Source organism: Mustela nivalis (assembly GCF_964662115.1).
Source record: "Mustela nivalis genome assembly, chromosome: X".
In the NCBI taxonomy this organism is placed as follows: domain Eukaryota; kingdom Metazoa; phylum Chordata; class Mammalia; order Carnivora; family Mustelidae; genus Mustela; species Mustela nivalis.
In genome coordinates this window covers 66,985,124-67,057,212 of record NC_139040.1, presented here as the reverse complement: position 1 = coordinate 67,057,212, position 72,089 = coordinate 66,985,124, and the positions used below count along the sequence as shown (strand labels likewise).

Genomic DNA, 72,089 nt, shown 5'->3' with positions numbered 1-72,089 from the left:
GTCTTTATAGTGGGTTCATCTGGTTTTGGTATCTCTGCTGATCTCTTAGAATAAATTTGGAAGCATTCTTTTCTCCTCCAGTTTTTGGAATAGCCAGATAAGGGAAGCATTAACTCTTCTTTAAATGTTTGGTAGCATTCACCTGCAAAGCTCTATCTGGTCTTGGATTTTGTTTGTTGGATGTTTCTTTTCTTACCAATTCAATTTTGTTACTAGTAATTGGTTTGTTCAGATTTTCTATTTCTTTAGGCTTCAGTCTTGGAGCACTGCATATTTCCAGGAATTTATCCATTTCTTCTAAGTTATCCAATTTGTTGGCATACAATTTTTTTTTTGTAGTTGTCCTTCGCGATCCTTCATATTTCTGTGGTGTCAGTTATAACTGCCCTTTCATTTCTGATTTTATTATGAGTTCTCTCCCTCTCTTTCTCTTTCTCTCTCTCTTCCTCTTCTTCTCTCCCTCTCCCTCTCTTTGATGAGTCTGGCTAAAGCAGTTAAAGGTTTATCAATTTTGTTTATCTTTTCAAAGAACCAGCTATTAGTTTCATTGATCTTTTTCTCCTGATTTTTTAAGTCTCTATTTCATTTATTTTCACTGTGATCTTTTTTTAAAAAAAGATTTTATTTATGTATTTGAGAGAGAGAGAGAGAGAAAGCATGCACACCGGTAGGGGGAGTGGGAGAGGGCGAAGCAGGCTCCTCACTGAGCAGGGAGCCTGGTGAGGGGCTAGATCCCAGGACCCTGGGATCATGATCTGAGCCAACGGCAGACATTCAACCAACTGAGCCATCCAGGTGCCCTTTCACTGGGATCTTTATTATTTCCTTCCTTTGAACCACTGGGTTTTCCTTGCTCTTCTTTTTCTAGGTTTTTAGGTGTAAGGTTAGATGGTTTATTTGAGATTTTTCTCAAAAACTTTCCTCTTAGAACTGTGTTTTCTGAGTGCCAAAGATTTTGAAGTGCAGTGTTTCCATTTTCATTTTTCCCTAGTTATTTTTCTTTAATCACTTCATTGGCCCTCCTTTTGCTTAGTAGCATGTTTAGCTTCCATGTGTTTGTGTGTCTTCTAGTTCTTTTCTTGCCATCGACCTCAGTTTTGTGCTGTTGTGGTTGGAAATTGAGGCTGGTCTGCTTTAAATTTCTTAAATTCATGGAGACTTGTTTTGTGGCCTAACATGTGATCTGTCCTGGAGGATGTTTCCACGTGCCCTTCAAGAGAATGAATATTCGGGAACCAGGGTGGCTCAGAGGGTTAAGCCTCAGCTTTCGGCTCAGGTCATGATCTCAGGGTTCTGGGATCAAGCCCCGTATCGGGCTCTCTCTCTGCTCAGCAGGGAGCCTGCTTCCCCCCCCCTCCTGTCTGCCTGCCTCTCTGCCTACTTGTGATCTCTGTCTGTCAAATAAATAAATAAAATCTTTTAAAAAATGAATATTCTGCTGTTTTGGAATGGAAAGTCATGTATATATACATTAGGTCTTCTGGTCTAAGTGTCATTCAAAGCTACTCTTTCCTTATTGATTTTCTGACTAAAGGGTCTTTCCACTGATGCAAGTAGGGTGTTAAAGTCCCCTACTATTGTTGTATTACTGTCAATTTTGCCCTTTTGTGTCCATTAATATTTGCCTATATACTTAGGTGTTCTGATGTTGGTCACATATTTACACACATTTACAATTGTTATAGTCTCTTGTTTGGAGTGATACCTTTATCATTATGTAATACCTATCATTATCTCTTGTTACAATCTTTTTTAAAAGACGTTATTTATTTATTTGACAGACAGAGATCACAAGTAGGCAGAGAGGCAGGCAGGCGGGAGCGGGGACGAGCAGGCTGTCCTCTGAGCAGAGAGCCCTATGTGGGCCTCAATCCCAGGTCCCTGAGATCATGACCTGAGTTGAAGGCAGAGACTTTAACCCATTGAGCCACCCAGGTGCCCCTATAGTCTTTGTTTTAAAGTCTATTTTGCTCTCTAAATAAGTGAAACCATATGATAATTGACTCTCTCTACTTGACTTATTTCACTCAGCATAATGAGAGGAGAAGGGAGTTGGGGGAAATTGGAAGGGGAGGTGAACCATGAGAGACTATGGACTCTGAAAAACAATCTGAGGGGTTTGAAGTGGCGGGGGGGGGGGGGTGGGAGGTTGGGGAAACCAGGTGCTGGGTATTAGAGAAGGCACGGATTGCATGGAGCACTGGGTGTGGTGCAAAAATAATGAATACTGTTATGCTGAAAATAAATAAAAAATAAATTTAATTTTTAAAAAAACCCCAAAAACCAAAAAACACAAAAACAAACAAACAAAAATGTCTATTTTGTCTGATGTAAGTATTGCTACCTCTGCTTTTTTTTTTTTTTTTCCACTTCTATTTGCATGGAATACGTTTTCCCTTTCTTTTACTTTTAGTCTGCATGTGTCTTTAGGTTTGAAGTGAGTCAGTTTTAGGCATCATCTAGATAGGTCTTGGTTTGCTTTTTTTATCCTTTCAGTCACCCTGTGTGTTTTGATTGGAGCATCTAGAATACTTAAAACATCTAAAGTAATTGTTGATAGGTATGTACTCGTTGTTATTTTGTTAGTTGATTTCTGGGTTGTTTTTGTAGTTCTCTGTTTCTCTCTTCTTCTCTTGCTCTTTGTTTGATGCCTTTCTTTAATGTTACTCCAGGATTCCTTTCTCTATTTTTTGGGCATCTATCATCCATTTTTGGTCTGTGGTTACCATCAGCTCATATATAACATTTTATGTATATAGCAGTCTATATTAAGTTGGTGATCACTTAAATTCAAACACATTCTAAAAGCACTACGTTTTTACTCCCCCTTCACACTTTATGTATATGATGTCATGTTTTACATCTTTTTATTTTGTGTACCCCTTGGATAATTTTTGTAGATATAATTGATTATACTTCTGTGTTTTAACCTTACTGCTAGCTTTATAAGCAATAGATCTGCTATCTTTACTGTATGTTTTAACAGTGACATATTTTCCTTTCATAATCTTTTAAATTTCTAGTAATAGCCTTCTATTTTCCACTTAGATAAATCACTTCAACCTTTCTTTTAAGGCTGGTGTAGTGGTGGTGAACTCCTGTAATTTTTGTTAGTCCGGGAAACTTCTTATTTCTCCTTCAATTCTGAATGATTACCTTGCTAGATAGAGCATTCTTGGTTGTAGAGATTTTTCTTTTTTCCTTTTTTTCCCCCTTTTTTTCTTTTCATCCCTTTGTGTATATCCTGTCACTTCCTTTAGGCTTGCAATGTTTCTGCCAAAAAAAAAAAAAAAAAAAATCAGCAGCTAGCCTTATCCTGTTTCCCTCGTACACAGCTCTTTGCTGTTGTCTTGTTGCTTTTAAGATTCTCTCTTTATCCTTAATTTTTTTGCCATTTTAAATATTATGTGTTTTGGTGCACACCTCGTTAGGTTCATCTTTCTTGGGTCTCCGTGCTTCCTGGACCTGGATGTATGTTTCCTTCCCCAGATTAGTGATGTTTTTAGCTATTATTTCTTCAATTAACCTATCCTCATTTTAAAAACTTTTTTTTTCTCTTCAACTTGGTTGCTTTCATTTACCCTAGCTTCCAGATCATTGAACCTGTTCTTCTACATCCTCTAATATGTTGTTAATTTCCCCTAGTGGTTTTGTTGTTGTTTTTCAGTCACTGTGTACTTCAACCCTGGTTTGTTTTATTTTGTTTTGTTTTGTTTTTTACATTTTTTCCCTCTTTGTTGCAGTTCTCACTGGCTTCATTCACTCTGCTCTCTAGTCCAGTGGGTATCTTTATAACTATTACTTTCACCTCTATCAGGCAGTTTGCTTATCTGTTTCATTTAGCTCTTTCCCGTGGTCTTGTCTTGTTCTTCCATTTAGAACATATTCCTCCATGTCTTCATTTTGTCCCACTCTCCGTGTTTGTTTCTATGTGTTAACTAGGTCAGTGAGATATTTTGGTCTTGAACATAGTGGTTTTATGAAGGCATCCTGTGGTGCCCTGTACTGCAATCCACGCTGGTCACCCAAACCAGGGACTCCAGGGGTATTCCCTTTGTGGGTTGTGTACACCCTCCTTTTTGTGGCTGAACCATGACTGTTGGAGGAGCAGTGGTTGGCATGGCTTGTCACTTGTGCAGCTGGCTGAGAAGCCCAGTTGCAGCTACTGTGGGCATGCCGTGGCACAGGTTTTGCCCCCTGGACAGCTGGCTGAGATGCCCAGCTGCACCAGTTGTGGGCTCAATGGTTGGCAAAGCTGGCCTGCAGCTCAAGTATCTGCAATGTTCAGCTGCAACTGCTACATGTGCACTGGTGGGCAGGGACTGCCTTTGGCACAGCTGGCTGAGAAACTCAGCTGCACCTATGGCAGGCAGGTTTGTGTGTGTGTGGGGGGGTGTTCATCTCCCCTGCCCTACTTGTGGCAGGACTGTCTTTGGCAGTACACCGGTCCTGGCTAAGTATGATCACTGGGTTTTGTGGGGTGGTACTCTCCTTGGGGGGGATGTTGGTTCCAGCTGAGGCTGCCCGCCAGTGTGGTGGTGGTGGTGGTAGTGGTGGGGTGCCTGCTAGGGCAGAATGATTGGGTGGGGTGGCCTACAGGTGAATGCTGGGGCAGGGCAAGTGGTACTAGCAAGGTAGATGGAGAGGGTCAGATCTGGCTTTTGCAAGTGTCCAGCTCTCTAGGCTAAAGGAGGGCAAGAAAAAAAAAAAAGGTCACTTCCATTCCCAGAGAGAGCTCCTACAGATCCTCATGCCCCCAGCACACATCCCACAATTAGTCAATAAATCTCCTTCACATATAACCCAGGTGCTTTGCAAAGCATTGTTTCTGTGCTTGGTCTCGTGCCAAGTGATATAGTGTGCTAGCTGTTTAGAGAAGATACTCAGTTTCCCAGAGCTACTTTACACCCCACTGGAATATGTTAATCCCACAGTGGGAGTTAAGCCCCACAGATTTTTAAATCTCCCAGAGTTAAGCTCCACTGACTTTTAAAGACAGAATTCTTGGGGACTAGTCTTCCTGGTGCATGTCCCAAAGGCCAGGGGTGCCTGCTTTGGGGCTTGATGCCCTTGCTCCTTTGCTCCTCCACCCCTCTGTACTTGTGATATCCCCCCCCCACCCCGCCTGTGGGTAGCCACACTGGTCGTTTGGTTCCTGGCTGCATCTCTGCTCTTCTTACCCTTTTCAATGTAGCCTTCTCTTTATGACTTTAGCTGTGGAAGAACTGCTCTGCCAGTCTTTAGGTCACATTCAGAGTGAGTTGCAATACATGCAGTTGCCTCAGTGCATCCGCAGGAGGTGGTGAACCTCCTACGCCACCACCTTCTGGAGTGCTTTTTAGTACTTTGTTTCTGTAGCCAAATAACATCCCGTTGTGTGCCCGTTGTGTGGCTGTTTCACATTTTATGTATCCATTCATCAGTTGATGGCCTTTTGGTTTGTTTCCACTTTGGGGGCATTATAAGAATAGTGCTACGGACATTGGTATGCAAGTTTTTGTATGGATATATATTTTAATTTTTCTTGGGTATATATCGAGCACTGGAACTGTTTAGTTATATGATGGCCCTGTGTTTAATATGTGAGGGAATGGCATTCCAACCAGCTATGCCCAAGGGTTCAAATTTTTCCACATCCTCAATAGCAATCACCTTCCCTCTCTGATTTTAGCTATTCTAGTGGGTGTAAAGTAGGTTCTCATTGTGGTTTCTATTTGCATTTCCCTCAGGATGAATGCCATCAAGGCACTTTTCATGTGCTTATTGGCCATTTCTCTATCTTAGGGGGAAAGTGACTGTTCACATCTTTTACCCGTTTCTCAGTGAGGTTATATGTTTTATCACTGGTTTGTAAAACTAATTTATATCGTCTGGGTACAAGTTCCTTATAGTTATATGATTTGCAAATACTTTCCCCATTCTTCAAGTTCTCTTTTCACTTTCTGGATGGTATTATTTGCAGCAGATAACGTTTTTAGAATCTGACAAGGTCCAATATATCTCTTTTTATTTAGTTCCTTGGCCTTAAGAAAACACTGCCTAACCCAACGTCATGACAATTTACTGCTATGCTTTCTTCTAAGAGTTCTACACTTGTCGCTATTTAGATCAGAGATCCATTTTGAATTAATTTTCGTATGTGCAGTGAGACAAGGATTGGGTTCAATTTCATTCTTTTGTGTGTGGATATCCGGTTGTCCCAGTAACATTTGCTGAAAATACTCTTTTTTACCCCATATAATTATCTTGCCACCTATTTAAAAATCAATTGGGTATAGATATGAAAGGTTTTTTTGATGAACTTGTAATTCTATTCCATTAATCTATTTAAGTATCTTTTTTTTTTTAAAGATTTTATTTATTTATTTGACAGAGAGAAATCACAAGTAGTTGGAGAGGCAGGCAGAGAGAGAGAGAGGAGGAAGCAGGCTCCCCGCCGAGCAGAGAGCCCCATGCGGGACTCGATCCCAGGACGCGAGATCATGACCTGAGCTGAAGGCAGCGGCTTAACCCACTGAGCCACCCAGGCGCCCTATTTAAGTATCTTTATGTTAGACCCACACTGTCTTGATTGCTGGAGCTTCCTAGTAAGATTAGAAATTGGGAAGAATGAGTCCCCCAACTTTAATCTTCCTTTTTAAGATTGCTTTGGCTATCCTCGAATCCTTGAATTTCCGTGAGAGCTTTGGGATCTGCTAATTTATTTTTGCAAAAAAGTCCGCTGGGATTTTGTTGGAGATCACATTGAATCTATAGATCAGTTTGGGGTATGTTGCCAGATTAACAATATTCAGTTGCCCAAACAATGGGCAATGGATGACTTTCCTTTTTCATTTTTTCCTTTTTAAAAATTGTGGTAAATATGCACGATGTAAAATTGAACATTTAACCATTTTTAGGCACTCACCTCTGTTTCATTAAGTACAAGTTGTTGTGCAACCATCAACATTTCCATCTCCAGAATCTTTTCCTTTACCCCAAATGAAACGCTGTACCCATGAAACACTAATTCTTCTTCATTTCCCTTCTCTTCCCACAATCCTGGCAACCACCATTCTGCTTTCTATCTGGATGACATTCTGCCAATAGCTTCTTTGCCTTCTAGTGTTCATTCCATTTACATTTAATGTAATTAATGATATTGGAGGATTTATGTCTGCCATTGTCATTTTTTTCTCATGTTTTTATGTTTTTCTCTCACACGACTGAGGTGCCATTTTGTGTGAAAAGTATTTTCTCTCTTACCCATTTTTGTTCCCTTATTGTTTACTACAATGTTGAATTATTTTCTTAGTGGTTGCCTCACAGATTACAATTAAGATTTTAATTTAAAAGAATCTAATTCAGATTAATACCAACTTAATTTCAATATTATGTAAAAACTTTGATCTTAAATAGCCCCGGACCCTCAAGCTCCTTTGTACTACTATTGTCATCAAAATTGCCTCTTTATACCTTTTAAGCCCATCCAGGTAGTTCTATAATTATTGCTTCATGCACTTGTATTTGATGTTCTTTATTTCTTCACATGGATTTGAATTATTCTCTAGTGTCTTTTGGGGACTTCCCCTTAATATTTCTTGTAAGGCGGGCCTGTTAGCGATAAATTCACCCCGTTCTTCATTACCTGAGAATGGCTTTATTTCACCTTCATTTTTGAAGGATGGTTTTGCTGGATAGAGAATCCTTGCCAGATAGAGAATTCTTGCCAGACAGTCTTTTTCTTTCAGCGCTTTGAATATGACTTCCCACTATCTTCTGTTCCCCATGGCTTCTTTTTATTTTTTCTTTTCTTTTCTAAATTTAAATTCAATCAGCCCACATGTAGTACATCATTAGTTTCAGAGATAGTGTTCAATGATACATTAGTTGTGTATAACACACAGTGCTCATCACACCATGTGCTCTCCTTCATGCCCATCACTCAGTTATCCCATCCCCCCACCCACCTCCCATTCTGCAGCCCTCAGTTTGTTTCCCAGAATCAAGAGTCTCTTGTGGTTTGTCTCCCTTTCTGAATTCCTCCCATCCAGTTTTCCCTTCCTTCCCCTATGATCCTCTGCGCTATTTCTTATATTCCACTTATGAGTGAGACCATATGATAATTGTCTTTCTCCGGTGTCTTCTTTCACTTAGCATAATCGCCTCCAATTCCATCCATGTTGACAAAAATGGCAGGTATTCATCTTTTCTGATGGCTGAGTAATATTCCATTTATATATATGAACCAAATCTTCTTTATCCATTTGTCTGTTGAAGGACATCTTGGCTCCTTCCACAGTTTGGCTTTTGTGGACATTGCTGCTATGAACATTGGGGTGCAGGTGCCCCTTCTTTTCATACTTGTGTATTTGGGGGGTTAATACCCAGTAGTGCAATTGCCGGGTCATTTAACTTTTTTTTTTTAATTTAAATTCAATTAGCCAAGGTGTAGCACATTATTGGTTTTTGATACAATGTTCAATGATTCATTAGTTGAGTCTACCACCCAATGCTCATTGTATCATGTGCCCCATAATTTCTGATGAGAAGTCAGCTGTTAATCTTACTGGGGAATCCCTTGTATGTGATGAGCCACTTTTGTGGTTCTGCTTTCAACATTCTCTCACTGTCTTTGGTTTTCAGGAGTTTGACTAAGTTGTTTCAAGGTGAAGATCTCCTTGAGTCTATCCGCCATGGAGTTTCAGATCTTTTTGTTTCTCTGGATTAATAATTTTAACAAAATTTGGGAAGTATCAGGCCATTAATTTTCTAATCTTCTTTCTTTCCCTTTATCTCCTCTCCTCTCCTCTCCTCCAGGGGCTCTCATTATGCATAATCTGGTGTGCTTAATGATGTCCTATAAGGTCTCTGAGGTTCTGTTTACTTTTCTTCATTATTTTTTCTTTCTTTTCCTCAGACTGTATAGTCTCATTTGGCTTTAACTTCCAAGTTCGGTGATTCTTTTAAATCCCAACTGCAATTTCTGTTGAGCTGATCTAGTGAATTTTTCATGCAGTTATTATACTTTTCAAATCAGAATTTCTGTTTGATATTTTTAAGGTGATTCCTATCTCTTTGATGGTGTATCTATTTAATGACTCATCAGTCTCATACTTCCCTTTAATTCATAGGACATGGCTTTGATTAGATGCTGAACATATTTACAAGAGCTGATTTAATGTCTCTGACTAGTAAGTCCAACATCTGGGTATCCTTTTGTATGCCCCATACTCCCCTGTTTCTTTGCATGTCAGATAGGTTTTGGTCAAAGGTTGGACATCTAGTCTAAGTAAGAGAATGTGGCAACTCTGGAATTCAGATTCTGCCCCCTTTGCAGGTTTTGCTGTCGCTGTTTGGTTTCAGTATTCTTGTTGTCATTTGTTTGTTTAGTGGCTTCTCTGAACTACTTAGGTAAAGTCTGTATCCTCTGCTGTGTGTGGCCACTGAACTCACTGCTTGGCTAGTTTAGTGGTTATCTAATGACTGGGCAGAGAGGCCTTTAAATGCCTGTATAACTGCAAAGACTCTCAGTCATTGACACGGAGCTCTGTGTGTATGTTGGGCATGCCTTCAACACTCAGCCAGGCAGTGGTCCACTCTGTAACAGCCTTCATTTCTGCTGTCAGAGAGCCTCAAAATAAGCCAGAGTTGGTAGCTTGGGGCCTTTTTGAGTCTTTTCAGGGCATGCTGTAATCTTGGGAATGTGTCTGGCCTTCAGATTCATAGGGATAATGCCATAGCTTTTTATTTATTTATTTATTTACTAAAAGATCTTATTTATTTGACAGACAGAGATCACAAGTAGGCAGAGAGGTAGGCGGGGGAGTGGACAGGGAAGCAGGCTCCCGGCCAAGCAGAGAGCCCGATGTGGGGCCCGATCCCAGGACCCTGGGATCATGACCTGAGCCGAAGGCAGAGGCTTTAACCCACTGAGCCACCCAGGTGCCTAATGTCATAGCTTTTTAAAGTCCCTATGGACATCTCATTCCTCAGTTTTTCCCTTTAAGGTTTTGGTTCACCTGTTGTTCACTCCAAGTGTTACCTACTGCCTGAGGCAGCTGCAATGTTAAACTATTGCCCCTAAATGTTTTTGACAAATGCTCTCAGGGAAGAGGCACTTTAAATGGGCAAGGTATGAGTCAGTCCAAATACTGACAGCCATGCAAGTGAGGTCATCCAGGGAACAACCAGACAGATCAAATAATGACAGCTCTCTGGAAATGAAACTTTGCAGGAGCCCCATCTCCTTTCTGCTCCTTCTGGCCACTGCCGGGCTGCTGGCTTTCCCTGCGATTGCAGGCTGTCCATATTCAAGGCTACCACAGAGTTGGATAGAGGGGCAAGGAATAGGGCCAGTTAAAATGCCACATAGCTCACTCTTCCTACTGGGATTCACCTGTTTCTCTAGAATAAACGTACAGAGGTTGTTGCATGCTTTTGGTGACTTTCCAGAGTTCCCAAGATATGGATTCTGAAATTTTCTGCCAGTTTCTGCATGGCTTTAAGGAAGGGCAGACTTTTCAGAGGTTCTTCCTTCCTGGTTGGCTGGCTTCCAGTACAACCTTTTACTGTGCTTGTCTATCATGGTGTTTGTTGCTGTGCTTGCCGCTTACATGTTTCTTGAGAAATAATTTTCGTTGGTCACTGACCATGTGAAAGGGACTACAACAGGAGCTGTGGGAGCTAGGATGTGCAAGATACCATCTTTGATCTCAAAGTTGTCACTCTTGAAAAAAATCAATTTAACTGGAACATTTGAAGCATACTGATTGCCAAGCCTGCATCTGGTCACAAAATCATATCTTTTTTTTTTTTTAAGATTTTATTTATTTACTTGAGAGAGAGAGCAAGAGCAGGGGGAGGGACAGAAGGAGAAGACGTGGGAAAGAAGCAGACTCCTGCTGACCACAAAGCCTGCTGACCGCATGGGCTCGAACCTATGGCCCTGAGATCATGACCTGAGCCAAAAATCAAGAGCGGGGCAATTAACTGACTGAGCCATCCAGGCGCCCCAGTTACCAAATTATATCTTAATTCAGCTCAGGGGGAGTTCTTTTTGGCCTTCATGTCTTAAATATAACCAGGTTTTCACCTGGATATTTGGCAGCAAGCCTGAACTAATATCTCTGGTCACAACTAATTTCACTCCTAATCCCTTCAGGAAGCTGAGAGCCTCAAGTGAGTAAGAATTCAGATGAAGGACTGCAGAGATCTCCCATATGAAGAGTTAGAAACAGAGATTCATTTGAACAACCCAGCTTGGTTTTCATAATTCCATAGGACCAAGTTAGCATTTTCCACTGAAATGGTTTATTTTTATGTCCATGCAGCCCACCACCCTGATGGTTATTGATAGACTTCTTGGGTAAAACATAGAAGAGACCCAAAAGACTACTCTTCACACCACAGTATGGGAATATAGCTCCATCTTACTCCTTTTGAATCAATCTCTGCATATTTGATGAATATCACTTGACAATTGATCAAAGATACCCAACAGTAGCCTAAAATCTGAGTTTATATACAATGTCTACTTATGTGAAACCCTCTGAACTGCAAGAGATGCCTGCTAGCATACAACCTGTCTGTTCAGGGCTTGATTACTCAAGGTACTCTGGAACCTTGGGTAAATATGTCTATAAAGATGTCGAGAGCCCACAACTGTTGATTATTTAAGGTAGACAGTTTTTCATTTGAAACTTGGTTTAGCTGGGCACATTACTTAGTTCTCCTCAGCCTCAGATTCCAGTTTGCAAAACTTAGGGTAATAATGGGGTGGGTATTAAATGTGACAAGGTCTGTAGAACATTTAGTACATTATCTGGCAAATAGCTAATGCCCCCTAAATATCAGCTCTAATTACTATTGACAAGCCTCTGAAATGCCACAAGCCTGCAAAATCTATTACAGTGATCCAAATTAAAAGACTCAGATTCCATTTGAATCATTTGGCCAACGATGGGTTCCTCCCTCTGTGTGCTTGCACAGATGGACAGTGGACAGTGGCCGGGAGAAGAGCCCCCCACCGCTGTTTGTTCAGGCTTCTCCCTGTTACGCTCTGTGATGTTGGGTGACAACAAAATCAACTCGCCTAAAATGAATGGATTTACTAAGTGATGAATTTGCCCCATCTACTGAATTTCCAAATTGGCATTGTAACAGCTTTTATAGGAATACTTATATTTGGTTATTGAAGCTGAAGTATGTTTCTGAATATTAACTCAATGAAGTAGATAGACCTTAGAAATTGGGGAAAACACCAGTTTTGAGGGGGCTGGGGGGTTTGGGGCTGAGAAATTTCCCTCTGAAACTATTATTCCAACCTAAAATTTGAGTGTTCCCCTATGATAGAATTGCTTTCATTATTCCTGATCTACCTGGTAATCTTTCGAATGCCAATTTCAGTTTCTTCAAAGCAAGTGCATTTTTAGGTATACCTTTCAAAAAGCTTATCAGATAGATGTGCTTATTTCCTGCAATTAGAGTTTCTAATCAAAGGCAAATATATTGAATTCAAAAGCTGTATTTAATTTTAATTTTCACTTAAAATTCAATGATTTTAATTTGGATTAAAATTGAACTTAAATTTAATTTTAAATCCAAACACATGCTAAAAATATCAGGACTTATAATTAAATTCATATAGAGACTTTTGCTTCTGGGAGGATAGGGTAGAAGCACATTTCCCTATTCTTCCCTCTAAATACAACTTAAAACCCTGGGCACCATATATAAAATAAACATAGGACTCTGCAAAGTGAAGAGGAGAAGGCAGAACAACTAGGGATTTCAGAAGCAAAGGAAGGACAAAATGGTGTGTTCCCTTGGTTTTCTTTCTGTGTCATATATCCCAGACTTTGAGCTGAAGAAACCAGGTACCCAGAAATGGCAAAAGGCACAGGCAAACCAATGATGATGACAACCTTGACAACGACAGCAAGGACAACACCAACAAAACCGCTGCAACAACAACAAAAAAAAGTCTGCTCTCTCTAGCATAAGGGTCAAGAAAAGTGGCAGCCTAGCCAGACACTAACCGCTCCACTTTCACTAACCACCACAGAACAAACTATGGCCTTGTGCCCACACAAGCCAGTAAATGGTCTAATGGAAGGCCTAGAATTCCACATTTGACTGGCAGAAGCAGGGGCTATTATGCCCCTCCTATGTTAGTGGAAATCAATCATGTGGAAATTCTGGAGTTATACCCACCAGGCAGTAAGGAAGCAACCTGCTCTATCCCTGCTGAAATGATTTCAGGACTTTTAACAACACCCAGTGGTAAGGAGGACACCCAATCTATGGACTACAGGGAAAATGCTCCAGCACATCAAGAAATGAATTGAAATGAATGGAAATGATTATAAGGCATATAAAAATTAGTGGAATAAAGCTAAAGCACTGCTGAAAGGGAAATTTATATTATTAAGGGCTTCCATTAAGTAAAAGGAAAAGCATCGAATCAATAATCTAAGTTCTCACCTCAGGAAATTAACCTACAATGAATCACCACATTTGCACGTATTTACTGAAGGACATTAATAACTCTATCCATGACAGTTGACATGTAGTCTACTTTAGAAACCTGAAGCACCCGTGTTTTCAATATGTATCACACAGTGAGAAGAAGAATAAGAGAAACATTAGACTCTTGATTTAAAACAACAATGAAATTTGATTTCCAGCATAAGAGCTAGATTGTTGCCCTTCATGACAGAAACTGTTGTTTTGTAATTAACTCAAATTCTTTTGTAAACGATAGAACGGATTCCACAATACCTGTGCCGTGAGTTCAATTTTTAAGCTATAAATCGTGTCTTTGCAAACTGGAAAGTCCTTGGAGACAAAATGTACTTAAAGTATTAATTGGCCAGGGTCTCATGTCTCACAACTCATGTGATGGTGAAAATAAGGTATTTGAATTCTTTTCTCAGGTTTTGAATCAATTCCTCTTTCACCTTGTCAGAAGGGTCTTGTATTATATAGACTTAGTGGAAGATATTCTGCCTTTTGTGAAATGTAATACATGATGCCAGAGTTTTCTAACATACATTCTGAACTGAAATAGTGTTTTTTATTTATATTTTTTAGCATATGACCATCTAAAATGTTTGTGTGTGTGTGTGTGTGTGTGTGTGCATACACAAAGGATCCAAGCCATTTTACAGCTGACTAAATTTATAACTCAGGTCCTCTTAATCATTGTTAAAAACTTTGCTGTTGTTAATTTCAGGCAATAGATTTTGTCACTATGTTCAGACTGTTAGAGAAATTCTTGCCAAATTCATCTTAAACTTGTTTACATGTCTCCTAATATTGTCCACTTTATTCTCTTTATGTTTCTTTGAACACAACACCTGAATGGCTTCTCATCTTTCTCTGCTACTACAAACACAACAGCAGCAACAGCAACAAGGTGGGGGTTGGGGGGCTGGGATGTTCATCTTTACAGCAAAATGTCCACCAGTAAATGTAGAAAGTTATGAAAGCAAATAAGAAGTCGCCATTTTTCAACCACCAAAGTAATAACCCAATCAGACAAGAAGCAGGAACAAAAACTAAGGCCAAGAGGTGAAATTCTGTGGGGAGGAAACACACAATATACCCACATGGTATCAAAATATCATGCTACAGACTCCTTATAAGTCACAGAGGGACAAAGGGATGTTTACAGTGGACTGATCTGTCCAACGATACCATAAATAAGTGATCAAACTGAGTAATGCCAATAGCAGCACTGACTGTCAGACAAACCGACCTTAGGAGCTCCCAGATGTGATGTCATGTGAACTATGCAGCACCTATTTAACATCCTTGCCAAAAATGTTAAACAGAAATCATCCAAATGGGAGGAAAATATCAGGCAAAGCCATATGGTGGACACGTTGGAAGCAAACAGGCCGAGGCTCCTGGACAATGTCATGGTCATGGAAGATTTAAGTTGAGGCCCCGTTTGGGACTAGAAGATACTAAAGAGACATGACAACTGAATGCAATGTATGATACTTGATTGAACTGTTGACCCTCAAAGGGATATCATTGGGACAACTGGGGGAAATTGGAATATGGACCGTGTATGGACTTAGATGATGTTATCATGCCACTATTAAATTTCTTCAGTGAGACAATAGTTATATGGTTAGGAGAATATCCAAGGTCTTAGGAGCTACATATGGATGTAATCGGATGAAATGTTTGGAACTTGAGTGGTTAGGCAAAAAGAAGAAAAAGGAGATAGAAAGCAACGGGACAATATGAAATCTAGGTGAAAGAATGTTCACTCTTCAACTTTGTGTGTTTTTAATCTATTTTCAAAGAGACAGTTGAGGAAAATGCATTGCTCATATTTTAGAGTTGTGTGATGAAGTGTTCCACAATAAAATGAGATGATTTCTGGTATCTTCTTGAAAATAATCTGGAAGAGACAGAGGGGAGAAGATATGAATGAAATGAAATTGGCTGTGAGTAGTTAACCGTTGCAGCCCAGGGATGGATACTTGGAGGTTCCCTCACTATTCTCTCTTGTACAGTGTTCTCGAAGTCTGGTTCCGCCAGCAGCAGCATCTGAGTCACCCAGGGAACTTGCCAGAAAAGCAAACTCTGGGTCCCACCCCAGATTTTTAAATCTGAGACCATAGATGTGGAGCTCAGCAATCTGTTTTCACAAGCTTATTTGGATTCTGATGCAAGCTAATGTTCCAGGAGCACAGCCCTACTGTGATGAACCTGGAAATTGTTAAGTTTATATGCAAACCCTGTTTGTATATGTTTGAAATTATCCACATTTTTAAGGGGAAAAAATGAAGAAAACAGGTACATCAGCTGTTTAGTAGTCAAGTTTTAATAAAGTCTCCAGACAGGCAATCCCAATGTTATACCAAAACTTCCAGAGGATAGAAAAGAGAAACTATTGCCCAACTCAGGCTGTAAGACTAGAAAACCTTGACGCTGGAAGCAGCAAGGAGTGTATGAGAAAGAGGAACTTCAAGTCAATCTTGCTCATGAGCAGAAGATGTGGAAGTTCTAAACAAAATTTTAGCAAACTGAACCCCCCAGCATCTACAAAAGATGATGCACTGTAACGAAGTTACATTTATCCTAGGAGGGCAAAACTGGCTTCGCATTCAGATAGATAGATAGACAGACAGACAGACAGATAGAGTCATGAGAGAGGTTTGTGTATTGCCAACATAGTCTGTTGCTAGCTCTAGGTGCTAACTGAATGTGTATGTTTAATTTTTGAAAACTCATTAAGATACACACTTGTGAATTTTGTCCTTGTGTGATTATAAGCTTCATTTAAGATTTTGAAAAAAGGCATCTACAAATAACACTGTATTAACAGAATAAACAAATGGACTCTTGATCATTTCAATAGAGACAAAAAACTAAGATTCACTACCTATTCCTGATTTTTAAAACAAACTTATTAAACTGGAAATATAAGGAAAACTCCTTAATCTTATAAAGAGAAGGAAGAAAGGAGGGAAGGAAGGAAGGAAAGAAGGAAGGAAGGAAGGAAGAAAGGAAGGAAGGAAGGAAAGAGGGAGAGAAAGAAAGAGAGAGAGAGAGAGAGAGAAAGGAAAGAAAAGGAAGAAAAAGGGGTAAAAAGAAAAGAGAAAGGAAGAAAGAAGAAAAGAAAGGAAGAAAAGAAGAAACAAGAAAAAGAGGGAAGGAATGGAGAGAGGGAGGAAGGAATGGAGGAACAAAGAGAGGAAGCGAAGGAGGTTGAAAACAGCGAAACACAGCAAACACCTTTTATTATGGAAATGTAGGCAGCATTCTATTTAATATTAGGGACACCCTAAAGAAGTCGAATTTGGTCATGTCTGTTCGACCTTGTAGTGGATGTCCTAGCCAACCAGTACAGGTTTAAGCAACCTGTAAATTGATTATTGGGCTTCTGTAACTCACAGATTCATGAAAAACCGCAGAACATCTATAGACAAATGATTAGATATCACAGAGTTTAGCAGGGTGGCTGGCTTTAAGGTCAGTATAGTTTTTAGAAAGTCAAATGGATTTCTCTAAGTTAGATACAATTAGAAAATGTCATTTTAAATGGATAACTAGCACAAGAGCAACAGCACTCTAGCCCATCTTGGGATAAATGCAAGAAAAGATGTACAGGATCTGAATGTACAGAAAGACGAAATTAAATACTAAAGATGAAAACGTTAAGGAAGTCCCACATAAACGGAGAGACATGCCATGTTGGTGTCCTAAAGATAGTCAGTACTGGGTGTTCTAAAGATAGTCAATACTTCCCTAACTTATCCGCAGATTTAGTGAAAATGCAACTCAAATATAAGGCAAATGAGTTTTCGAGGAACAAGGCACGCTGATTCCGATATTTATACTGGAAGGGCGAAAGGCAAAGGATAAGGAAGATACGTTCGAAGGTTATGAATAAGGTGTGGGGACTTGCCCTACGGTAGATCAAGATGCCTTATCAGGAGGTAAAAATGGAGATGATGTACTGGCACAGAAATGGACAAATTTATCTGTGGAACAGAAGAGGGAGCTCAGACACAGAGACACGCAAAGATGGACCAAAATAACTCCAAGCACTGCCAGATGTTCCCTGGGGGTGCGGAATTGCCCCGCCCCTTCCCATTGACAAACCCTGACATAGAAATATGGTTGAATCTTAAAAACACATGCTGAATTTCATAAAAGTCAGTTACAGGATACCAAGGGCATGAGTTAAATATGCATGCACATATTGTATTTCACACCCAAAGAGAGCAAAGTCTGGGAAACAAGGTTTAGGGAGCACAAAGTTTCACTTCACTTCACTTCACGACTTACTGACTGTCTTAGTCAAGCCAGCACACGGAAAAGTGGGAGGAAGGCAAGAGGGGCGGGGCTTTGGTAGGTGCACTGCGACGGAACTCGAAGCTCATTGGTCACTGGTCACAGCCGTGGGAGGGGGAAAGCAGCGCTGGAAGCTCATTGGCCTTTGTGGGAAGGGCGGGAAAGGGGGAGAGCGCTGGGTCTTCCCTGCCGCCTTCTGTCCCTGCTGTTGGATTTCGACTTGCGGGAGGCTGAGGTAACCACAGGCTGGCATCAGGAATAGGACCCTCGTTCTCCACACATCTTCTTTCCTCCCTCCCTCCTGCTCGGGATGACCAACTCCTTCTCCTCTCCTCCAACCTCAGTGGAGTACCTCCTGATGTTCCACTCTGCCCCGTCCCCTCTCCACCCCCACCCCCCATGCAACAACCATGGAATGGCTGTGGGAGGAAAACCCTTGCCTCAGCACCTGAACCCTGGTCTCTGGAACCTGAGGCAGGACTCATGCCCTTGCCTTTGATCCTCTGAATCTGATGGGGCAGTGGCAGTGAATGACTGGGTGGCCTGAGATGAGGTGGTGCATCCCAGGTGTGAGGGGTGGGGAAAGTGTACCCAAGCCTGACCGTTGAAGTGTGAAGAGGAGCATGGAAGATTGTTGGGAGGCTGAGCAGGGAGTACATGGGTTTGCATGAGAGCACAGAGGGTTCTGTTGGTGGAAGAAAACAATTACTGCAGTGAGGAGTTGGCTGTTGGCTAGATCAGGGTCTGGCATTCGATAGGGGGCTCAGCGAGGATCTAGTCAATGAATAATCGAAGGGATGCATAAAAATACTTATTGAAAGAGGGGCTTGGGGTCCAGCAGCATAATGAAATTTCGTGGGGGGGGGTGGTACAAAGGGTGTGTCAGATTAAAGTGTTGGGGGGCTGAGAGAAGAATTAAGATTACAGTGGGGTGCAGGAAGAAAATCAGGATGGGGTGTGAGAGGAGAGTTGAATGTAGGACATACTAATAATAGAATTGAATGGGGGGAGCTAGAATCATGAGTAGGGAGTGAATGAATGCAGGAGGTTAGGAAGGTAATTGTGGAAGTACATGACAGGAAAAATCACGAGGAATGGCAGAGTACAGGATGATACACGAGAAGGGGAAGGCAGTAATTGAAGAAAGGGGGCACATGAGTGCATGCGTATGCCTGAAAAGGGGGTCTATGTAGAGGGAAGGGAAGCAAGGAGAATAGTGATTTGATTGAAAGTTTACAGGAGCCATGCCAAGAGTTCCTTAGAATGAGGCTATGCATGAGTCGGGCTTCCTGGGAAGGAGGCTGCATGAGTGAGAAGGGTGGGTGCGATCTGATTTCAGTGATGAGCTGGGTGAAGAAGAATCCAGGCACCTCAGGTGGGGTTTTCAAAGGGCAGAGGAAGTACATTCAGGGTAGGGGATCATGTGGCCATCCTGACCTCCACTCCTGGCTGGCCCTAGGACGATGGATCCCAATGAAATGCCTGCTGTGCCCTGCTGCCCCTCCGACCCCCCTATTGGGCTTGAGACTGGAGCCCCGTGGGGGATTGAACTTGGCCCCACAAGAGCTGTGAGTCGCTGTGCCCGCTGCTACAACCATGGCTTCACTGACCAAATCAAGGACCAGGATCACTTCTGCCTCTTCAAGGCCTGCGAGTGTCACAAGTGCGCCTTCTTCTCGTGAGTATAGTGTCTGACAATGGGGGGGGGCGCGGTGAGCCTCCCCAAAATGTGACTGACTGTAGACCTGCTATTCCCCACTTTAGGGAACACCACAGTGTCTTGCCTGCTGAGAGTGCCTTGAAGAGGGAGCAGGGGGCAAACCTAAAGAGGCACCTGGCTCAAGGGCAGACGAGGAGTGAGGCCTCCCCTCCCAAAGCTCACAGCCATGTCAAGAAGTTGACCATTCAAGCCGGAGCCCTCAGTGAGTGTCTCTGGCCAGGGAGGGTGTCTGGGTTTGGGGATAGGGAGCACTGAGCTGTCCTGTCACCAGTCCTCCTACCCAATTTTGATGTCGCCTTGGCAAATTACCCCTCGGGCCTTTAGCTGCCCCACCTATCCAACTTCATCAATATTATCTACCAAGTGTTGGTGGGAAGGAGAACTCTGGGGGGTCAAAATGGTCCACGGTGAGATGAGACCTCAGACTGGGGGCGAGGAAGAGTGGTGTGAGCTCAGAGGGAAAGGCTCACCCAAAGTGTCCCCAGCTTTCCATAGCTGGGAAGGAGAACATCGTGTCCCAGCTTGAGGCGCACCCAAACCTGCCCAACCCCTAGGGAGATAAGGAGAGTCTGGGGTCTGAGGGGGAAGTTCCCATCTCACCCACTGCCCAGACTCTTCTCTGTGTCCTGAAGACATGAGTTCCCTCCCTAATCCTACTGCAGCTTGCCACAGGACCTTGAGGAAATAATACTTGTCCTCTTGGAGTCTCCATTTCACCAGGTGGAAAATAAATAGTAGGAACTGGATGGTCTTCAATGTCTTCTCAGCTCTGACATTTTGGGCTCCTATCCTCATCCCAGTACATATCCATACACATCTTCTCTCCATGGCCGACATGGTCTCTGACTCCACCCTGTGCTCTCTGCCTCTGCAGACAAGCGCCCAAGGAGCTCTGCTGACCGGTCCTACCCCAAAATCTTTGTCTCTGTCCTGGACTCCAGCAGCCTTGAAGACGCGACTAACAATTTCTCTTTCCAGGAAGACCCACAGGGCTCCTGCCCTGCCCAGGATGTGAGTAAAGTGAGAAGGCCCATGGAGCTAGATGTATATTGTGTGACCAGGTGCTCAACCTTTGTGCTTGATGCCATGGGAGATAGAAGGAAGGAGTGGAGGAGGCGACCAATGAGGAGGAGAAGGAATGGGGTGCGGGGTAGAGGAGCAGGACAAGAAGTGGCAGGGGGAGGAGGGGTTCAGGGAGGAGGAGTGGAGAAGGCAGCATCTCAGACTAGCGGGCAAGGGCAGGGCTCTCCCAGCCTTGCCATCTCCTATTTGTGAGACTTTGCACAAGTGACATTCCGTTTCCAAGCCTCCATTTCCAGTGTACTAGCAGTGTACCGATAGGGACAATATCCCACACCTGACATAGCACTGGCAAGAGGACTAGGTCCAGGAGTGCCACACAGCAGGACTTCAACTGCTGGAGGCTGTTATTCCAAGGGGAAACAGATAGATGGGAGAGGAGGTCCTGTTGAAGGGGGTGGGCAGGACGGTGAGTGCCACAGGGCCCAGAGGGAGAGTCCAGAGGTCATTAGAGAAAGCTCCCAGGCCATTAGATGAGCCAAGCTGGTCCTTCAAGTTCTATGGGGATTAGGGAATATGGGGGTGAGAAGCAGTCCCTGGGCAGGGACAGTGACCCCATTTCTCCAGGTGCTTTGCAGATTAGACCACGGACACCTGGGATTTTCCATACCCATCACTGTTGGCCTGGGAGTTTTGAAAATCCTGGCAGGAATTAGTGTGTCAGGAGAGATGTTGAGGAAGGACATAGAAAGGAAAATAGGCTGAACAGGGGAAAGGACTTGTGCAAGCCACAACGACCAATGGCCAACAGGCATTCAGACTCCCACATCCAGATAGTGCAAGATCCTGGCCCTGTTTCTCTACTGGTATTATGTATCTGTCAGAGGGTTTAATCCCATGGTCCCTCTTTTCCTTGTCTCTAGAGACTCAGCTCTGGTCCTCCAGCCCTGTGCCGCCCTTGGCCCTGTCCTACTGCAGCCGCAGATCCTGGGAAAATAGCGGGGTCCAGAACCCTGGCAGGGGCTAGGCTTAGTGAATGGGAAGGGATGAAGGCCCCTGGGGGTGGGGGGGGACCTTCCATGGAACTGGGGACTGAAGGGCCACTGGCCCCATGAGGTGCGGAGGTATGGGTTTTCAGGTCCCATTCTCTCACACCCTTTCCATTGCAGGCTCCTGAATCTTCTGACCAGGACTTGGATTCCGCCTCAGAGTGGCAGCGGAAACTGGAAGCGGCCGAGGCTCTGCTGATTCTGAGAGACTCTCCCCAGGCATCTTCTGGCTCCAGCTCCATGCTCCATCCCTGCGTGGCGACAAGTAGCCTTGTCCTTGAAAAGAGAACACGGGGTGGTGGGGATGGTTGGGAAAGGGGAGGGCATTGTGGTAAGCAGGGTCTAACTGGGAGGCCGGGGTTGGTGGGTTGAACCTCCTAGGGCTCAGGTACGCAAGCTCCTTGGTCTGATGCCAGAGATGGCAATCGCTGGTTGCTCAGTGAATCATCAGTTTGTCCAGCTCTGTGCTCAACAAGCAAATGCCCAGGGCCCTGGCGTCGAGAAACAAGGTTACTGAGGTCCTGCTGGTGGCAGGGACTTGCCCTGGGGCATGCAGCCTATCAAGTGGAACACCAGGTCTCCTCACTCCCAGCCCAGAGCTCTCTACCCACACCCCTGCAGTCTGCTGTGGTGGGCAGCATACACATAGGTGATAAGAGCCTGGGCTGGAGGGAGATCTGGTCTTTGATTCCTGTCTCCAGGGGGAGCCTGGATGCCTTCAGAGTTCCCTTGTGTTTTGTGGCTAAGTTTCAATGATGAGCCTGGAGAGGAAGGACCAGAGGGAGCCTGAAGCCTGGGAAGGCTGAGAGGGAAGGCTGGGCATTCCCAGACCAAAATGTTGGGTGCAATATGATGCTTGAGTGAAGCAGCAACCTGAGTGAAGGAGGGACTTTGGGAACAGAAGGGGATGAGGCTGGAGAGGCTGCCAATTACAGGAGTCCTGAACGCCAGGCTTAGGGGCTAGACCAGAAACTGTGGGTGGTGAGGAGCCAGGGAATATGTGAGCTGGGGGGAGCATATTCGGAGATCCTGGGCTCCACAAAAAGAAATGTGGTGTCTCTGATGGAGGGATTGGAGGAGGTAAGACCCGAGATGGGCAAATCAACAGGGAAGTGTGCTGTGTTGCACTCTGTAGTCCAAGTGACAAAGCCTAGATCGGGTGAAACAAAAGAGAGGGGAGAGCCTGGAGGGGAAGTGGATATGACCTGGCTCTGATGCCTTCCGTTCTCTCTGCAGATCCTGCTGAAGATAGAGGACCCCAGCCTCCTAACCCTTCTCTGCGACCCAGGGAGCCAGCTCCATTTCTCTGCCTACTGGGCATCTGGGGTGCATCTCCCTCTTGACCTGGAAGCCCAGAAGAGGAGGCCTCACTCCTCTTACGCTTTTGCAAAACGTTTAATATCCAATATGCTTAACATTTTCTTAAACCTTCACTTTCTTTTACAAGCCTTTCAGACCCTTTTTATTATGTGGGGCAATTCCTTGGCTGAGGGTGCGTATTCTTGTACCTCCATTTCTGACTGCTTTGTATTTTGGGGCCTTCTATGTCTCTTATAAAACCAGGGTTGTGCAATCTAAGCTGGTCAGTCTCTAAATAGGGTTCTGTAGGAGGTCATGTGTTCATATGCCAGAGTTTTCATTTGACTTGTGATTCCAAACATAGCTGTGCACGCACGTCTATATCCATGCTTGTCAAAATCTAAGGGTGTTTTCATTTTGTGTCCACATTTATGTGTGTGAACAAATAATAAACCCTTGCTGTTGTAAGGCAGTGAGATAGAGGCGTTGTTTGTGGTCACAGTATAACGTAGACCATCCTGACTCTAACAGACATGTTCCATTTACGTTCCAAAGTGAGAATCACCTTACTCAATAACTGGGATTTCTTAACACGACTAGACCAGAAAACAGTAGAAATAAAAAATGGTAAGAGTTTTACTCACTGAGCAAGTAAGTGCCTACCTTCCGCCTGGCATAGACTGTTTCCAGCTGTCCAGAGGGCCCCAAGTTGAGTTGTCTGCAGCGTCAAGCAGGTCTTATAAATGAGTGGAGCTGTCCAGACAGGCTCTGGCCAGCTGGCAGTGCATGGTCTACCTAAGGGGCCAGCTGCCACCTGGCTCCAGCCAATTGCTGCCATGCAGGAATGCGGACTCTGCACTGCCACAGCTCCTGATTTTTCGAGAGAAAGCGGAATTCTAGATATCTATGTAGAATATCTCCATTTTAAAATATCGGCTCTGGTTTCTTCTTTAAGACCTGTACGTGGGCCAAAGAAAACATCCATTCAGGCCAACCATGGCCAAGTGAATGCCGGTTGGATTCTAGTCCAATGTGTACTCTATAGTGGGGGACACTGAAGCCAATCATGGCCAGAAGAATCAAAGAGGGGAGGTGAATTAGACCCAGATCCTGCTTTTGAAGGACTCATGAAATATGAGGAAGATTCATATTCATGCATTTATTTTGTGCCCTGTGTATGCAAAACACACACAGCCTCCCAGCAGCTCTCTGAGCTAAGCATGATTACCACCCTCTTGCACAAGGGTTTTAGGGGAAATTTTTAGCCAAAGACGGATGGGGGAAGACTCCCTTCTCTGCCAGGCCCTAAATTAGCTAATAATTTGCCTTCTAAACAATAATCTATCTCTACCTCAACCACTGAGTGAAAGGTTCAAATCTTGAAATGGCAGGCATCCAGTCAGAAGAGTCTTTCAAAGATATGCCTGCCATTTCAAGATTTGAACCTTGAAAACAAAGATCATCTCTTTGTTTTGTACTCAAGGTAACAATATGTAGCTGTGCATCAGATCTTACCTACTCTTTTTTCTCAGTCCTCTGCTGATGCTCCAAAGAAAGGAAGAACTGGAGACCCCACCCCAAAGACAGAAAGCTCCATTGGATATGCCCTATCTGTTTCCTATCGTGTTTTCTCCCTCCTTCCTTGCCTCCCTCATTTTTACCCAAGAGGATTGATAGTGATGACATCTGACAACTTATGTTTTCTTGTTTCAGGCCTTGAGAAGTCAGGCTTCTCCCCGTCCTTATCTAATGCCAGATAACCATGCAATATCACTCGGCACACAGGGCAAGACTGACGTCCATCTCATGCTTTTGTCCCTTCCCTCATTTGCTACTTAAATCAGTGATCCCAAACCACCCCCCGCCCCAAGATAGTAGATAAAGAAGCCCACATATTCACAGGGGAAGGAAGCAGTATTGCCTGGAAAAGGGACCAAAACCCTGTTGTGCTACTCTGTCCAAGGTGTGCCATGATCCCATAGCTGAGTTGGGAAAAAGAGAGTGTATTTGGAGTTACAGGAAGTGGCATGAGAAGAGGGAGGAAAAGAGAAATGAAGTGATGGAGACTGGGAGAAGGAGTGAGCCCCTTTGCTCTGGATCCTTTCATTTTTCTGAGTCCCACCTGCCCTTCTATGCAGAACCTTTTAGACCTGAGGTTGATGCATCAGCCCCCACCTCCCCACACACATGCACACACTCAAGTGCACACGTGTACGTACACCACTCTATACCTTTACATTTATTTATTTACTTATTCACCTATTTATTTATTTATGATTTTATTTATTTGACAAAGAGAGCATGAGCGAGCACAAGCAGAAGGAGAGGCAGGCAGAGGGAGAGGGTGAGGAAGAGGGAGAGAAGCAGGCTCCCATCGAGCAAGGAGCCCCATGTGGGGCTCAGTCCCAAGACCCTGGGATCGTGACCTGAGCCAAAGGCTGACGCTTAACTGACTGAGCAACCCGGGTGCCCCGCACTATACCTTTTTAGAAAGTCTCTTCAGGGTGGCATATTATGAGCATCTTAGGAATTTGTCATAAATGTTAATACCCAAACTTTTTTTCATCATACGCTACTCCAGTTCACAGATTCAAAGCATCACTTTGTAGAATAGTGTAAGTTAGGCCTTGACTCTCATGCGTTTTACAACCGCATTGGTTGGATCTGAGGACATCTACCACATGAGAGCATCTGCAGAGTGGATCAATTTCAGGTGGTGGTATGAGTGTAAGTGTTTAATAACAGGCTCTCTGGGTGAGAGGGTGGGTTGGGGAAAATGACCTGTGCTGTAGCATTTGCCAATTTCAAACTACTGAGATAATGTCAGTTAAGGCAGATTTGGGAAGAGACGCATCCCCACCGTGCAGGTACAATCAACGTACATAACCTCAAGAACATAGGTGATAGCAAAATGCAGGAAAAATAATTAGAGATTGATGAGTTTTGATTGTGTTATTTTTGTTTGGTTTTAGTATAATGCACGTAATGTTATTGCTACTTTATATAATTCAGTCTTTAAAACAGCTGTGCTCAATAGCTGGCTCTCAAAATTCCTGAAAAATTAAGTTGGCTCTTACGTTCCATTAAGAGTTCCCTCCAACATTCCACTGCTTTCAACCCTTGCCCAGAAAGGAACCTCTTCCATCGTAGGGCACACGAACACTGCAGGGCCATAAAGGTCTGATCTCCTGGTTTTTGGCCAAGAACAGCTCAACATGTAGGGAAAGTATTAATTATTAATGAAAAATGGGATGGTCTGTAACAAATATTGAGCAGAATAAATTGCCAAAAGCGTTTGTGGGTGCACATGTGTTCTCAGAGGCAGCCAACATGGGTAGAAGTCGGAATTGGGGACACCAGGGTAAGCAAAACTCATACAGGGCTGTATTCAACAGATTCCTTAAAGGCTAAAGGAATGGAACAACTGGTATAACCTGGCCGTCAGATCTGTATCTCTCATCAGAGGGACAGACATTCAATATATTCCCTCCTCCTGGGATAAATGCTGCATAATCTATGTAAACTCTTCCACTTTGCCTTTTTTTTTTTTTTTTCACTTAAAAACATAGCCTTCTGGGGCGCCTGGGTGGCTCAGTGGGTTGAGCCTCTACCTTCGGCTCAGGTCATGATCCCAGGGGCCTGGGATCGAGTCCCGCATGGGGCCCTCTGCTCAGCAGGGAGCCTGCTTCTCCTCATCTCTCTCTCTGTCTCTCTGCCTATTTGTGATCTTTCTCTCTGTCAAATAAATAAATAAAATCTTTAAAAAAAAAAAAAAAGCATAGCCTTCATTGTTATGTATAGCCACTATGTTATACAGCAGATCTCTAAATAACTGCATTTTTATACCCAGGAAACAACAACTCTCCATATTCCCCTCCCCCCATCCCCTGGCAACCACCATTCTATTGTCTGTTCCCATGAGTTTGACTATAGTCAATGCTTTGTATAAGAGGTATTGTCCACTTAAAAATATGTTAAGAGGGCAAATCTCATGTTAATTTTTCTCATGACAAGCAAGCAAAAACCCAACCCGACCAAACCAACCAACCAAACAAACAAAATAACGAAGGCACACACAAAAACTTCTGGAGGTGATGGATATATTTATTACCTTGATCACGGAGATGGTTACACGTCTGTGTGCATATGCCCAAACTTATGTACAGGCTTTTTTCGTATACAAATTATGCCTCAGTAAAGCTGAAATAACCATATCCTTGAGACCACTCCATAATGCTCTCAAGGTGCCTGATAGAGGCAACTCCCACTCCTTTCAACAGCTATGGGGTATGCCATTGTGTGAAGGTACCATAATTTAGTCGGCTAATCTTTGGTTGTTTCTATTCTGGCTACTATGAATACAGCCATAGTGAATAGAATTGTGACGTAATCTTTAGCAATATTTATCAATATATCTTTGAAATTGACCTCTAGATGTTCTATTGTTGAATACAGGGTGAAAATACACGTAACCTTGCTCATTACTGTCACATTTCCTTTCATAAAGGTTGTGGCATAGCAACCAACAGCCAAAGCAATCCTCGATAAGGAGAACAAAGCAGGAAATATCAGAGTTCCTTATTTCAAAGTAGATTACAAGGCTATAGTAATCAAAACAATACAGTAATCAAAACCTTAAGGCAATGGCTTAAAAGCGGACACATAGACCAATGGGACAGAATTGGGAGCCTGGATGTCAGTTACTATTTGACAAGAAAAATAGAAAGGAACAGCAGGATGAAGAGGTACATAGGGCAAAGTCTGGATGGGTCCCAAATGCAGGAGCTTCTTTCCACGTGGAGTTGGGGTTTGCCACCCTCCTAGCATGTGGATGTGCTTGCCAACTCAGAAGCTTTCTGTACTGCATTTTAGGGGTTTTTATGGAGGTTTCATCACATAGGCATGATTGATTATTAACTCAACCTCCAGCGTTTTCCCCTTCTGAGGTTGGGGGTGGGTGGGTGGGAGGGGGTGATGCAGAAATGAAAGTTCCAGGCTTCTTTTTTTTTTTTTTTAATTTAATTTAATTTTTTTCAGTGTCCCAAAATTCATTGTTTATGCACCACACCCAGTGCTCAAACCTCCCACGGTCTCTCATGGTTTGTCTCCAGCCTTCTTAACAAGATTTGATCTTTCTGGAAACCAGCTTCCATCCTGAATCTACTATGCAGGGGCTTGCCAAGCCAACAGTTGTCATTTTAGAACAAAAGATGCTCCTCCGCTTGACAACTATCATATGATCTCCCTGATATGAGGAAGTGGTGATGCAACATGGGGGCTTAAGTGGGTAAGAGAAGAATAAATGAAAGAAAATGGGATTGGGAGGGAGACAAACCATAAGTGACTCTTAATCTCACAAAACAAACTTAGGGTTGCTGGGGGGAGGGGTTTGGGAGAAGGGGGTGGGATTATGGACATTGGGGAGGGTATGTGCTTTGGTGAGAGCTGTGAAGTGTGTAAACCTGGTGATTCACAGACCTGTACCCCTGGGGATAAAAATATATTTTATTAAAAATAAAAAATTATATAAAAAAAAAAAAGATGCTCCTGTCACCCAGGAAATTCCAAGGGATTTAGGTGCCCTGTGTCAGGAACTAGGGACAAAGACCAGCTATATATTTCTTATTATGCCACATAAATCAAAAATAGGTTGAATAGCAGATTAAAATGTACAAAAGAGTATTACACACACAGTGAGCTCTCTGCCGCTCACGGAGCTCCCAGGGGGAGTGAGCCGGTTCGATGGTGGAAGCAAAGGGGTCACACACAATAACTGAAAGCGAAAGCTGTTTATTAGCGCGTACCACACAATAGCTAATACAGGACAGACTACTCTAGCCACGTGGGCTAGGGAGAGGGCCCAGGGCACTCCCGCTCGTTCCCCTTCTCTGGAGCACACCGTTTGGGTGCATCAACTGGGAGGATGATCTGAGCGAGAGTGTCCCAAGAGCACACTCTGACAAGCAGAGGGCCAGTGCTGCTTATATTCAGTTCAGTCACTACGTCAAAGGCGCTTGTGGTTAATCTGCGGTCTGCTGCAGATGCAATGCTAACACTTCCTTGTTGCTTGTAGTACGTATAACACGTATTGGTGGTCAATCTGTGGTCTGCTATAACATTTCCTGTATAACACTTCCTGGTTCATAACAGTTCCTGGTTGCCTGCTTGGAAGCTCTTTGCCTGCTTGGAAGCTCTACAACAGTGGGGTTCATGCTCACAGGACTCCCTCACACACTGTACATTGAAAGTACAAACAATAGGCAAAATACCCCTGTGATATGGCTAATACATTACCTGTATAAAACTATTTATTCATTTGTTCTCTCTCTCTCTCTCTCACACACACACACACACACACACACACACATTCCCCTGAGGGGAATATACCTCTACTATTGATTTGGGTGCTAGAAGCCATCACCCATCTCAGGCCCTTCTTGCTTTGAGCTTCCATTTGTATCTACTGCCTCCCAGCATACAAGCCTTTGGTTTCAGGGCCTTCCCAACTAAGATCAAAGGATGTTCTTATTGCCAGTCCTAGTTCTCACTGGTTGTCTTACCACAGACATTCCTTCACCTTCATCTTAGAGTAGATATTATATCTTCATGTGTCCTTAGCCAAGTCCTTTCTCTTTTCCATGACTCAGTTTTCCCTTAGGAAAATAAAGTGGTTTGGCTCCAAATCCTTAGAGCTTTCTAGCACAGAGCCCCAGGGGGAAGAGAAAAGGAAATTTTCAGAGCTTTATGTTCCATCAGACATCGGAAATGCTGTACCAAGCCTGCATACACCCTGGAGCATAGGACCTTGAAAGAGAAGGCATAGTGACTATTACCCCCATTAATAACAGTGTTCTCCCACTCTGAGAGAGTCTCAGTTCCCTCTCTTCTCTGGGACTCAGTTTCTTCCTACGTAAAATGAAGTTGTGTGTTCCAAATAGTTGTATTCTCCCAGTTCAGAAACTTGGCAGGGGCTGTGGGAGAAGTACTCGTGATACTCTCTTAAGTACCAAACATGGACTAGAGCAACCTAAATTGCATTGGGGTTGTAATTTAAATGTAATTTAATTAAATGTTAATTAAATGTAATTTTATCAGAGCACTGATTACATAGGGGACTGAGCTCCCCTGTGACTCCTGTATGAGGATCAGTATTCAGGGCTCCCCTTCCTTTTACCAGAAGATGCTTGGGAACACATACGCCTAAGGTTTTGGTCATCAGGAGGAGAACATGACAGACTCCTCAACAAAGCCTCACTGAGCACATAACTTACTCTGTGTCCGACTCTGCTCTAGGCGTTAGGGATACACTGTGGTGGGCAAGAACAAAATCTGACCCTCCTCTCAGTGGGGTCACTGTCTGCTTTCTTTCCAAGGCAGTGATAGAGATACATTCATGTGTTCTCACTTCCCAATACTCCCATCATTCTAGAATCCTCAGGAAGTGCCACCCTTCTGCCTGCAGAGTCTCAAACATCTGGGCTAGGATTCCACTTTAGAATTCTGGAGCAAATCACTTCCCTCGGCCTTGGCTACCTAATTTTTGTAGCTGTGTTAGAATTGCCAATTTTACAAAACTCTTGTGAGAATGAATTAAATATAACAGTAAGAACATATATTCAAATTAAATAAACCCCTATTCATTAAAAAAGGAAAAGTGAGAGAATATTTGTAACATATATGTGAAAATATTTGTTACATATATTATAGGGCAAAGAATCATATCAGAATATATAGAGTAATCCTACAGACCGAAGTAAGAATCATTAGCAACTCAGTAGGAAAACTGGCAAAAAAGAATATCCAATGAGCTAATAAGCATAAGCCAAAGTAGGCCTTTTCATCAGGAATCAGAGAAAGAAAGAAAGGCATATTAAAATCACAAAGACACAGACTAACAAGACCAAAAGTTGCCAAACATGTGGAGCAAAGGTAACGCTACAACATGCCAGTAATTGTGAATAATGGCACAACAAGCTAGAAAATGACTTGGCACTTCCAGCTAAACTTGATGAAATATATACCATGTGAACCAGCAATTACACTCCTGTCTATAAATCCAACAGAAATCTAAGCATATGTACAATTTTAAAATGTACAATAATGTTCATATTTATAATATATGTAATAGTTCATAATTTGAAATAAAATTACTGTTTGGGAAGAAGCCCATTAACCAGAATGTTGACTTATAGAAATTCTTAATAGCAAGGACAGTCTAATAGCTATAATAAAAATTTGAGTAGCTTAGCTTATTAAAATTTTAGTCACAGTTAAAGGTGAGATTGATGACACACTCATTCAGATAATTAGGCTTGCTGTACCCATTTAGTGGCTCCATTGTCTTCTGGACTCCTAGGTCTTCCAGTGGATCATTTGCTTCCTGAAGGCAGGCAATGAAAAAGACCTAGTGTACACAATAGCTCCAGAGGTTTCAGGACAAAATCTTGAATTGACATCCAACATATCCCCATATTCCATGGTCAGACCACAGTGACAAGGCCCCACCTAAAATCATGGGAGCCTGAAAAGTATCATTTGGCTGTATGCCCAGGAAGAAAAGTCAACATGGTTTGGTAAGCTCCTGGTGATGTCCCACCACAATACTGAAGGAAAATTTGTGCACATCTTCACAAGTTCTAGAACACAAATGGGTCAGGAAAGGACCAAGTCTCCCAAACTTGTAATTCCTGGTGGCTCTTTCCTGAGGTGTTCAGATTATCAGGTTTGCTTTCCCTAACTGGCTGACATCCTGGATAGTAGCCTCAGAGTAGTTCTTTGCTCTGCCTGGTTTCTCCAAATTCCGCTTTGAACTGCTTTCCCAATGCCATGTCCCATAATCCATCCCCTCTTTCAAATGCCCCCAGGAACCCTATGCAGAATAAATTCTATCAGCAATCCCCAACATAAAATTCATCTTTATTTCTCCTTCTTTCATTGGGCCTACTCCTCTTGGCTACAGAATCATTTCTTTTTCTCTTTGGAAAAACACAGAGGTGCTGTGAAAAAAGCCCTGAGTCAAGAGATAAAAGATGTGACTCAGACCGAGAAGTTTCAGAAGCAGCATAGTACACTGTGTGTCCCTGCCTCAGTCAAATATAGTGCCTAGCCCCAAGTTGTCACTGAGTGGCTCTATGACCATGGACAGATCACTTAAGCTCTGTGAGCCCAAGTAGCCTCTTGTGTAAAATGGAACTAATAATTATTTCCCTGTCTCACTTCCCCTACTGGAGAGAAAAGAATTTGTGCAAAGCACCAAGCACAGTATCTGTATCTACTCATACATATTAGGGCCTCAATAAATGACAGCTATGGATATATGTGTGGCAAATATGCTCTCTCAATTTGTGGCTTGTCTTTTCACTTTTTGGTATTTGATGAAAGGATATTCTTAGTTTGAATGCTTTCCAGTCCATATATCTTTTCCTTTATAATTTGTACAGTTTTGTTTTAGAAAACTTTCCCTAGTCCAAGTTAGAAAAAAAAACTACTATTTTTCCGCAAATACTTTCATAGTTTTATCTTTCACATTTAGCTCTTTAATCCATCTGGATTTGTGGGATCAGGAGAGGTGAGGGGAAGGAGTATGTGTGTGTGTGTGTGTGTGTGTGTGTGTGTGTGTGTGTGTGTGAGAAAGAGAGAGAGAAAGAGAGAGAGAGAGAGAGATTCTGGTGGGTGGTAAACAGGCCTAGAACCACATGGCCTGGAGGATTTGGACAATGTGAGAGGCAATGGTAAAAATATTAGAAGACAATGAAAAGAACAGAGTCAAGAGTAAGGCCTGGACTGTGGTCAGGGGTGAAGAAACAGGGGTGAGGGTTGCTTGTTAGCAAGCCCCACTACATCAATGCAGTGCAACTACTAAGTATGTACTGTGTGGCATAATAAGAAATATATAGCTGGTCTTTGTCCCTAGTTCCTGACACAGAGCACCTAAATCCCTTGGAATTTCCTGGGTGACAGGAGCATCTTTTGTTCTAAAATGACAACTGTTGGCTTGGCAAGCCCCTGCATAGTAGATTCAGGATGGAAGCTGGTTTCCAGAAAGATCAAATCTTGTTAAGAAGGCTGGAGACAAACCATGAGAGACCGTGGGAGGTTTGAGCACTGGGTGTGGTGCATAAACAATGAATTTTGGGACACTGAAAAAAATTAAATTAAATTAAAAAAAAAAAAAAAGAAGCCTGGAACTTTCATTTCTGCATCACCCCCTCCCACCCACCCACCCCCAACCTCAGAAGGGGAAAACGCTGGAGGTTGAGTTAATAATCAATCATGCCTATGTGATGAAACCTCCATAAAAACCCCTAAAATGCAGTACAGAAAGCTTCTGAGTTGGCAAGCACATCCACATGCTAGGAGGGTGGCAAACCCCAACTCCACGTGGAAAGAAGCTCCTGCATTTGGGACCCATCCAGACTTTGCCCTATGTACCTCTTCATCCTGCTGTTCCTTTCTATTTTTCTTGTCAAATAGTAACTGACATCCAGGCTCCCAATTCTGTCCCATTGGTCTATGTGTCCGCTTTTAAGCCATTGCCTTAAGGTTTTGATTACTGTATTGTTTTGATTACTATAGCCTTGTAATCTACTTTGAAATAAGGAACTCTGATATTTCCTGCTTTGTTCTCCTTATCGAGGATTGCTTTGGCTGTTGGTTGCTATGCCACAACCTTTATGAAAGGAAATGTGACAGTAATGAGCAAGGTTACGTGTATTTTCACCCTGTATTCAACAATAGAACATCTAGAGGTCAATTTCAAAGATATATTGATAAATATTGCTAAAGATTACGTCACAATTCTATTCACTATGGCTGTATTCATAGTAGCCAGAATAGAAACAACCAAAGATTAGCCGACTAAATTATGGTACCTTCACACAATGGCATACCCCATAGCTGTTGAAAGGAGTGGGAGTTGCCTCTATCAGGCACCTTGAGAGCATTATGGAGTGGTCTCAAGGATATGGTTATTTCAGCTTTACTGAGGCATAATTTGTATACGAAAAAAGCCTGTACATAAGTTTGGGCATATGCACACAGACGTGTAACCATCTCCGTGATCAAGGTAATAAATATATCCATCACCTCCAGAAGTTTTTGTGTGTGCCTTCGTTATTTTGTTTGTTTGGTTGGTTGGTTTGGTCGGGTTGGGTTTTTGCTTGCTTGTCATGAGAAAAATTAACATGAGATTTGCCCTCTTAACATATTTTTAAGTGGACAATACCTCTTATACAAAGCATTGACTATAGTCAAACTCATGGGAACAGACAATAGAATGGTGGTTGCCAGGGGATGGGGGGAGGGGAATATGGAGAGTTGTTGTTTCCTGGGTATAAAAATGCAGTTATTTAGAGATCTGCTGTATAACATAGTGGCTATACATAACAATGAAGGCTATGCTTTTTTTTTTTTTAAAGATTTTATTTATTTATTTGACAGAGAGAAAGATCACAAATAGGCAGAGAGACAGAGAGAGAGATGAGGAGAAGCAGGCTCCCTGCTGAGCAGAGGGCCCCATGCGGGACTCGATCCCAGGCCCCTGGGATCATGACCTGAGCCGAAGGTAGAGGCTCAACCCACTGAGCCACCCAGGCGCCCCAGAAGGCTATGTTTTTAAGTGAAAAAAAAAAAAAAAAAGGCAAAGTGGAAGAGTTTACATAGATTATGCAGCATTTATCCCAGGAGGAGGGAATATATTGAATGTCTGTCCCTCTGATGAGAGATACAGATCTGACGGCCAGGTTATACCAGTTGTTCCATTCCTTTAGCCTTTAAGGAATCTGTTGAATACAGCCCTGTATGAGTTTTGCTTACCCTGGTGTCCCCAATTCCGACTTCTACCCATGTTGGCTGCCTCTGAGAACACATGTGCACCCACAAACGCTTTTGGCAATTTATTCTGCTCAATATTTGTTACAGACCATCCCATTTTTCATTAATAATTAATACTTTCCCTACATGTTGAGCTGTTCTTGGCCAAAAACCAGGAGATCAGACCTTTATGGCCCTGCAGTGTTCGTGTGCCCTACGATGGAAGAGGTTCCTTTCTGGGCAAGGGTTGAAAGCAGTGGAATGTTGGAGGGAACTCTTAATGGAACGTAAGAGCCAACTTAATTTTTCAGGAATTTTGAGAGCCAGCTATTGAGCACAGCTGTTTTAAAGACTGAATTATATAAAGTAGCAATAACATTACGTGCATTATACTAAAACCAAACAAAAATAACACAATCAAAACTCATCAATCTCTAATTATTTTTCCTGCATTTTGCTATCACCTATGTTCTTGAGGTTATGTACGTTGATTGTACCTGCACGGTGGGGATGCGTCTCTTCCCAAATCTGCCTTAACTGACATTATCTCAGTAGTTTGAAATTGGCAAATGCTACAGCACAGGTCATTTTCCCCAACCCACCCTCTCACCCAGAGAGCCTGTTATTAAACACTTACACTCATACCACCACCTGAAATTGATCCACTCTGCAGATGCTCTCATGTGGTAGATGTCCTCAGATCCAACCAATGCGGTTGTAAAACGCATGAGAGTCAAGGCCTAACTTACACTATTCTACAAAGTGATGCTTTGAATCTGTGAACTGGAGTAGCGTATGATGAAAAAAAGTTTGGGTATTAACATTTATGACAAATTCCTAAGATGCTCATAATATGCCACCCTGAAGAGACTTTCTAAAAAGGTATAGTGCGGGGCACCCGGGTTGCTCAGTCAGTTAAGCGTCAGCCTTTGGCTCAGGTCACGATCCCAGGGTCTTGGGACTGAGCCCCACATGGGGCTCCTTGCTCGATGGGAGCCTGCTTCTCTCCCTCTTCCTCACCCTCTCCCTCTGCCTGCCTCTCCTTCTGCTTGTGCTCGCTCATGCTCTCTTTGTCAAATAAATAAAATCATAAATAAATAAATAGGTGAATAAGTAAATAAATAAATGTAAAGGTATAGAGTGGTGTACGTACACGTGTGCACTTGAGTGTGTGCATGTGTGTGGGGAGGTGGGGGCTGATGCATCAACCTCAGGTCTAAAAGGTTCTGCATAGAAGGGCAGGTGGGACTCAGAAAAATGAAAGGATCCAGAGCAAAGGGGCTCACTCCTTCTCCCAGTCTCCATCACTTCATTTCTCTTTTCCTCCCTCTTCTCATGCCACTTCCTGTAACTCCAAATACACTCTCTTTTTCCCAACTCAGCTATGGGATCATGGCACACCTTGGACAGAGTAGCACAACAGGGTTTTGGTCCCTTTTCCAGGCAATACTGCTTCCTTCCCCTGTGAATATGTGGGCTTCTTTATCTACTATCTTGGGGCGGGGGGTGGTTTGGGATCACTGATTTAAGTAGCAAATGAGGGAAGGGACAAAAGCATGAGATGGACGTCAGTCTTGCCCTGTGTGCCGAGTGATATTGCATGGTTATCTGGCATTAGATAAGGACGGGGAGAAGCCTGACTTCTCAAGGCCTGAAACAAGAAAACATAAGTTGTCAGATGTCATCACTATCAATCCTCTTGGGTAAAAATGAGGGAGGCAAGGAAGGAGGGAGAAAACACGATAGGAAACAGATAGGGCATATCCAATGGAGCTTTCTGTCTTTGGGGTGGGGTCTCCAGTTCTTCCTTTCTTTGGAGCATCAGCAGAGGACTGAGAAAAAAGAGTAGGTAAGATCTGATGCACAGCTACATATTGTTACCTTGAGTACAAAACAAAGAGATGATCTTTGTTTTCAAGGTTCAAATCTTGAAATGGCAGGCATATCTTTGAAAGACTCTTCTGACTGGATGCCTGCCATTTCAAGATTTGAACCTTTCACTCAGTGGTTGAGGTAGAGATAGATTATTGTTTAGAAGGCAAATTATTAGCTAATTTAGGGCCTGGCAGAGAAGGGAGTCTTCCCCCATCCGTCTTTGGCTAAAAATTTCCCCTAAAACCCTTGTGCAAGAGGGTGGTAATCATGCTTAGCTCAGAGAGCTGCTGGGAGGCTGTGTGTGTTTTGCATACACAGGGCACAAAATAAATGCATGAATATGAATCTTCCTCATATTTCATGAGTCCTTCAAAAGCAGGATCTGGGTCTAATTCACCTCCCCTCTTTGATTCTTCTGGCCATGATTGGCTTCAGTGTCCCCCACTATAGAGTACACATTGGACTAGAATCCAACCGGCATTCACTTGGCCATGGTTGGCCTGAATGGATGTTTTCTTTGGCCCACGTACAGGTCTTAAAGAAGAAACCAGAGCCGATATTTTAAAATGGAGATATTCTACATAGATATCTAGAATTCCGCTTTCTCTCGAAAAATCAGGAGCTGTGGCAGTGCAGAGTCCGCATTCCTGCATGGCAGCAATTGGCTGGAGCCAGGTGGCAGCTGGCCCCTTAGGTAGACCATGCACTGCCAGCTGGCCAGAGCCTGTCTGGACAGCTCCACTCATTTATAAGACCTGCTTGACGCTGCAGACAACTCAACTTGGGGCCCTCTGGACAGCTGGAAACAGTCTATGCCAGGCGGAAGGTAGGCACTTACTTGCTCAGTGAGTAAAACTCTTACCATTTTTTATTTCTACTGTTTTCTGGTCTAGTCGTGTTAAGAAATCCCAGTTATTGAGTAAGGTGATTCTCACTTTGGAACGTAAATGGAACATGTCTGTTAGAGTCAGGATGGTCTACGTTATACTGTGACCACAAACAACGCCTCTATCTCACTGCCTTACAACAGCAAGGGTTTATTATTTGTTCACACACATAAATGTGGACACAAAATGAAAACACCCTTAGATTTTGACAAGCATGGATATAGACGTGCGTGCACAGCTATGTTTGGAATCACAAGTCAAATGAAAACTCTGGCATATGAACACATGACCTCCTACAGAACCCTATTTAGAGACTGACCAGCTTAGATTGCACAACCCTGGTTTTATAAGAGACATAGAAGGCCCCAAAATACAAAGCAGTCAGAAATGGAGGTACAAGAATACGCACCCTCAGCCAAGGAATTGCCCCACATAATAAAAAGGGTCTGAAAGGCTTGTAAAAGAAAGTGAAGGTTTAAGAAAATGTTAAGCATATTGGATATTAAACGTTTTGCAAAAGCGTAAGAGGAGTGAGGCCTCCTCTTCTGGGCTTCCAGGTCAAGAGGGAGATGCACCCCAGATGCCCAGTAGGCAGAGAAATGGAGCTGGCTCCCTGGGTCGCAGAGAAGGGTTAGGAGGCTGGGGTCCTCTATCTTCAGCAGGATCTGCAGAGAGAACGGAAGGCATCAGAGCCAGGTCATATCCACTTCCCCTCCAGGCTCTCCCCTCTCTTTTGTTTCACCCGATCTAGGCTTTGTCACTTGGACTACAGAGTGCAACACAGCACACTTCCCTGTTGATTTGCCCATCTCGGGTCTTACCTCCTCCAATCCCTCCATCAGAGACACCACATTTCTTTTTGTGGAGCCCAGGATCTCCGAATATGCTCCCCCCAGCTCACATATTCCCTGGCTCCTCACCACCCACAGTTTCTGGTCTAGCCCCTAAGCCTGGCGTTCAGGACTCCTGTAATTGGCAGCCTCTCCAGCCTCATCCCCTTCTGTTCCCAAAGTCCCTCCTTCACTCAGGTTGCTGCTTCACTCAAGCATCATATTGCACCCAACATTTTGGTCTGGGAATGCCCAGCCTTCCCTCTCAGCCTTCCCAGGCTTCAGGCTCCCTCTGGTCCTTCCTCTCCAGGCTCATCATTGAAACTTAGCCACAAAACACAAGGGAACTCTGAAGGCATCCAGGCTCCCCCTGGAGACAGGAATCAAAGACCAGATCTCCCTCCAGCCCAGGCTCTTATCACCTATGTGTATGCTGCCCACCACAGCAGACTGCAGGGGTGTGGGTAGTGAGCTCTGGGCTGGGAGTGAGGAGACCTGGTGTTCCACTTGATAGGCTGCATGCCCCAGGGCAAGTCCCTGCCACCAGCAGGACCTCAGTAACCTTGTTTCTCGACGCCAGGGCCCTGGGCATTTGCTTGTTGAGCACAGAGCTGGACAAACTGATGATTCACTGAGCAACCAGCGATTGCCATCTCTGGCATCAGACCAAGGAGCTTGCGTACCTGAGCCCTAGGAGGTTCAACCCACCAACCCCGGCCTCCCAGTTAGACCCTGCTTACCACAATGCCCTCCCCTTTCCCAACCATCCCCACCACCCCGTGTTCTCTTTTCAAGGACAAGGCTACTTGTCGCCACGCAGGGATGGAGCATGGAGCTGGAGCCAGAAGATGCCTGGGGAGAGTCTCTCAGAATCAGCAGAGCCTCGGCCGCTTCCAGTTTCCGCTGCCACTCTGAGGCGGAATCCAAGTCCTGGTCAGAAGATTCAGGAGCCTGCAATGGAAAGGGTGTGAGAGAATGGGACCTGAAAACCCATACCTCCGCACCTCATGGGGCCAGTGGCCCTTCAGTCCCCAGTTCCATGGAAGGTCCCCCCCCACCCCCAGGGGCCTTCATCCCTTCCCATTCACTAAGCCTAGCCCCTGCCAGGGTTCTGGACCCCGCTATTTTCCCAGGATCTGCGGCTGCAGTAGGACAGGGCCAAGGGCGGCACAGGGCTGGAGGACCAGAGCTGAGTCTCTAGAGACAAGGAAAAGAGGGACCATGGGATTAAACCCTCTGACAGATACATAATACCAGTAGAGAAACAGGGCCAGGATCTTGCACTATCTGGATGTGGGAGTCTGAATGCCTGTTGGCCATTGGTCGTTGTGGCTTGCACAAGTCCTTTCCCCTGTTCAGCCTATTTTCCTTTCTATGTCCTTCCTCAACATCTCTCCTGACACACTAATTCCTGCCAGGATTTTCAAAACTCCCAGGCCAACAGTGATGGGTATGGAAAATCCCAGGTGTCCGTGGTCTAATCTGCAAAGCACCTGGAGAAATGGGGTCACTGTCCCTGCCCAGGGACTGCTTCTCACCCCCATATTCCCTAATCCCCATAGAACTTGAAGGACCAGCTTGGCTCATCTAATGGCCTGGGAGCTTTCTCTAATGACCTCTGGACTCTCCCTCTGGGCCCTGTGGCACTCACCGTCCTGCCCACCCCCTTCAACAGGACCTCCTCTCCCATCTATCTGTTTCCCCTTGGAATAACAGCCTCCAGCAGTTGAAGTCCTGCTGTGTGGCACTCCTGGACCTAGTCCTCTTGCCAGTGCTATGTCAGGTGTGGGATATTGTCCCTATCGGTACACTGCTAGTACACTGGAAATGGAGGCTTGGAAACGGAATGTCACTTGTGCAAAGTCTCACAAATAGGAGATGGCAAGGCTGGGAGAGCCCTGCCCTTGCCCGCTAGTCTGAGATGCTGCCTTCTCCACTCCTCCTCCCTGAACCCCTCCTCCCCCTGCCACTTCTTGTCCTGCTCCTCTACCCCGCACCCCATTCCTTCTCCTCCTCATTGGTCGCCTCCTCCACTCCTTCCTTCTATCTCCCATGGCATCAAGCACAAAGGTTGAGCACCTGGTCACACAATATACATCTAGCTCCATGGGCCTTCTCACTTTACTCACATCCTGGGCAGGGCAGGAGCCCTGTGGGTCTTCCTGGAAAGAGAAATTGTTAGTCGCGTCTTCAAGGCTGCTGGAGTCCAGGACAGAGACAAAGATTTTGGGGTAGGACCGGTCAGCAGAGCTCCTTGGGCGCTTGTCTGCAGAGGCAGAGAGCACAGGGTGGAGTCAGAGACCATGTCGGCCATGGAGAGAAGATGTGTATGGATATGTACTGGGATGAGGATAGGAGCCCAAAATGTCAGAGCTGAGAAGACATTGAAGACCATCCAGTTCCTACTATTTATTTTCCACCTGGTGAAATGGAGACTCCAAGAGGACAAGTATTATTTCCTCAAGGTCCTGTGGCAAGCTGCAGTAGGATTAGGGAGGGAACTCATGTCTTCAGGACACAGAGAAGAGTCTGGGCAGTGGGTGAGATGGGAACTTCCCCCTCAGACCCCAGACTCTCCTTATCTCCCTAGGGGTTGGGCAGGTTTGGGTGCGCCTCAAGCTGGGACACGATGTTCTCCTTCCCAGCTATGGAAAGCTGGGGACACTTTGGGTGAGCCTTTCCCTCTGAGCTCACACCACTCTTCCTCGCCCCCAGTCTGAGGTCTCATCTCACCGTGGACCATTTTGACCCCCCAGAGTTCTCCTTCCCACCAACACTTGGTAGATAATATTGATGAAGTTGGATAGGTGGGGCAGCTAAAGGCCCGAGGGGTAATTTGCCAAGGCGACATCAAAATTGGGTAGGAGGACTGGTGACAGGACAGCTCAGTGCTCCCTATCCCCAAACCCAGACACCCTCCCTGGCCAGAGACACTCACTGAGGGCTCCGGCTTGAATGGTCAACTTCTTGACATGGCTGTGAGCTTTGGGAGGGGAGGCCTCACTCCTCGTCTGCCCTTGAGCCAGGTGCCTCTTTAGGTTTGCCCCCTGCTCCCTCTTCAAGGCACTCTCAGCAGGCAAGACACTGTGGTGTTCCCTAAAGTGGGGAATAGCAGGTCTACAGTCAGTCACATTTTGGGGAGGCTCACCGCGCCCCCCCCCCCCCATTGTCAGACACTATACTCACGAGAAGAAGGCGCACTTGTGACACTCGCAGGCCTTGAAGAGGCAGAAGTGATCCTGGTCCTTGATTTGGTCAGTGAAGCCATGGTTGTAGCAGCGGGCACAGCGACTCACAGCTCTTGTGGGGCCAAGTTCAATCCCCCACGGGGCTCCAGTCTCAAGCCCAATAGGGGGGTCGGAGGGGCAGCAGGGCACAGCAGGCATTTCATTGGGATCCATCGTCCTAGGGCCAGCCAGGAGTGGAGGTCAGGATGGCCACATGATCCCCTACCCTGAACGTACTTCCTCTGCCCTTTGAAAACCCCACCTGAGGTGCCTGGATTCTTCTTCACCCAGCTCATCACTGAAATCAGATCGCACCCACCCTTCTCACTCATGCAGCCTCCTTCCCAGGAAGCCCGACTCATGCATAGCCTCATTCTAAGGAACTCTTGGCATGGCTCCTGTAAACTTTCAATCAAATCACTATTCTCCTTGCTTCCCTTCCCTCTACATAGACCCCCTTTTCAGGCATACGCATGCACTCATGTGCCCCCTTTCTTCAATTACTGCCTTCCCCTTCTCGTGTATCATCCTGTACTCTGCCATTCCTCGTGATTTTTCCTGTCATGTACTTCCACAATTACCTTCCTAACCTCCTGCATTCATTCACTCCCTACTCATGATTCTAGCTCCCCCCATTCAATTCTATTATTAGTATGTCCTACATTCAACTCTCCTCTCACACCCCATCCTGATTTTCTTCCTGCACCCCACTGTAATCTTAATTCTTCTCTCAGCCCCCCAACACTTTAATCTGACACACCCTTTGTACCACCCCCCCCCACGAAATTTCATTATGCTGCTGGACCCCAAGCCCCTCTTTCAATAAGTATTTTTATGCATCCCTTCGATTATTCATTGACTAGATCCTCGCTGAGCCCCCTATCGAATGCCAGACCCTGATCTAGCCAACAGCCAACTCCTCACTGCAGTAATTGTTTTCTTCCACCAACAGAACCCTCTGTGCTCTCATGCAAACCCATGTACTCCCTGCTCAGCCTCCCAACAATCTTCCATGCTCCTCTTCACACTTCAACGGTCAGGCTTGGGTACACTTTCCCCACCCCTCACACCTGGGATGCACCACCTCATCTCAGGCCACCCAGTCATTCACTGCCACTGCCCCATCAGATTCAGAGGATCAAAGGCAAGGGCATGAGTCCTGCCTCAGGTTCCAGAGACCAGGGTTCAGGTGCTGAGGCAAGGGTTTTCCTCCCACAGCCATTCCATGGTTGTTGCATGGGGGGTGGGGGTGGAGAGGGGACGGGGCAGAGTGGAACATCAGGAGGTACTCCACTGAGGTTGGAGGAGAGGAGAAGGAGTTGGTCATCCCGAGCAGGAGGGAGGGAGGAAAGAAGATGTGTGGAGAACGAGGGTCCTATTCCTGATGCCAGCCTGTGGTTACCTCAGCCTCCCGCAAGTCGAAATCCAACAGCAGGGACAGAAGGCGGCAGGGAAGACCCAGCGCTCTCCCCCTTTCCCGCCCTTCCCACAAAGGCCAATAAGCTTCCAGCGCTGCTTTCCCCCTCCCACGGCTGTGACCAGTGACCAATGAGCTTCGAGTTCCGTCGCAGTGCACCTACCAAAGCCCCGCCCCTCTTGCCTTCCTCCCACTTTTCCGTGTGCTGGCTTGACTAAGACAGTCAGTAAGTCGTGAAGTGAAGTGAAGTGAAACTTTGTGCTCCCTAAACCTTGTTTCCCAGACTTTGCTCTCTTTGGGTGTGAAATACAATATGTGCATGCATATTTAACTCATGCCCTTGGTATCCTGTAACTGACTTTTATGAAATTCAGCATGTGTTTTTAAGATTCAACCATATTTCTATGTCAGGGTTTGTCAATGGGAAGGGGCGGGGCAATTCCGCACCCCCAGGGAACATCTGGCAGTGCTTGGAGTTATTTTGGTCCATCTTTGCGTGTCTCTGTGTCTGAGCTCCCTCTTCTGTTCCACAGATAAATTTGTCCATTTCTGTGCCAGTACATCATCTCCATTTTTACCTCCTGATAAGGCATCTTGATCTACCGTAGGGCAAGTCCCCACACCTTATTCATAACCTTCGAACGTATCTTCCTTATCCTTTGCCTTTCGCCCTTCCAGTATAAATATCGGAATCAGCGTGCCTTGTTCCTCGAAAACTCATTTGCCTTATATTTGAGTTGCATTTTCACTAAATCTGCGGATAAGTTAGGGAAGTATTGACTATCTTTAGAACACCCAGTACTGACTATCTTTAGGACACCAACATGGCATGTCTCTCCGTTTATGTGGGACTTCCTTAACGTTTTCATCTTTAGTATTTAATTTCGTCTTTCTGTACATTCAGATCCTGTACATCTTTTCTTGCATTTATCCCAAGATGGGCTAGAGTGCTGTTGCTCTTGTGCTAGTTATCCATTTAAAATGACATTTTCTAATTGTATCTAACTTAGAGAAATCCATTTGACTTTCTAAAAACTATACTGACCTTAAAGCCAGCCACCCTGCTAAACTCTGTGATATCTAATCATTTGTCTATAGATGTTCTGCGGTTTTTCATGAATCTGTGAGTTACAGAAGCCCAATAATCAATTTACAGGTTGCTTAAACCTGTACTGGTTGGCTAGGACATCCACTACAAGGTCGAACAGACATGACCAAATTCGACTTCTTTAGGGTGTCCCTAATATTAAATAGAATGCTGCCTACATTTCCATAATAAAAGGTGTTTGCTGTGTTTCGCTGTTTTCAACCTCCTTCGCTTCCTCTCTTTGTTCCTCCATTCCTTCCTCCCTCTCTCCATTCCTTCCCTCTTTTTCTTGTTTCTTCTTTTCTTCCTTTCTTTTCTTCTTTCTTCCTTTCTCTTTTCTTTTTACCCCTTTTTCTTCCTTTTCTTTCCTTTCTCTCTCTCTCTCTCTCTCTTTCTTTCTCTCCCTCTTTCCTTCCTTCCTTCCTTTCTTCCTTCCTTCCTTCCTTCTTTCCTTCCTTCCTTCCCTCCTTTCTTCCTTCTCTTTATAAGATTAAGGAGTTTTCCTTATATTTCCAGTTTAATAAGTTTGTTTTAAAAATCAGGAATAGGTAGTGAATCTTAGTTTTTTGTCTCTATTGAAATGATCAAGAGTCCATTTGTTTATTCTGTTAATACAGTGTTATTTGTAGATGCCTTTTTTCAAAATCTTAAATGAAGCTTATAATCACACAAGGACAAAATTCACAAGTGTGTATCTTAATGAGTTTTCAAAAATTAAACATACACATTCAGTTAGCACCTAGAGCTAGCAACAGACTATGTTGGCAATACACAAACCTCTCTCATGACTCTATCTGTCTGTCTGTCTGTCTATCTATCTATCTGAATGCGAAGCCAGTTTTGCCCTCCTAGGATAAATGTAACTTCGTTACAGTGCATCATCTTTTGTAGATGCTGGGGGGTTCAGTTTGCTAAAATTTTGTTTAGAACTTCCACATCTTCTGCTCATGAGCAAGATTGACTTGAAGTTCCTCTTTCTCATACACTCCTTGCTGCTTCCAGCGTCAAGGTTTTCTAGTCTTACAGCCTGAGTTGGGCAATAGTTTCTCTTTTCTATCCTCTGGAAGTTTTGGTATAACATTGGGATTGCCTGTCTGGAGACTTTATTAAAACTTGACTACTAAACAGCTGATGTACCTGTTTTCTTCATTTTTTCCCCTTAAAAATGTGGATAATTTCAAACATATACAAACAGGGTTTGCATATAAACTTAACAATTTCCAGGTTCATCACAGTAGGGCTGTGCTCCTGGAACATTAGCTTGCATCAGAATCCAAATAAGCTTGTGAAAACAGATTGCTGAGCTCCACATCTATGGTCTCAGATTTAAAAATCTGGGGTGGGACCCAGAGTTTGCTTTTCTGGCAAGTTCCCTGGGTGACTCAGATGCTGCTGCTGGCGGAACCAGACTTTGAGAACACTGTACAAGAGAGAATAGTGAGGGAACCTCCAAGTATCCATCCCTGGGCTGCAACGGTTAACTACTCACAGCCAATTTCATTTCATTCATATCTTCTCCCCTCTGTCTCTTCCAGATTATTTTCAAGAAGATACCAGAAATCATCTCATTTTATTGTGGAACACTTCATCACACAACTCTAAAATATGAGCAATGCATTTTCCTCAACTGTCTCTTTGAAAATAGATTAAAAACACACAAAGTTGAAGAGTGAACATTCTTTCACCTAGATTTCATATTGTCCCGTTGCTTTCTATCTCCTTTTTCTTCTTTTTGCCTAACCACTCAAGTTCCAAACATTTCATCCGATTACATCCATATGTAGCTCCTAGGACCTTGGATATTCTCCTAACCATATAACTATTGTCTCACTGAAGAAATTTAATAGTGGCATGATAACATCATCTAAGTCCATACACGGTCCATATTCCAATTTCCCCCAGTTGTCCCAATGATATCCCTTTGAGGGTCAACAGTTCAATCAAGTATCATACATTGCATTCAGTTGTCATGTCTCTTTAGTATCTTCTAGTCCCAAACGGGGCCTCAACTTAAATCTTCCATGACCATGACATTGTCCAGGAGCCTCGGCCTGTTTGCTTCCAACGTGTCCACCATATGGCTTTGCCTGATATTTTCCTCCCATTTGGATGATTTCTGTTTAACATTTTTGGCAAGGATGTTAAATAGGTGCTGCATAGTTCACATGACATCACATCTGGGAGCTCCTAAGGTCGGTTTGTCTGACAGTCAGTGCTGCTATTGGCATTACTCAGTTTGATCACTTATTTATGGTATCGTTGGACAGATCAGTCCACTGTAAACATCCCTTTGTCCCTCTGTGACTTATAAGGAGTCTGTAGCATGATATTTTGATACCATGTGGGTATATTGTGTGTTTCCTCCCCACAGAATTTCACCTCTTGGCCTTAGTTTTTGTTCCTGCTTCTTGTCTGATTGGGTTATTACTTTGGTGGTTGAAAAATGGCGACTTCTTATTTGCTTTCATAACTTTCTACATTTACTGGTGGACATTTTGCTGTAAAGATGAACATCCCAGCCCCCCAACCCCCACCTTGTTGCTGTTGCTGCTGTTGTGTTTGTAGTAGCAGAGAAAGATGAGAAGCCATTCAGGTGTTGTGTTCAAAGAAACATAAAGAGAATAAAGTGGACAATATTAGGAGACATGTAAACAAGTTTAAGATGAATTTGGCAAGAATTTCTCTAACAGTCTGAACATAGTGACAAAATCTATTGCCTGAAATTAACAACAGCAAAGTTTTTAACAATGATTAAGAGGACCTGAGTTATAAATTTAGTCAGCTGTAAAATGGCTTGGATCCTTTGTGTATGCACACACACACACACACACACACACAAACATTTTAGATGGGCATATGCTAAAAAATATAAATAAAAAACACTATTTCAGTTCAGAATGTATGTTAGAAAACTCTGGCATCATGTATTACATTTCACAAAAGGCAGAATATCTTCCACTAAGTCTATATAATACAAGACCCTTCTGACAAGGTGAAAGAGGAATTGATTCAAAACCTGAGAAAAGAATTCAAATACCTTATTTTCACCATCACATGAGTTGTGAGACATGAGACCCTGGCCAATTAATACTTTAAGTACATTTTGTCTCCAAGGACTTTCCAGTTTGCAAAGACACGATTTATAGCTTAAAAATTGAACTCACGGCACAGGTATTGTGGAATCCGTTCTATCGTTTACAAAAGAATTTGAGTTAATTACAAAACAACAGTTTCTGTCATGAAGGGCAACAATCTAGCTCTTATGCTGGAAATCAAATTTCATTGTTGTTTTAAATCAAGAGTCTAATGTTTCTCTTATTCTTCTTCTCACTGTGTGATACATATTGAAAACACGGGTGCTTCAGGTTTCTAAAGTAGACTACATGTCAACTGTCATGGATAGAGTTATTAATGTCCTTCAGTAAATACGTGCAAATGTGGTGATTCATTGTAGGTTAATTTCCTGAGGTGAGAACTTAGATTATTGATTCGATGCTTTTCCTTTTACTTAATGGAAGCCCTTAATAATATAAATTTCCCTTTCAGCAGTGCTTTAGCTTTATTCCACTAATTTTTATATGCCTTATAATCATTTCCATTCATTTCAATTCATTTCTTGATGTGCTGGAGCATTTTCCCTGTAGTCCATAGATTGGGTGTCCTCCTTACCACTGGGTGTTGTTAAAAGTCCTGAAATCATTTCAGCAGGGATAGAGCAGGTTGCTTCCTTACTGCCTGGTGGGTATAACTCCAGAATTTCCACATGATTGATTTCCACTAACATAGGAGGGGCATAATAGCCCCTGCTTCTGCCAGTCAAATGTGGAATTCTAGGCCTTCCATTAGACCATTTACTGGCTTGTGTGGGCACAAGGCCATAGTTTGTTCTGTGGTGGTTAGTGAAAGTGGAGCGGTTAGTGTCTGGCTAGGCTGCCACTTTTCTTGACCCTTATGCTAGAGAGAGCAGACTTTTTTTTGTTGTTGTTGCAGCGGTTTTGTTGGTGTTGTCCTTGCTGTCGTTGTCAAGGTTGTCATCATCATTGGTTTGCCTGTGCCTTTTGCCATTTCTGGGTACCTGGTTTCTTCAGCTCAAAGTCTGGGATATATGACACAGAAAGAAAACCAAGGGAACACACCATTTTGTCCTTCCTTTGCTTCTGAAATCCCTAGTTGTTCTGCCTTCTCCTCTTCACTTTGCAGAGTCCTATGTTTATTTTATATATGGTGCCCAGGGTTTTAAGTTGTATTTAGAGGGAAGAATAGGGAAATGTGCTTCTACCCTATCCTCCCAGAAGCAAAAGTCTCTATATGAATTTAATTATAAGTCCTGATATTTTTAGCATGTGTTTGGATTTAAAATTAAATTTAAGTTCAATTTTAATCCAAATTAAAATCATTGAATTTTAAGTGAAAATTAAAATTAAATACAGCTTTTGAATTCAATATATTTGCCTTTGATTAGAAACTCTAATTGCAGGAAATAAGCACATCTATCTGATAAGCTTTTTGAAAGGTATACCTAAAAATGCACTTGCTTTGAAGAAACTGAAATTGGCATTCGAAAGATTACCAGGTAGATCAGGAATAATGAAAGCAATTCTATCATAGGGGAACACTCAAATTTTAGGTTGGAATAATAGTTTCAGGGGGAAATTTCTCAGCCCCAAACCCCCCAGCCCCCTCAAAACTGGTGTTTTCCCCAATTTCTAAGGTCTATCTACTTCATTGAGTTAATATTCAGAAACATACTTCAGCTTCAATAACCAAATATAAGTATTCCTATAAAAGCTGTTACAATGCCAATTTGGAAATTCAGTAGATGGGGCAAATTCATCACTTAGTAAATCCATTCATTTTAGGCGAGTTGATTTTGTTGTCACCCAACATCACAGAGCGTAACAGGGAGAAGCCTGAACAAACAGCGGTGGGGGGCTCTTCTCCCGGCCACTGTCCACTGTCCATCTGTGCAAGCACACAGAGGGAGGAACCCATCGTTGGCCAAATGATTCAAATGGAATCTGAGTCTTTTAATTTGGATCACTGTAATAGATTTTGCAGGCTTGTGGCATTTCAGAGGCTTGTCAATAGTAATTAGAGCTGATATTTAGGGGGCATTAGCTATTTGCCAGATAATGTACTAAATGTTCTACAGACCTTGTCACATTTAATACCCACCCCATTATTACCCTAAGTTTTGCAAACTGGAATCTGAGGCTGAGGAGAACTAAGTAATGTGCCCAGCTAAACCAAGTTTCAAATGAAAAACTGTCTACCTTAAATAATCAACAGTTGTGGGCTCTCGACATCTTTATAGACATATTTACCCAAGGTTCCAGAGTACCTTGAGTAATCAAGCCCTGAACAGACAGGTTGTATGCTAGCAGGCATCTCTTGCAGTTCAGAGGGTTTCACATAAGTAGACATTGTATATAAACTCAGATTTTAGGCTACTGTTGGGTATCTTTGATCAATTGTCAAGTGATATTCATCAAATATGCAGAGATTGATTCAAAAGGAGTAAGATGGAGCTATATTCCCATACTGTGGTGTGAAGAGTAGTCTTTTGGGTCTCTTCTATGTTTTACCCAAGAAGTCTATCAATAACCATCAGGGTGGTGGGCTGCATGGACATAAAAATAAACCATTTCAGTGGAAAATGCTAACTTGGTCCTATGGAATTATGAAAACCAAGCTGGGTTGTTCAAATGAATCTCTGTTTCTAACTCTTCATATGGGAGATCTCTGCAGTCCTTCATCTGAATTCTTACTCACTTGAGGCTCTCAGCTTCCTGAAGGGATTAGGAGTGAAATTAGTTGTGACCAGAGATATTAGTTCAGGCTTGCTGCCAAATATCCAGGTGAAAACCTGGTTATATTTAAGACATGAAGGCCAAAAAGAACTCCCCCTGAGCTGAATTAAGATATAATTTGGTAACTGGGGCGCCTGGATGGCTCAGTCAGTTAATTGCCCCGCTCTTGATTTTTGGCTCAGGTCATGATCTCAGGGCCATAGGTTCGAGCCCATGCGGTCAGCAGGCTTTGTGGTCAGCAGGAGTCTGCTTCTTTCCCACGTCTTCTCCTTCTGTCCCTCCCCCTGCTCTTGCTCTCTCTCTCAAGTAAATAAATAAAATCTTAAAAAAAAAAAAGATATGATTTTGTGACCAGATGCAGGCTTGGCAATCAGTATGCTTCAAATGTTCCAGTTAAATTGATTTTTTTCAAGAGTGACAACTTTGAGATCAAAGATGGTATCTTGCACATCCTAGCTCCCACAGCTCCTGTTGTAGTCCCTTTCACATGGTCAGTGACCAACGAAAATTATTTCTCAAGAAACATGTAAGCGGCAAGCACAGCAACAAACACCATGATAGACAAGCACAGTAAAAGGTTGTACTGGAAGCCAGCCAACCAGGAAGGAAGAACCTCTGAAAAGTCTGCCCTTCCTTAAAGCCATGCAGAAACTGGCAGAAAATTTCAGAATCCATATCTTGGGAACTCTGGAAAGTCACCAAAAGCATGCAACAACCTCTGTACGTTTATTCTAGAGAAACAGGTGAATCCCAGTAGGAAGAGTGAGCTATGTGGCATTTTAACTGGCCCTATTCCTTGCCCCTCTATCCAACTCTGTGGTAGCCTTGAATATGGACAGCCTGCAATCGCAGGGAAAGCCAGCAGCCCGGCAGTGGCCAGAAGGAGCAGAAAGGAGATGGGGCTCCTGCAAAGTTTCATTTCCAGAGAGCTGTCATTATTTGATCTGTCTGGTTGTTCCCTGGATGACCTCACTTGCATGGCTGTCAGTATTTGGACTGACTCATACCTTGCCCATTTAAAGTGCCTCTTCCCTGAGAGCATTTGTCAAAAACATTTAGGGGCAATAGTTTAACATTGCAGCTGCCTCAGGCAGTAGGTAACACTTGGAGTGAACAACAGGTGAACCAAAACCTTAAAGGGAAAAACTGAGGAATGAGATGTCCATAGGGACTTTAAAAAGCTATGACATTAGGCACCTGGGTGGCTCAGTGGGTTAAAGCCTCTGCCTTCGGCTCAGGTCATGATCCCAGGGTCCTGGGATCGGGCCCCACATCGGGCTCTCTGCTTGGCCGGGAGCCTGCTTCCCTGTCCACTCCCCCGCCTACCTCTCTGCCTACTTGTGATCTCTGTCTGTCAAATAAATAAGATCTTTTAGTAAATAAATAAATAAATAAAAAGCTATGGCATTATCCCTATGAATCTGAAGGCCAGACACATTCCCAAGATTACAGCATGCCCTGAAAAGACTCAAAAAGGCCCCAAGCTACCAACTCTGGCTTATTTTGAGGCTCTCTGACAGCAGAAATGAAGGCTGTTACAGAGTGGACTACTGCCTGGCTGAGTGTTGAAGGCATGCCCAACATACACACAGAGCTCCGTGTCAATGACTGAGAGTCTTTGCAGTTATACAGGCATTTAAAGGCCTCTCTGCCCAGTCATTAGATAACCACTAAACTAGCCAAGCAGTGAGTTCAGTGGCCACACACAGCAGAGGATACAGACTTTACCTAAGTAGTTCAGAGAAGCCACTAAACAAACAAATGACAACAAGAATACTGAAACCAAACAGTGACAGCAAAACCTGAAAAGGGGGCAGAATCTGAATTCCAGAGTTGCCACATTCTCTTACTTAGACTAGATGTCCAACCTTTGACCAAAACCTATCTGACATGCAAAGAAACAGGGGAGTATGGGGCATACAAAAGGATACCCAGATGTTGGACTTACTAGTCAGAGACATTAAATCAGCTCTTGTAAATATGTTCAGCATCTAATCAAAGCCATGTCCTATGAATTAAAGGGAAGTATGAGACTGATGAGTCATTAAATAGATACACCATCAAAGAGATAGGAATCACCTTAAAAATATCAAACAGAAATTCTGATTTGAAAAGTATAATAACTGCATGAAAAATTCACTAGGTCAGCTCAACAGAAATTGCAGTTGGGATTTAAAAGAATCACCGAACTTGGAAGTTAAAGCCAAATGAGACTATACAGTCTGAGGAAAAGAAAGAAAAAATAATGAAGAAAAGTAAACAGAACCTCAGAGACCTTATAGGACATCATTAAGCACACCAGATTATGCATAATGAGAGCCCCTGGAGGAGAGGAGAGGAGAGGAGATAAAGGGAAAGAAAGAAGATTAGAAAATTAATGGCCTGATACTTCCCAAATTTTGTTAAAATTATTAATCCAGAGAAACAAAAAGATCTGAAACTCCATGGCGGATAGACTCAAGGAGATCTTCACCTTGAAACAACTTAGTCAAACTCCTGAAAACCAAAGACAGTGAGAGAATGTTGAAAGCAGAACCACAAAATTGGCTCATCACATACAAGGGATTCCCCAGTAAGATTAACAGCTGACTTCTCATCAGAAATTATGGGGCACATGATACAATGAGCATTGGGTGGTAGACTCAACTAATGAATCATTGAACATTGTATCAAAAACCAATAATGTGCTACACCTTGGCTAATTGAATTTAAATTAAAAAAAAAAAGTTAAATGACCCGGCAATTGCACTACTGGGTATTAACCCCCCAAATACACAAGTATGAAAAGAAGGGGCACCTGCACCCCAATGTTCATAGCAGCAATGTCCACAAAAGCCAAACTGTGGAAGGAGCCAAGATGTCCTTCAACAGACAAATGGATAAAGAAGATTTGGTTCATATATATAAATGGAATATTACTCAGCCATCAGAAAAGATGAATACCTGCCATTTTTGTCAACATGGATGGAATTGGAGGCGATTATGCTAAGTGAAAGAAGACACCGGAGAAAGACAATTATCATATGGTCTCACTCATAAGTGGAATATAAGAAATAGCGCAGAGGATCATAGGGGAAGGAAGGGAAAACTGGATGGGAGGAATTCAGAAAGGGAGACAAACCACAAGAGACTCTTGATTCTGGGAAACAAACTGAGGGCTGCAGAATGGGAGGTGGGTGGGGGGATGGGATAACTGAGTGATGGGCATGAAGGAGAGCACATGGTGTGATGAGCACTGTGTGTTATACACAACTAATGTATCATTGAACACTATCTCTGAAACTAATGATGTACTACATGTGGGCTGATTGAATTTAAATTTAGAAAAGAAAAGAAAAAATAAAAAGAAGCCATGGGGAACAGAAGATAGTGGGAAGTCATATTCAAAGCGCTGAAAGAAAAAGACTGTCTGGCAAGAATTCTCTATCTGGCAAGGATTCTCTATCCAGCAAAACCATCCTTCAAAAATGAAGGTGAAATAAAGCCATTCTCAGGTAATGAAGAACGGGGTGAATTTATCGCTAACAGGCCCGCCTTACAAGAAATATTAAGGGGAAGTCCCCAAAAGACACTAGAGAATAATTCAAATCCATGTGAAGAAATAAAGAACATCAAATACAAGTGCATGAAGCAATAATTATAGAACTACCTGGATGGGCTTAAAAGGTATAAAGAGGCAATTTTGATGACAATAGTAGTACAAAGGAGCTTGAGGGTCCGGGGCTATTTAAGATCAAAGTTTTTACATAATATTGAAATTAAGTTGGTATTAATCTGAATTAGATTCTTTTAAATTAAAATCTTAATTGTAATCTGTGAGGCAATCACTAAGAAAATAATTCAACATTGTAGTAAACAATAAGGGAACAAAAATGGGTAAGAGAGAAAATACTTTTCACACAAAATGGCACCTCAGTCGTGTGAGAGAAAAACATAAAAACATGAGAAAAAAATGACAATGGCAGACATAAATCCTCCAATATCATTAATTACATTAAATGTAAATGGAATGAACACTAGAAGGCAAAGAAGCTATTGGCAGAATGTCATCCAGATAGAAAGCAGAATGGTGGTTGCCAGGATTGTGGGAAGAGAAGGGAAATGAAGAAGAATTAGTGTTTCATGGGTACAGCGTTTCATTTGGGGTAAAGGAAAAGATTCTGGAGATGGAAATGTTGATGGTTGCACAACAACTTGTACTTAATGAAACAGAGGTGAGTGCCTAAAAATGGTTAAATGTTCAATTTCACATCGTGCATATTTACCACAATTTTTAAAAAGGAAAAAATGAAAAAGGAAAGTCATCCATTGCCCATTGTTTGGGCAACTGAATATTGTTAATCTGGCAACATACCCCAAACTGATCTATAGATTCAATGTGATCTCCAACAAAATCCCAGCGGACTTTTTTGCAAAAATAAATTAGCAGATCCCAAAGCTCTCACAGAAATTCAAGGATTCGAGGATAGCCAAAGCAATCTTAAAAAGGAAGATTAAAGTTGGGGGACTCATTCTTCCCAATTTCTAATCTTACTAGGAAGCTCCAGCAATCAAGACAGTGTGGGTCTAACATAAAGATACTTAAATAGGGCGCCTGGGTGGCTCAGTGGGTTAAGCCGCTGCCTTCAGCTCAGGTCATGATCTCGCGTCCTGGGATCGAGTCCCGCATGGGGCTCTCTGCTCGGCGGGGAGCCTGCTTCCTCCTCTCTCTCTCTCTGCCTGCCTCTCCAACTACTTGTGATTTCTCTCTGTCAAATAAATAAATAAAATCTTTAAAAAAAAAAGATACTTAAATAGATTAATGGAATAGAATTACAAGTTCATCAAAAAAACCTTTCATATCTATACCCAATTGATTTTTAAATAGGTGGCAAGATAATTATATGGGGTAAAAAAGAGTATTTTCAGCAAATGTTACTGGGACAACCGGATATCCACACACAAAAGAATGAAATTGAACCCAATCCTTGTCTCACTGCACATACGAAAATTAATTCAAAATGGATCTCTGATCTAAATAGCGACAAGTGTAGAACTCTTAGAAGAAAGCATAGCAGTAAATTGTCATGACGTTGGGTTAGGCAGTGTTTTCTTAAGGCCAAGGAACTAAATAAAAAGAGATATATTGGACCTTGTCAGATTCTAAAAACGTTATCTGCTGCAAATAATACCATCCAGAAAGTGAAAAGAGAACTTGAAGAATGGGGAAAGTATTTGCAAATCATATAACTATAAGGAACTTGTACCCAGACGATATAAATTAGTTTTACAAACCAGTGATAAAACATATAACCTCACTGAGAAACGGGTAAAAGATGTGAACAGTCACTTTCCCCCTAAGATAGAGAAATGGCCAATAAGCACATGAAAAGTGCCTTGATGGCATTCATCCTGAGGGAAATGCAAATAGAAACCACAATGAGAACCTACTTTACACCCACTAGAATAGCTAAAATCAGAGAGGGAAGGTGATTGCTATTGAGGATGTGGAAAAATTTGAACCCTTGGGCATAGCTGGTTGGAATGCCATTCCCTCACATATTAAACACAGGGCCATCATATAACTAAACAGTTCCAGTGCTCGATATATACCCAAGAAAAATTAAAATATATATCCATACAAAAACTTGCATACCAATGTCCGTAGCACTATTCTTATAATGCCCCCAAAGTGGAAACAAACCAAAAGGCCATCAACTGATGAATGGATACATAAAATGTGAAACAGCCACACAACGGGCACACAACGGGATGTTATTTGGCTACAGAAACAAAGTACTAAAAAGCACTCCAGAAGGTGGTGGCGTAGGAGGTTCACCACCTCCTGCGGATGCACTGAGGCAACTGCATGTATTGCAACTCACTCTGAATGTGACCTAAAGACTGGCAGAGCAGTTCTTCCACAGCTAAAGTCATAAAGAGAAGGCTACATTGAAAAGGGTAAGAAGAGCAGAGATGCAGCCAGGAACCAAACGACCAGTGTGGCTACCCACAGGCGGGGTGGGGGGGGGATATCACAAGTACAGAGGGGTGGAGGAGCAAAGGAGCAAGGGCATCAAGCCCCAAAGCAGGCACCCCTGGCCTTTGGGACATGCACCAGGAAGACTAGTCCCCAAGAATTCTGTCTTTAAAAGTCAGTGGAGCTTAACTCTGGGAGATTTAAAAATCTGTGGGGCTTAACTCCCACTGTGGGATTAACATATTCCAGTGGGGTGTAAAGTAGCTCTGGGAAACTGAGTATCTTCTCTAAACAGCTAGCACACTATATCACTTGGCACGAGACCAAGCACAGAAACAATGCTTTGCAAAGCACCTGGGTTATATGTGAAGGAGATTTATTGACTAATTGTGGGATGTGTGCTGGGGGCATGAGGATCTGTAGGAGCTCTCTCTGGGAATGGAAGTGACCTTTTTTTTTTTTCTTGCCCTCCTTTAGCCTAGAGAGCTGGACACTTGCAAAAGCCAGATCTGACCCTCTCCATCTACCTTGCTAGTACCACTTGCCCTGCCCCAGCATTCACCTGTAGGCCACCCCACCCAATCATTCTGCCCTAGCAGGCACCCCACCACTACCACCACCACCACCACACTGGCGGGCAGCCTCAGCTGGAACCAACATCCCCCCCAAGGAGAGTACCACCCCACAAAACCCAGTGATCATACTTAGCCAGGACCGGTGTACTGCCAAAGACAGTCCTGCCACAAGTAGGGCAGGGGAGATGAACACCCCCCCACACACACACAAACCTGCCTGCCATAGGTGCAGCTGAGTTTCTCAGCCAGCTGTGCCAAAGGCAGTCCCTGCCCACCAGTGCACATGTAGCAGTTGCAGCTGAACATTGCAGATACTTGAGCTGCAGGCCAGCTTTGCCAACCATTGAGCCCACAACTGGTGCAGCTGGGCATCTCAGCCAGCTGTCCAGGGGGCAAAACCTGTGCCACGGCATGCCCACAGTAGCTGCAACTGGGCTTCTCAGCCAGCTGCACAAGTGACAAGCCATGCCAACCACTGCTCCTCCAACAGTCATGGTTCAGCCACAAAAAGGAGGGTGTACACAACCCACAAAGGGAATACCCCTGGAGTCCCTGGTTTGGGTGACCAGCGTGGATTGCAGTACAGGGCACCACAGGATGCCTTCATAAAACCACTATGTTCAAGACCAAAATATCTCACTGACCTAGTTAACACATAGAAACAAACACGGAGAGTGGGACAAAATGAAGACATGGAGGAATATGTTCTAAATGAAAGAACAAGACAAGACCACGGGAAAGAGCTAAATGAAACAGATAAGCAAACTGCCTGATAGAGGTGAAAGTAATAGTTATAAAGATACCCACTGGACTAGAGAGCAGAGTGAATGAAGCCAGTGAGAACTGCAACAAAGAGGGAAAAAATGTAAAAAACAAAACAAAACAAAATAAAACAAACCAGGGTTGAAGTACACAGTGACTGAAAAACAACAACAAAACCACTAGGGGAAATTAACAACATATTAGAGGATGTAGAAGAACAGGTTCAATGATCTGGAAGCTAGGGTAAATGAAAGCAACCAAGTTGAAGAGAAAAAAAAAGTTTTTAAAATGAGGATAGGTTAATTGAAGAAATAATAGCTAAAAACATCACTAATCTGGGGAAGGAAACATACATCCAGGTCCAGGAAGCACGGAGACCCAAGAAAGATGAACCTAACGAGGTGTGCACCAAAACACATAATATTTAAAATGGCAAAAAAATTAAGGATAAAGAGAGAATCTTAAAAGCAACAAGACAACAGCAAAGAGCTGTGTACGAGGGAAACAGGATAAGGCTAGCTGCTGATTTTTTTTTTTTTTTTTTTGGCAGAAACATTGCAAGCCTAAAGGAAGTGACAGGATATACACAAAGGGATGAAAAGAAAAAAAGGGGGAAAAAAAGGAAAAAAGAAAAATCTCTACAACCAAGAATGCTCTATCTAGCAAGGTAATCATTCAGAATTGAAGGAGAAATAAGAAGTTTCCCGGACTAACAAAAATTACAGGAGTTCACCACCACTACACCAGCCTTAAAAGAAAGGTTGAAGTGATTTATCTAAGTGGAAAATAGAAGGCTATTACTAGAAATTTAAAAGATTATGAAAGGAAAATATGTCACTGTTAAAACATACAGTAAAGATAGCAGATCTATTGCTTATAAAGCTAGCAGTAAGGTTAAAACACAGAAGTATAATCAATTATATCTACAAAAATTATCCAAGGGGTACACAAAATAAAAAGATGTAAAACATGACATCATATACATAAAGTGTGAAGGGGGAGTAAAAACGTAGTGCTTTTAGAATGTGTTTGAATTTAAGTGATCACCAACTTAATATAGACTGCTATATACATAAAATGTTATATATGAGCTGATGGTAACCACAGACCAAAAATGGATGATAGATGCCCAAAAAATAGAGAAAGGAATCCTGGAGTAACATTAAAGAAAGGCATCAAACAAAGAGCAAGAGAAGAAGAGAGAAACAGAGAACTACAAAAACAACCCAGAAATCAACTAACAAAATAACAACGAGTACATACCTATCAACAATTACTTTAGATGTTTTAAGTATTCTAGATGCTCCAATCAAAACACACAGGGTGACTGAAAGGATAAAAAAAGCAAACCAAGACCTATCTAGATGATGCCTAAAACTGACTCACTTCAAACCTAAAGACACATGCAGACTAAAAGTAAAAGAAAGGGAAAACGTATTCCATGCAAATAGAAGTGGAAAAAAAAAAAAAAAAGCAGAGGTAGCAATACTTACATCAGACAAAATAGACATTTTTGTTTGTTTGTTTTTGTGTTTTTTGGTTTTTGGGGTTTTTTTAAAAATTAAATTTATTTTTTATTTATTTTCAGCATAACAGTATTCATTATTTTTGCACCACACCCAGTGCTCCATGCAATCCGTGCCTTCTCTAATACCCAGCACCTGGTTTCCCCAACCTCCCACCCCCCCCCCCCGCCACTTCAAACCCCTCAGATTGTTTTTCAGAGTCCATAGTCTCTCATGGTTCACCTCCCCTTCCAATTTCCCCCAACTCCCTTCTCCTCTCATTATGCTGAGTGAAATAAGTCAAGTAGAGAGAGTCAATTATCATATGGTTTCACTTATTTAGAGAGCAAAATAGACTTTAAAACAAAGACTATAGGGGCACCTGGGTGGCTCAATGGGTTAAAGTCTCTGCCTTCAACTCAGGTCATGATCTCAGGGACCTGGGATTGAGGCCCACATAGGGCTCTCTGCTCAGAGGACAGCCTGCTCGTCCCCGCTCCCGCCTGCCTGCCTCTCTGCCTACTTGTGATCTCTGTCTGTCAAATAAATAAATAACGTCTTTTAAAAAAGATTGTAACAAGAGATAATGATAGGTATTACATAATGATAAAGGTATCACTCCAAACAAGAGACTATAACAATTGTAAATGTGTGTAAATATGTGACCAACATCAGAACACCTAAGTATATAGGCAAATATTAATGGACACAAAAGGGCAAAATTGACAGTAATACAACAATAGTAGGGGACTTTAACACCCTACTTGCATCAGTGGAAAGACCCTTTAGTCAGAAAATCAATAAGGAAAGAGTAGCTTTGAATGACACTTAGACCAGAAGACCTAATGTATATATACATGACTTTCCATTCCAAAACAGCAGAATATTCATTTTTTAAAAGATTTTATTTATTTATTTGACAGACAGAGATCACAAGTAGGCAGAGAGGCAGGCAGACAGGAGGGGGGGGGAAGCAGGCTCCCTGCTGAGCAGAGAGAGAGCCCGATACGGGGCTTGATCCCAGAACCCTGAGATCATGACCTGAGCCGAAAGCTGAGGCTTAACCCTCTGAGCCACCCTGGTTCCCGAATATTCATTCTCTTGAAGGGCACGTGGAAACATCCTCCAGGACAGATCACATGTTAGGCCACAAAACAAGTCTCCATGAATTTAAGAAATTTAAAGCAGACCAGCCTCAATTTCCAACCACAACAGCACAAAACTGAGGTCGATGGCAAGAAAAGAACTAGAAGACACACAAACACATGGAAGCTAAACATGCTACTAAGCAAAAGGAGGGCCAATGAAGTGATTAAAGAAAAATAACTAGGGAAAAATGAAAATGGAAACACTGCACTTCAAAATCTTTGGCACTCAGAAAACACAGTTCTAAGAGGAAAGTTTTTGAGAAAAATCTCAAATAAACCATCTAACCTTACACCTAAAAACCTAGAAAAAGAAGAGCAAGGAAAACCCAGTGGTTCAAAGGAAGGAAATAATAAAGATCCCAGTGAAAGGGCACCTGGATGGCTCAGTTGGTTGAATGTCTGCCGTTGGCTCAGATCATGATCCCAGGGTCCTGGGATCTAGCCCCTCACCAGGCTCCCTGCTCAGTGAGGAGCCTGCTTCGCCCTCTCCCACTCCCCCTACCGGTGTGCATGCTTTCTCTCTCTCTCTCTCTCAAATACATAAATAAAATCTTTTTTTAAAAAAAGATCACAGTGAAAATAAATGAAATAGAGACTTAAAAAATCAGGAGAAAAAGATCAATGAAACTAATAGCTGGTTCTTTGAAAAGATAAACAAAATTGATAAACCTTTAACTGCTTTAGCCAGACTCATCAAAGAGAGGGAGAGGGAGAGAAGAAGAGGAAGAGAGAGAGAAAGAGAAAGAGAGGGAGAGAACTCATAATAAAATCAGAAATGAAAGGGCAGTTATAACTGACACCACAGAAATATGAAGGATCGCGAAGGACAACTACAAAAAAAAAATTGTATGCCAACAAATTGGATAACTTAGAAGAAATGGATAAATTCCTGGAAATATGCAGTGCTCCAAGACTGAAGCCTAAAGAAATAGAAAATCTGAACAAACCAATTACTAGTAACAAAATTGAATTGGTAAGAAAAGAAACATCCAACAAACAAAATCCAAGACCAGATAGAGCTTTGCAGGTGAATGCTACCAAACATTTAAAGAAGAGTTAATGCTTCCCTTATCTGGCTATTCCAAAAACTGGAGGAGAAAAGAATGCTTCCAAATTTATTCTAAGAGATCAGCAGAGATACCAAAACCAGATGAACCCACTATAAAGACAGAAAGATACAGACCAGTATCCTAGATAAACAGAGATGCAAAAACCTCAACAACATACTAGCAATTTGAATTCTGAATTCAAAAATACATTTAAAAAATCATCTATCACAACAAGTTGGATTTATTCCAGGGATGCAGAATGGTTCAATATATACAACGTGATATACCACATTAACAAAATAAAGGATAAAAATATGATTGTCTCAATAGATGAAGAAAAAGCTTCTGACAAAATGCAACATGTGTTCATGATAAGAATTCTCAAAAACTGGGTTTAGAGGGAATATACCTCAACCCAGCAAATGCCACATATGACAAATGTACAGCTAACATCATATTCACTGGTGAAAAGCTGAAACCTTTTCCTCTAAGATCAGGCATAAGACATGGATGTCTACCCTCACCACTTTTATTCAACATCCTATTGGAAGTCCTAGACACAACAATTGGACAAGTAAAAGAAACAAAATATATCCAAATGGGTAAGGAAGAGAGAAAACTGTCGCTATTTGCAGGTGGCATGACACTCTATATAGAAAACCCTAAAGACTCCACCAAAAACAAAACAAAACAAAACACCAAATAGTAGAACCAAAAAATGAACTTGAAGTTGCAGGATACAAAGTTAATATACAGAAGTCGGTTTCATTTCTATATACAAATTACAAGATAGCAGAATGAGAAATCAAGAAAACAATCCCAAAGACAATTGCACCCCAAACAATAGAATACCTAGGAGTAAATTTACTTAAGGAAGTGAAGGACCTGTGCTCTGAAAACTATAAGACATTGGTGAAAGAAATTGAAGATGACACATATAAATGGAAAGAAGTACATGCTCTCTGAGTGGAAGAATTAATATTGTTAAAATGCTTATGCTACCCAAAGCAATCTACAGATTCAATGCAATCCCTATCAAAATACACCAATAGTATTTTTCACAGAACTAGAGCAAAAGAATCCTGAAATTTGTACAGAACCATCAAGGGTGTTGGATAGTCAGAGGAATCTTGAGAAAGAAGAACAAAGCTGGAGGTATCAGAGCCCCAAATTCCTCACTGTACTACAAAGCTGTAGTCATCAGAACAGTGTGGTACCAGTGCAGAAATAGACCCACAGTTCAATGGAACACAATAGAGAGCCCAGAAATGAACCCACATGTATGTGGTTAATTAACCTATGGCAAGAAAGGCAAGAACATACAATGGGGAAAGGTGGTCTCTTCAATAAATAAAAGCAGTCTCTCCAAAAAGCAGTCTTTGGAAGAACTGGAAAGCTATATACAAAAGCAGGAAACTGGACCACTTTCTTACACCATACACAAAAACAAAGTTAAAATAGGTTAAAGACCTAAATGCATGCCTTGAAACCATAAAACTCCTAAAAGAAAACATGGGTAGTACATGCATAGATATTGGGCTTAACAATATTTTTCTGGATATGTCTCCCAGGCAAGGAAAACAAAAGCAAAAATAAACAACTGGGACTCTATCAGACTAAAAAGTTTTGACACAGTGTAAGTAACCATCAACAAAACAAAGAGGCAGCCTATTAAATGAGAGAAGATATTTGCAAATGATATATCCAATAAGGGCTTAATATCCAAAGTAGGTAAAGAACTTAGGCGACTCAATACCAAAAACGAAGCAAAACAAAACAAAGCAAAATACTCTGATTTAAAAATCGGCAGAAGACCTGAATAGACGTTTCTTCCAGTGGAGATATACAGATGGCCAACAGACACATGAAAAGTTGCTCAATATCACTAACCGTCACGGACCTGAAAATCAAAACCAGACAGAGATAGAGCCTCACAACAGTCACCCTGGCTGCTATAAAAATGGGAAATAATAACAAGTGTTGGTGAGGACATGGAGAAAAGGGAACTCTTGGGTGCTGTTGGTGGGAAGGTAAATTTCCAAATTTCCAAATTTTCACTCTGGAAAACAGTATGCAGATTCTTCAAAAAACAAAAAATGGGACTATCTTACAATCCAAAATTTCCACCTCTCGGTATTTATTCAAAGAGAACAAAAGCACTAATTTGAAAAGATTTATGCACCGCCATGTTCATTGTGGCTTCCTTTACAATAACCACAATATAGAAGTACCTGTCAGTAGACAAACGGATAAAGAAGCTGTGGTATATATACAGAATGGAACTTTATTTGGTCATTAAAAAAAAAAAAAGGCAGTGAAATCTTGCCATTTATGACAGCATGAAGGGCCCTAGAGGATATTATACTAAGTGAAATAAATCAGATAGCAAAAGACAAATACCATACGATTTCACTTCTATGTGGAACCTACAAAGCAAAGCAAACAAACGAACAAACAACAACAGAACTAAAATAGAAGCAGACTCACAAACATAAAGAAAAAACTTGGTGGTGGCCAGAGGGAGGAAGGTTGGGGGATGAAGAGGTACAAACTTCCAGTGATGAAATAAATGAGTCACAGTGATGAAAAGTACAGTATAGAGAATACAGTCAATAATACCACTATAACTTTGTATGGTGACAGATGATAATTAAATTTATTGGAGTGAGCCTTTTGTAATGTATGTAATTGTCCAGTCACTGTGTTGTACACCCAAAATGAATATTATATGTCAGCTATACTTCAATTTTAAAAATGCATAAATAAAAGTTTTTTAAATGGAATGACGCGGTGATACATGATACAACCTCGATGAACTTTGAAAACATTATTCTATGTAAAAAAAAAGAGAGAGATAGTCACAAAAGTCCACACACAGTATGTTTCCACTTATATGAAATGTCTGAATCTGCAGATTCAGCAAGTAGATTTAATTATGGCTTAAATTTCAGGTGATGTGGTTGTGGGAAAATGGGAAGCAGCAGGTAATGGACACAGAGTGCTTAACAAGTGAAAATATTCTAAAGTTTTTTCATAGCGATGGCTGCACAACTCTTAAGTATGCTGAAATAAACTGAATTGTAAAATTTAAATGAGTTAGTTGACTGGTATGTAAATTGTATCTTGACAAACTGTTCTTAAAAATGGGGAATTGAACTACTTAAAACCAAATAACATTGAGTGGATCATCACAAGCACATCTTCACTAAAAGAAACGTTAGTTAAATGGAGTTCTGCAGTCAGAAGTAAAATGATACCACACAGAAACTTGGATTGGCCTAAAGGAATGATTGAAAAAAACACGTGTGTGTGTGTGTGTGTGTGTGTGTGGTGTGGTGTGTGTGTGTGTGTACATATATACACACATGTATATATACATATACACATATATATACACATATGTGCACATATATGTATATGTATGATATCATTTTCTCATCTACAAAGTTATAAAAGACAGTTGGCTATTTATAACAAATTAATATGAAAGGGTAATGGTGTCTACAACGTATGTAGAAGTAAAATATATGCAGAGGATGCACCAAAATGCCAGGAGGAGGAAATTTCATTGTATATGAAATGGTGTCTGTTATTTGAAGATAGAATATAACTTAAAGGTGGATATTGTAAGCCCAAGAATGACCACTACAGTAAAATAAAAGAGTTGTAGCTAACTTGAATGAGAGGAAAAAAGAACAGAGAAAGAATGTGACAAATAGTAAACTACCATCAAGTTTGCAGTCTTAAGCAAAATGTATTGATAATTACACTAAGTTTAAAGGACCTAGACACTTGAAGACAACGGTAGATTGCCAGATGGAAGAAACTGAGACCACACTATATGCTTTCTACATAACTTTCTACAAAACTTGTAGATAGCATATACAAAGATGCAAATAGATTAGAAATAAATAAGCAAGAGAATAGCTGAGTGTGTACATGACTATCAGACACATCATACTGAAGGATATGACCAGAGGCAAAGTTGGATATTCCATGAAGACAGGCTCTCTATTGGGCCTTAAAACAAGTCTCAAGAAACATATAGGGGCTGAAATCATACAGAGCAGGTTTCCTGACTGTGACAGCATTAAATGATAAGTGAATAACATAAACATGGCATACAAGTCCCATATTACTTGTAAATTAAACAGGAAAATTTTTAATAACCCGTAGGCCAAAGAAGACATCACAAAATAAGTTAGAAAATATTGTTAGTTGAATGGAAATGAAAGCACAGCATAACAAAATTTGAGGGATGCAGATAAAGCAGTGCTTAGAGGAAAATTTATTGCATTGAATGCCTATACTGTTTATTTATTTATTTATTTTAAATTTTTTTTATTTTTTAAGAACAAGGGCCTCAAATCAATAACGTATGGTTCCAAAATATAATAAAGAAGAAGAGCAAGTCACATAGAATTGGGATGAGGCCCATTAAAAAGAATATAGATAGACAGATGAGAGTTCGATAGCTAGATGGAGATAGAGATCACCAGAAACAGTCCCTAAAGAAATAGATGCATCAAAATTACTAGATGGAAGCTAACATGACACAATAAAAAAAGAATTCTAAACAAAAAAAATAAAATAAGATAAAATAAAAGAACTCTTTTAAATATGTTCAAAGACCTAAAGGAAAACACAAAGGACCAAAGGAAATCATGAAGATGATATATGAAAGAAAGGCTCATAGAAACAAAGACAAACTACAGTGCTGAGCAAAATTCTAGAACTGGAAAATACAGTGACAGAAATGGAAAATTCACTAGAGGGTTTCATCAGCAGACTTGAGCAGGCAGAAGAAACAATCAATGAACTTGAACAGAGATGATTTGAAAGTATTGAGTCTGAGGAGCAAAAGGAGAAAAGGATGAATCAAAATGAAGAAAGACTAAGAGGTTTCTAGGATTCCCTCAGGTGAAAGAATATATGCATTACAGGAGTCCCAGAAGGGTAAGGGAGCATGCAGAGAGATTATTCAAAGAGATAATGGCTGAAAACTTACTAAATTTGAAGAAAGGCATAACTATTCAAGTCCAAGAAACCAAAGGATCCAAGCAAGATAAACATAAAGACATCCACCCCAAGACACATTGTAATCAACCTGTCAAAAGCCAAGGATAAAGAGAGAAGAATCTTCAAAAGAGCAAGAGACTAAGTGATTCATTATGTATAAGGGATCCCCTAAGAAGACCATTAGCAAATTTCTCAGCAGAACTGTTGAAGTCCAGAAGGCAGTGAGATGATACATTTAAGTGCTGAAAGAAAAATATGGACTCTGAAAAACAATCTGAGGGGTTTGAAGTGGCGGGGGTGTGGGAGGTTGGGGTACCAGGTGGTGGGTATTATAGAGGGCACGGATTGCATGGAGCACTGGATGTGGTGAAAAAAATAATGAATACTGTTTTTCTGAAAATAAATAAATCAATTTAATTTTTAAAAAGTAAAAAAAAAAAAATAAATAAAATGCTGCTAGTACCCCTCAAGCAAGAACAGTATTTCCAGGAACACTGTCCTTCAAAATGACAGAGAAATAAAGACATTCTGAAAGAAAGAAAAGCTGATGGAGTTCACTACTACTAGGCCTGCCATCCAAAATACGTTAAATGGAGTCCTTCAACTTGAAACTAAAGGACTCTAGACAGTAATTTGAAGCCATACAATACTAATAGATTCTCCAGTAAACCTAAATATCTCCGGTAAACCAGAAAAACGGGTGTTATTGTAATGTGCATTTTTATCTCTATTTTTGCTGTTATAGAATATGAAGGAGAAATGCATAAAAATAATAATAAGCCCACGTTAAGGGGCACACAGCATATAAATATAAACGTTGTGAGATCAATAATATAAAAAGGGAGGCAAAACTGTAAAGGACTAGAGTTTTTGTATGCAATTGAAGTTAAGTTGGGATCAGTTTAAGATAGATTGTCATACTTTTTAGTAGGGCGTTATATGCAATCGCCATGGTGGCCACAAAGAAAAATATCTATTGAGTACACACACAGAAAGACAAGAAGGGAATCTAAATGTGAAACTACAAAAAGCAACTAAACATAAGGAAGAAAGGAATGGAGGAAATGAGGGACAAACAAATGACAAGGAATACAGAAAACAAAAAAATAGAATGAAAAAGTAAGTGTTTCCCTACCAGCAATTACTTTAAGTGTATCAAATGCTTTAAACTCTCCAATTAAAAGACACAGATTGGCAGAATGGATTTTTTAAAATAATTGATACGTCTATGTGTGCTCTACTACAAACCCACTTGAGATCTAAGGGCACACAGAAGATTAAAGTGGAAAGATGGGAAAAGATTTTCCCCTGCAAAACTAACAACAACAACAACAAAACAACAAAAGAGCTGGAGTGGTGAAACTAGTATCACACAAAATAGAATTTAAGAAAAAAATACTGTCAAAAGAGACAGTGAAGGTCATTATATAATATAAAAGGGGTTGATGAACTGGAAATATATAATAATTATAAACATATTTGCACCAAATATCAGAAATCCATGGACAGAATTGAAGGGAGACATGGTCAGCTCTACAGTGATACAGGGAGACTTCAATACTCACTTTCAATAATGGGTAGAACTACCACACAGAAGATTGAAAAGGAAATACAGCACTTGAACAACCCTGTGGAACAACTGTATCTAACAGACATACAGAGTACTGCACTCCAAAAAAAAAAAAAAAAAAAAATTATACATTTCTCCCTAGTGTACCTGGAACATTCTCCAGGATAAACCATAAGTTAGTCAACAAAGCAAGTCTGAATAAATTTGAAGAGATGGAAATCATGCAAAGTATTTTTTCCCCAATCACAACAGGGTGAAACTAAACTTAGTAGCAGAAGAAAAACAAATACGTGGAAACTGAATTGGAAATTGAGATTTTTTCATAAAGAAAACTTCATTCTTAAACGGGTTCACTGGTGAGCAGTACCTCACATTTAAAAGAAAAAAAATACTAACAGTCCCACAGAACTTTTCCAGAATATCCAGGAAGAACACTTGCCAATTCTTTTTATGAGGACAGCATTACTTTTACACAAAAGAGAGAGAGAGAGAGAGAATTGCATTACAAGGGAAAGAAAGCACAACAGAACAATATCCCCGATGAACATAGATTTAAAACTCACTTATGAAATTTTAGAAATTTAAATCCAATGATGTATGAAAAGTATGATCCATGACCAGGAAGACTGTATCCTAGGAATACAAGGTTATTTTAACATTTAAAAAAAATACATCACTGTATTTTGCCATACCAAGGGAATGATAGAAAAGCAGTGATTATTGTAAGGGCCTACTTAATTAGGGGGAGCCATTTTGTTGTTTATGCAGTAAACTTAGATTGACCCTATGCAGTAAACTTAGATTGACCCTGCCCCTCCCAGAGGAACTTACTTGCAAAGCCCAGATACAAGGGCGGGTCAGGCCAGGTAGAGTCATCCAATCAGTGGGGCACACATATGTCTACTAGGGTGAATTGTAATTCAATTGGCCGCCTGTGTGTGACCTAACATGACTGTGCAGTTTTCTCTGTGTATTGCAATCTCATTGGCCACCAGTGTATAGCCCAGCTAAACTACCTCTATAAAAGTTAGTCCGTAAGGCTGGGAGGGGTCGCCTCTTTGCAAGAGACAGCCTTGATCGGTCAATTTGATTCCTGATGCTTGGCGCGAAATAAAGCTTTGCTTGACCTTCGCTTTGTATCAGTCTCGCTCCTTTGATTACGGACCCTAACATGATTATCACAATATATGACAGAAGAGTTATTTGATAATATAAAACATCCATTCATGATTAAAAAAAAAAACCATCTTGTATCTTAAGAGCATAAGGGAACATCCTCAACCTGAAAAAGTAATTCTACCAAAAACCTGCTGCTGGCATCATACTTATGGTATGATACTTATGGTATCTTATCATAAGTACTTATCATACTTACGGTATTTATGGTGAAAGACGGAATGCTTCTCCTATAAGATTAGGAATATGGGAGAATGTCCACTCTTTTTGTGTCTATTTGACATGATATTTGAGGTCCTAGTTGATGAGATAAGGCAAGAAAAGGAAATAGAAGGCATACAGATAGAAAAGGAAGAAGTAAAAAACTGTATTTTCACAAAGCATGGTCATCTACAAAGAAAATAGTAATCTAGGGGAAAAAAAGACAACAGAAACCAAAAATCATCTCCCAGATCTAATAAACAATTTAATAACATCACGGGACAGAAAGTCAATATAAAGAAAAGTGTTTTTTATTTCAATATGCTAGGAACAAATATCTAGAGATGGAGATGTTCTTATATGTCACTTACAATAACAGTAAACTAATTGGAATACCTACTGAGAATTTTAATGTAATCTGTGCAAGACTTGTACACAGACACCTATAAAATATTGCTGAAAGAAATTAAAGAAGACCTAAATAAATGGATATATGCTATGTTCATGGGTCAGAAGACTCAAAAATTTTAAGATGCCAAATCTCTAGTAATTCTTCCAGGGATTCACCAGAATCATAATTACAATGAAAAACTGTTTCTAAAACTTATACAGAAATGCAAAGGATATAAAATAGCCAAGGCCATTTGGGAAAAAAATGAAGATGGAGGACTTGCACTACCAAATTCCCTGACTTAATATAAAGGCATGGTAATCAAGACAGTGTGGTATTACTGTAAAAATAGACATATAGATCAAAGGATAAAATAGAAATCCCAGATAGACTTAGACATGTATGGTAAGTGGATTTGTGACAAAGGTTCTAAGGTAACTTAGTTAACTAATAATTAACTAGTGGTGCTGGGAAAGGTGTAGCTCCACAATGGGAAAAGAAAGCACAAAGAAACTTCAATACCTCATGCTGTATGCAGAAATGAACTCAAAATAAACCATAGATCTAAGTGCAGATTGTAAAATTGAAAATCTACAAGAAAACGTATGAGAAAACTGTTGTGTTGTGAAGTTAGGCAAAGATATTTAGGTAGAACATTCATTCAAAAGGTATGAATCACAAAGGAAAAATAATCAATGGACCATTGTCAAAATTACACACACACACACACACACACACACACACACACACACACACACACTTCTGCTTCTCTAAAACCAGGGTTTGATATCTCTGTGTGGCACCATTTTCTACTCCTGTACCAGAACCTCACGACTGACCTTGACTTCTACTTAATCCCCAGAACAGGGTCTACTTACTTTTTGGTTACAAAATCTCACTTTATTGCCCTGGGTTTCTGCTTGCAAAGCACTCCCCTTTCTCTATTTCCTTGTCAACTTCTTTCCTCACTCATTTCAGGCGTGGGTCCTCTGGGAAATCTCCAAGACTCTCTTCTCTCTCCCGAGGCTGGGAGGCTGTCCATCTTCAGTCCTCCCATAGCCATGTAAACTTCTTTCCGTTGCTCTCCACTGTAACCATCCTTCTCTTGGCTTCTCTCTCACAGAGTGGCTTGCAGCCCTAGCCAAGCCTCATTCATTCCTAGAACCCTAGGCCATGGCTCATTGATAGGTTCCCAGAGAAGATTAGCCCTGCATCCTCACAGTTATATAAGAGAGGTTTTCTTAAACAACACTGTTACTTCAAAAACCAAATAAAAGATTCTGAGGCCGCCTACTTCCTCTTTTTCCTTCCAGGTCCTGTTTGCAAGGGAGCTCCTTTGAAGTCAGTGGTCCGGTTTGCAAGGGAGTTCCTTTGAAGTCAGTGGCCCAGACCCTCATGGCTCTTAAGTGGTGAAAAGGGGGCATAAGTAGACAGCTTCACTTGAAACCCAAATGTCAAAGATGAAATTTCATATAGCAGAACGAGGCAACAATGAGCTCTTACCTCACTTGTTTTGCTCTCAACCTAGCCCCACCCAGGCCCTTCCCCTCTGTCCCTTACATTTTCCAATCTACCCACTAGGCCCCAAAACACCCATCCCTCTACCCACCAGATGCTGACTCATAGATGTGGCATCTCACACAACCCTCTGAGAAGAAAAGCTCTGCTGTTGATTGGGACTATGGTTGCCATCACCTAGCTCACCCTCCTTGCTTTGATAATTCATTTGGACCCATACACCTCCCCAGGGCTTTGATGTACATAATCCTGTGAACCTAAATGTGGGGAGGGCCCACGTGAACCCCCCTGTCTATGGCAACCCCACCAAATGCCACCCAAAACTCACCGTCTGCCTGAACACCTCTGCCTTTTTCGGTAAGCAAGCAAAACCCTGGCTTGAGCCTGTTGGGAGGTCCAGAGAAAATAAGAGAGAGAAAGAAAGAAAAGGACAGGAGGGGTGGGAGTAGAAGACACGGGAACAAGGGGGATGCCACATACCAGAAATGTATCCACTCCTTGAGCACAGTGCACTCAGCTGTAGGAGGGAGGAAAGACAGGGCGGGGCCAGAGGGGCTCGAGGGGTGTGGAGGGACCAGGCCCTTAACCTCTTTGCACCAAGCAGAGTGAAGAGCTCTGCTGGTCTCTTCAAGGAAGTCCTGTCCGTCACTACTGGCACATCACACTCTCCTGGAAGCATGATCTTCACTCCCTTCCTTCCACCTCCTGACCTAATGAGTCTGCTTTCCCTGTTATCATGGGGTCAGCTCCCAGGGGCTGGGGTTTGCACTATAGTGGTCCCTACTCTATCCCCAGCACCTGGAATAGGGTCAGGGATGCACATAATGCTTATTGAGTGAGTTAAGGAGTGTCAGGGAAGGAAAGGACCACGTGGGATGAGGCTATTTACTCTTTGTGTTTCTTTGTTGTTTGTTTTCCAGAACGTGAAAGACACCAAGGAACTGGTTTTTCTGTCTGACACCACAGAGAACCCATCCAGTGCAATGGCCCAGGCTCACCCAGAGAGCCTGCTGGTCCCCAAGGGGCTTGGAGGAGCTGGCTCCACAGGGCCCTGGCATGTTTCACCAGGTCCTTCAGGTAAGAGCTCAGAGCCAGCCTCTGCCTCTCTCGCTGCCCACAGCCAAGCCAGCACACCTCTGCTTCCTACCTGACCCAGAACACCCCCAGGCCAGGCCTGACTTCCCCAGAGTTCCCAAGGTTACAGCTGTCACTCTGCTTTGCCTTTGTAGGGGAGGATACCAGACACTCGAAAACCGAGATCATGGGACCCACAGAGACAGACCCATGAACGGTGGTTGATCCCACTCTGCTGCCGCATCCCCCTTGCTTTCCTCAGTTTCTCAGTCCCTGGGCCTGAAATAAAGGCCGGCACGCCTGACTCTTTC

At 42.3% G+C, this 72,089-nt stretch overlaps 2 protein-coding genes across 2 annotated transcripts; one reads left to right on the top strand and one right to left on the bottom strand.

Moving 5' to 3' along the window:
* Positions 1–19,395: 19,395 nt before the first annotated feature.
* LOC309856603 (doublesex- and mab-3-related transcription factor C1-like) lies at positions 19,396–23,589 on the top strand (the record flags this gene model as incomplete). Its single annotated transcript, XM_082717944.1, has 5 exons — positions 19,396–19,481; positions 19,564–19,721; positions 20,394–20,530; positions 21,709–21,853; positions 22,825–23,589. The coding sequence occupies 5 exons, from the start codon at positions 19,396–19,398 to the stop codon at positions 22,929–22,931; spliced, it is 633 nt and encodes a 210-aa protein (XP_082574070.1). The 3' UTR covers positions 22,932–23,589.
* Positions 23,590–37,360: 13,771 nt separating this feature from the next.
* LOC309855905 (doublesex- and mab-3-related transcription factor C1-like) lies at positions 37,361–41,558 on the bottom strand (the record flags this gene model as incomplete). Its single annotated transcript, XM_082716519.1, has 5 exons — positions 37,361–38,125; positions 39,097–39,241; positions 40,420–40,556; positions 41,229–41,386; positions 41,473–41,558. 5 exons carry the CDS (start codon positions 41,556–41,558, stop codon positions 38,019–38,021), a joined length of 633 nt encoding a protein of 210 aa, XP_082572645.1. The 3' UTR covers positions 37,361–38,018.
* Positions 41,559–72,089: the final 30,531 nt, after the last annotated feature.